At 32.4% G+C, this 72,089-nt stretch overlaps 3 protein-coding genes across 3 annotated transcripts; 1 reads left to right on the top strand and 2 right to left on the bottom strand.

Annotated features, from left to right (window-relative positions):
• Positions 1 to 2,022: 2,022 nt before the first annotated feature.
• Positions 2,023 to 46,707, top strand: LOC132743174 (uncharacterized). Its single transcript, XM_060731699.1, has 19 exons — positions 2,023 to 2,199; positions 10,656 to 10,719; positions 11,924 to 13,188; positions 15,802 to 15,895; positions 16,604 to 16,767; positions 17,438 to 17,590; positions 19,619 to 19,724; positions 20,996 to 21,034; positions 22,380 to 22,582; positions 27,227 to 27,389; positions 28,739 to 28,837; positions 30,994 to 31,265; positions 32,366 to 32,529; positions 34,969 to 35,155; positions 36,450 to 36,555; positions 39,415 to 39,465; positions 40,363 to 40,665; positions 41,536 to 41,681; positions 42,243 to 46,707. The coding sequence occupies exons 2-19, from the start codon at positions 10,659 to 10,661 to the stop codon at positions 42,414 to 42,416; spliced, it is 3,750 nt and encodes a 1,249-aa protein (XP_060587682.1). The 5' UTR covers positions 2,023 to 2,199; positions 10,656 to 10,658; the 3' UTR covers positions 42,417 to 46,707.
• Positions 46,706 to 48,222, bottom strand: LOC132743175 (uncharacterized). Its single transcript, XM_060731700.1, has 3 exons — positions 48,125 to 48,222; positions 47,543 to 47,738; positions 46,706 to 47,262 (listed from the first exon to the last, which is right to left on the bottom strand). The coding sequence occupies exons 2-3, from the start codon at positions 47,700 to 47,702 to the stop codon at positions 46,787 to 46,789; spliced, it is 636 nt and encodes a 211-aa protein (XP_060587683.1). The 5' UTR covers positions 47,703 to 47,738; positions 48,125 to 48,222; the 3' UTR covers positions 46,706 to 46,786.
• A 4,001-nt stretch (positions 48,223 to 52,223) lies between these two features.
• On the bottom strand, positions 52,224 to 53,766 carry LOC132743176 (uncharacterized). The gene is made up of 3 exons (XM_060731702.1): positions 53,670 to 53,766; positions 53,092 to 53,287; positions 52,224 to 52,804 (listed from the first exon to the last, which is right to left on the bottom strand). Exons 2-3 carry the CDS (start codon positions 53,249 to 53,251, stop codon positions 52,329 to 52,331), a joined length of 636 nt encoding a protein of 211 aa, XP_060587685.1. The 5' UTR covers positions 53,252 to 53,287; positions 53,670 to 53,766; the 3' UTR covers positions 52,224 to 52,328.
• Positions 53,767 to 72,089: the final 18,323 nt, after the last annotated feature.

The raw sequence follows: 72,089 nt of genomic DNA on the forward strand, positions 1-72,089 counted from the left end.
ATGAGACCGACCCCAAGTCTCTAGCCCTTCCCGTTCCAGGAAACAAAGCGAATTCGTGCTAAAAATCCTTGGTAGACAGAATTGCGGCACAACGATTCGGGGTGCGTAAACAATAGACTAATACATGTTTTGTCAGCTGAGCCACGGGTCAAAATCACTTGAATTACTAAATTAATATTACTAAACACATTAAGTTGGACCAAACTCACAACCGTCAGTAGCATCTGATACACGCAAAAATTCGAATTTCAAACCTTTCCACGGTCTTTAGATTACTTTCTACGCCATTGTCAATCACTGTTCGATATTTTGTAACGAGTCTTCTGATTGGCCAATACAACGAAACCGGGCAACGTTTCACACAAGGAGAAAGCGATTGAAAGACCGTGTAAATGTTTGAAACTCGAGTTTCCGGCCTTCTCTTAACTTATAGTATATTTTTAAAGGGGGTTATTATTTACATTTTTTTTTGGTTTTTGACACTTTTTAAGATGGACACAGCGTTTTTATATCAATCTGGTCATATTTTTTCTCTTCAGGTCCGATACGTCGTGCCTGTGCTCTCTCTCTCTCTCCCTCCCCCTCCCTACCTACCGACGACCCACCTACCTACCTACCTACCTACCTACCTACCCTACCTATGACGATAACGACGGCGGATTATTGATGATGATTATTATTATATTAAATTGAACAATAAAAAAAGTTCTTGATGAAACTATTAGCTGCATGCCAAAAAAAATCAAACTTGAGAAAAAAACCCACTAAGATATAAGAGAAAGAAAAGATTCAAGAAAAACGAGTAATTATTCACATGGTGTATGCAAAAAATGACCGACATTGCAGTATTTATCATGATATTTTCTACTTCATGACAACGCAGTAAAGAACTTTTTTATTATATTTCACTCTTTTGGGGAATTTACATGTTTACAAAGCACAGGTTGCAATGTCTTAAATACTGTCTTCAATATTTTACTTTAAATCACATTTCAAACTATTCATCGAAAATAAGCCATGAATCTGGAGGCATCCTGTTTTAAACTCTTGACAATATAAAAGCCAGTAAATTAATCAATTTGTCCCATTGAAAAATTGTGCAACACGTAGACCTCAATATAAGAACGTTTTTTCATTGCAAGTTTGTGATTCTTACCTCTAAAAACTCAAAAGTTTTAGATACACGTATTAACACATAGACCATGGCAAAATATTAAAATACAGTCAGATCACTGCAATCAGAACATTTTCCGAAAATGGCGGAAACGGCCGAGAAGTTACGATTGTTTAGCTGCCAGAAGCCCATCAATCTAAAACATAATTACGAATGATTATATTCAGTTAATTAATACAATTTTCCAATTAATCACGCTGCGAGACTAACAACAAAACAGGAAAAAAAAATCAACTTGGAAAAGCCACCTCCAATTTTATATGCCCCAAATAGTATTAGATTAAAACTGGCATTAAATTAAGCATTTACTATTGGGAATATTATTTCGTCCTTATAAATACACAATGTACAACCATGCTTGTTTGTTTCAGATCCTTCTTAAAAATATCATCTTTAAATTATTTTTTAGCTGAGTTAAATTAGATTCCTTCAGATAACAAGTTTTATGTAACGATCCCGCAACGACAATTTTAAATGTCGAAATCATATAACGCCGTGAATTTGGTAATAGGTCCCTTCAGTTTTAATGAATAACTTTGTGTTTTCGTAAAAAGGGAATGAAATCAGAGAATTGACTTGAAAAGTGAATGGATTAACACGAACATTGTAAATTAAAAAAAACGATAGGGTTAAAATAACACCGAAAGGTTCGTCCCTTTTACTTAATCATGTTTTCTTTCATAGGGATTTATAAAGCAATGGCTTGTTTTAAATTTGAAACAAAATAAAGAATATCATGCCCCTGTTTTTTGTTTTAAAATTTATCTTATTTATTCAATTTCATTTTGGCATTCAGCATATTTAATCATTCAGTTAGCTTGTTTGTGTGTGTGTTTGACTTTATTTATACTCACGAGTCCTCCAGAAGAGTATTAGTCAAATTAGATTTTGGAGGATATTACAGAAAGATGCCGCAATCAAGATGCCACGATGTCGAGATTACAAGTCTCGCGCTCTAACTCCAGTTAGCTTTCGGTTGCCAGATGGTTATACACAATTTGTGCCTGGAATAACGTACGAAAAGGGTAACTCATGGAGACTTTTTATAATCTCTTTAAAAAGCTGCACGTTTTATTAGTCACAGTATGACTAAACTAACTTAAATTTTTACTCAATCTATAATGAACACTTTAAATAAAAAACAGCATTTTTTGTTTGTGAAAGTTTTTTTTCTTCAACTTACTCCATATGATTCACTGGAAATAAGAGGTGGCAAAGCGATTTTAAGGGTCACAAAGTAATTGCTAAGTCGTTATTTTATGTACCTGTCTGATCGTTGAATTTTAAAGGAACTCCGCTGAGATCCAAAAAAAAAAACTAAAAAAAAAAAAACCCCATATGATTTCAAGTTCTACATATATCAACTGGAGATCTTTAAATAGAAAAGATATGCAAAAGATAATTAAGAAATATAATAAATAGATAAATTGAAAAACATATTTTTTGCTACTCTTAGCCAGATTTTTATTTTTGAGTCATTTTTCAAAATTTAATAATCATTCTCGAAAAAAACAGAGTGAGCGAATGACCAGAAATTTTGCGTAACAAACTATATATGACAGTCCCGACATGTCACATATTACCTCAGTGGAGTCCCTTTAAACGTATATCACTATGACGTTATACCAGCGGAGGACTCAGCAACGACGATTTAAGCAAACTGGAAAGCGCCCAACAAATAGAGATTTAATTTTCTAACAAAATGATTTCCAAACCAGAAATTTTACCTACATTAAAGAAAAATTTGGAAGCCTTTAAAGGGACATCAAAAACGGAAAATTGAAAAAGTTGAATTCTCGGTATGTGACAACTGGTTACTAACCTAAAAAAGCTATATACATTTATCTACTTTATAAAATAATTTTTTTGTAGTAAAATGGAAAAATACAAAAACGAAAAAAACTGTCCGGGGGTAAATCCATAAATTTTTGATAAGCCAGCGTTATTTGGGCGAAAGGCAAAATGGTACAATGGACGATAGAATTTCGGCGTTCTTAAATGATTTCCTTCCCGTTCCCCTGGAAAACCAACCAGAAAGCAATTTTGAACGTGTTGTTGAATATTCACCTGAACTAATTATTGGGCAGGAACGTGGACGGTGCTAGTACTGGGAACAACGATAACGGGAAAATACCATAAAGTTATTTTTGAACGTATTTTAATTTCAAAAACGTAAATTTCATTTAAATTAAATATGGTAAATTTTTTTCTTTTATTGTTTTAAAAATTTTAAATTAAAATTTTTTAAAATGAAACCAATGAAAAAAGTATTTTAAAAAAACCAAAACCTTTTTCCTACTAATTTTTATTGCCCATCCCCAAAACACCGGAAAATTACACGGGAAAATAACCCACAAACCCCGGGATGTACGGATAAAGGAGGGTTTTAAAAACGGGGCTTAACGATCGATCGACCCAATTGGAAACAAACCAACATTGGGGACTGAAAAAAACGCGAAATGACATACCCCTTATGAAATCCCAGCTGTAGTAAGATAAAACCCCCGGAAACCCATAACATCAAAAAAAGGTCAGGTCACTTTGGGGACTTAAGGGTTTTTAAGTAAGACCCTATTAATTTATAGAAAGTTTTTAAAATTCCCCCCCAGAATCTGTTCTTTTTATAGAGAAAATTGGTTTGCATGATGTTTGATAGGCTAGTAATGACCAGTGTTAACAATATATTCTATTTCATATAGATCTATAACATTAAATTCCATTGCAGAGAAAACATAATTAACTTAATTGTTAAACTCAATTACTTTTAAAGATGTGAAATTTAAATAACTTCAGAGGAAAAGAGATTTCAGAATTTATATATATCAAACATTGTGAATGTTCGTGTCATTCATTGAAAAAATCGGCAGTTAATCCGCAATGCACGAGTAATAATGTGCGTGCTTTACACGGTTAGACCATTTTGACATAACATAACATAACATAACATAACATAACATAACAAAAAGCGGCAGATAATTCGCAATGCATCAGTAATAATGTGCGTGCTTTACACGGTAAGACATTTTGACAAAACATAACATAACATAACATAACATAATAACATAACATATGTTTATAACATAACATAACATAACATATTCTTTATTTGGCATAAAATGACAATACACATTTATAGCCAATTCAATTAACAATCATGTAATGTAAGTACATTATATATACGTAATATAAAGACCTTAACGAATTTGAATTTTTTACAGAGAAACGTTCTTGGTGCTACAAACTTTGAATAAATTAAAGCTTCTGTTATCTATTCTTGTAATGGAAGAACATGATTCATAATATAAAAATCTTAACAAAGTTGAAATGTTTTACAGAAAGAAGTTCTTTGAGCTACAAAAAGTGAATTAATTCAAGCTACTAACTGTTGTCAGTTGTTTTCTTGAAATGAAAAATACAAAAAATTTGATAAGTGAATTAATTTAAGCTACTAACTGTTGTCCGTTTTTTCTTTAAATGAAAAATACAAAAATTCTGACAGGTTATTCAACATTTGCGTGTTTGTTGTAGACATTAGTTTTTCAAATTTTTGAATTGATGGCCAGCGACAATAGTATGGTTTTAAGATTTGCGACGTAAATTATAGTATTTTGGAAACAAAAAATGAATACATTTTCTACCACGTTTAAATTGCAATTCGTACATAGTCTGTTTTCTCGTGCTACGTTTTCGTATCGACCCGTTTCTTTTGCTAGATTATGTGATGACAATTTGAATTTTGTAAGTTATAACTGAAATTTGTTACCACTATGCCAGGCGGATAGAAACCGGTAACCATTCATTTTAACTACCTTACGGCTCACAAAGCGGCCATTTCGGAGAGAGTCCCACGAGAAACATTTATCCTTCAATTAACGCTCCCCGTGGGGCTCGAACCATCGACCTCCCGATCCGAAGGCGGACGCCTTAACCACTAGGCCAACGGTACCGGTTATTATTAATATTAACTTAATAAAGATATTCTTCAGTTTCGAATGAGCGTTTATAGATGCTGTAAGACGACAGTCTACTAGAATTTCTAATGCTGCTCTTACTTGTAAATGTCCAGAAATAGATAAAATTCGATTATGAAAGTGGATTAAAGGTTATGATGCCGGCATATCATACATAACGTTCAGAAAGATAACTAAAAAAGCAGGAACACATCCAAAAGGTGGCTAAATTTTATTCAAGTAAAAATACTGGTATACCCCAGAAGGAAAAATAATGCCACAACAATAATGTCGTACCGACCGATACTCCATGGATCGGAAATATGACATCTCTGAATGAATGAACTAGGCGACTTTTTACAGCATTCATGCGGCGAAACCTACGCTGATGTGACAATATATAGATTGAGTGGAAACCTTAAAAGAAGCCCAATCACAACTTTTATATATAAATCTTGAATTCTTCTTCAACCGATGCCAGGAGCGTAAACGGTATCCTGCACATACAACTGCTGTCAATGAACAGGATCACTAAGACTACTACTGACACAAAGGCATACACTGACACGATATCCTCCTAATATTGTTAGCATTTCTCTAATTTTTTTTATTTCCGTCATAATTATTCTATCTCAACATTTCTTTTTGTTTCATTATTTTGTCTTTTTTTCTCCTTGTGTCATAATTATTCCTATGTCAGTAATTTTTCTTGTGTCAAAATTTCTCCATTTTTGTTAGTGTATTTTATGTCAGTTTTTCTTTGCTTTAACGTATTCCTTTCTTTTGTCGGTATTTCACTTTTTGTGTCAGCATGTTCCTATTTTGTCATATTTTCTCTTTGTTTTAGAGTTTATCTTGTTTATTCTCTTGGCGTTTTTCTTCTTTAAAAAATATATCAGATTTTTTTTTCTGTTGATATTTCTGTATTTGGAAGTTTCTGACAATATTTTTCTACTTCGTTTATGTTCTCCATTGTTTTTAGTCCCCTGCCGGTTTAACCTCCGTCCTCCGTACCTAGTGCTTCCAGTGTATTATGATAGCGGTTGTTAAAATATTCGTATGTTTTAATCTGATTATATATAATATATGCAATAAATGTGTTTAAACTAATTAAACTAACTAAACAAACAGACTTAAATATGGGAAATATAGCCCGTGATAACAATATTTTTATGAAACTTTAAATATAGGTAGATGGCATTCTGGAGATTATGCACGTCTTTTTTACTATGTTGAAAAAAATGGTTGCAATGGCATCAAATAGACTTGAATTATGACAAATATAACAATATTTGTGATGAAACTAAAAAAGTGCTGAAAATATTTTCATGACAAACAGACAATTTTTGTTCACGTAAACAGTTCAATTTTTTTGGTCATACATTTACATATATACATTTTTATGATGCTTTTGACATCTAGCGAGTTAATCAGTCTAAATCGAACCATTTTGATTGGTCAAATCGATAATTTCATAATTGATAAAATGTATTTTCATTGGTTAATATTTTGTTGTTTAAGGGCCGTATTTTTATTGGTTCATTTTACAATTATTCTTGTTTTAATAAAAGAGACTTTTTTTTAGAGATTGATTCAGACAGACAGACACTAAACATGTAACGGTTTAAGTTTTAAGTGTTGGTGCCGCAGTTTTCTGCGGTACATTAAACTGTACATATTTTGTTGTTTTCAACCAGTTGGAATTGTTGTTGTAAAGAAGAAAAAATCTATATAGTAAAAACAAGAATCAAAGCACAGAAGGCGCTGAATTTGTTTGGGTCTCACCAATGCTTTCCAGCGTTTTAATTGTAGTAAATTGGCTATAAGACTGATTGCAACACTGATATTCAATCCAATGTTTATTTGACTTAAACAATTTGAAAAAAAAAGAGTTGCCTTTACTGGGATTTGAACTCCAGGCCTCTCGCTTCCTAAGCGAGCGTGAAAACCCTTCAGCCACGGGAACGGCCTGAAGAAAACCATATTATTCGATCTAAATTAGGGCTTGTAACGACTTTAACTGTTGTTTAACACAGATGTAAATAATCCTGGAGCTTACTATAAGCATGTATATTTATAAAGAATCAAAGGGCTGCAAGTTCTGTGGTATTTTCTGATATTTGCAATCTAAATCGTACTGTATATCTGTATTTATTTTCCTGTATAAGTTTATCTTTATGTATTATAATTCATTTTGCTAGGCACCAGAGTTTGATACATACATAACTAGAGTTGCATCAATAAATCATTTATGTTCATTTTTTACGACAGCCACACTTTATCCTTGCATATCATGGCTACTTCCTTTACAAAGACACTTAAAAAAGAATTTAAAAAAAAAGTTTCCTCGACTGGGATGTGAACTCCAGACCTCTCACTCACTAAACGAGCGCGTTACCCCTGTACCACGCAGAAGTTATACAAATAATAACTGAATAACATCAAGTCATTCTAAATTTAGAACTTCCATTGCATTTCGGGTTTGTAATCCTTATTAATTTCGAGGTATTTTGTTCAGGATAAACCTATTGTTTAAAATTGAAGTAAATAATTTAGCGAAAATCTTCTCGCCCAAACAGTCCGACATGTAGAATCTATATATTCCACTACTGTATAGTATTCGGTAATCGTTATCGCTAAAAATAGTATTTTCATTGATAAAATTATATTCATCCGCGTAATTTCTGATTGTACATTTATTGACAATTCTATAAGCCAACGCTATTTATAAACTTTTAATGCGTTGTAATTTGTTGGATACTTGTAACAAAATAAAAATATTTCTTTCTTTTAAATCGCTAGTTTAAAGCTGTTTTGAGAACTACTTGTTGTTAGGTTTGTCATAAACTTCTGTGTCAGAGATTGAATGTCCGCTTTGTATTTACTTATTTTCGATCAGAAAATACAATAAAACAATATTAGAAATATTCGACCATTCGGGAATTATTTTGCTTGAATATAGATGTGCCTGTCTTTGACCATCTTTACGCATTGATCTCCCCTGAATTTTTCGGCGTTAGTGTTATATATAAAGGGAAGTAACCGCTTCAAAAAAGTGGACTACTTTCGGCATTTGCAATTAACAACATTAGACTCTGAAATTTCGCTACCATTATTTGTTTGGTCTGACGACCCAAACAAATAAAAATGGACTTTCTGAGTTGTGTCTTATATATTTAATAACAAAAGGATTTTTTTAAGAAATACTGAGGATGAATAATTATTGTAAGTTAATGGAAAATTAAATTTAAATTTGAACTGAGGAAGCTGAATAAAGCGAAACATGATTTGATACTTAATTTGTGTTGGTATTTGATCCAATTATCCTATGGAAAATTATACGACAGAGAAAATTAATATAACACAGAAATGCTTATTTGTTTGTTAACAGACGAAACCTCCACACACCCAGCTCCACATTATACATATTCATCTTGAGAAATTGGATCTTTTGATTATCTGGTGTACAAATATAATTTCCTTATTAGGCATTAAAACTTAACACATTAAGTCTATGATACAGATAAACTAAGACCTCAAAATATTAAATGTTCATTCATTTCATCCACAATGGCATAATTGAATGGCCATGTCCAGAAGAATGTTTCTGGTGTTCTAAGCGGCAGGGGCCTTATGTATTGCTTGCAATACTTTGATAATTGCTTGTTTTTTTTTCACTACTTTGTTAGTTTTCTCAATGTTTTTCTTTTCTTTTCAATATTTCTCTGTTAAAAAAGTTTTATTCTCAGTGCTTCTCTGTCATTTGTTGGTTTTTTGTTATCGTAGTTACCATACCATATGCTTTTTAAACCCTTGATTACGGTTAGCAGATAGTAATAATCACTAATTCTTTAATGATTTTTTATATAATTGATCAAGCGAGAATTTCAAAGAGTTTTCACCACCGCTTACTAATGAAATATTCAATGTTGGCCCACTATTGATGTTCAGTTTTTGTTAATGAACGTATACCTCAGGGAATTGTTGTCAACGCGGTTAAAATCATAATGTATCATCCAATCCGAATAATTTATAAGTTGTAATCGACTGAACTCTGTTAAAAGTCAGCCAATAAAAAATTATCCATGCGAACAAAGAAGTAATATATTGTAATGGGCCTTCATCCATTTAAAAGCCCATTATGCACAAGAATTTTTTTAATTTTAATTTCTCAAAAGCTTTTGTTTTGTGACACCCTGTTATAGTTTCAAAAAAGTTACTCACTGACTAAATACTTTAACCATCTTTTGCTTCTGTTGCTTTTTGGCTATAAGTACAGTTATAGTGATTTAATATGGAAGTCAAAATAGTAAACTTTTACATTTTGACACTTTATGCAATTGATTTTGCATTTCAGGGCTGATTTCTATAGTTGATAAGCAAACACGCTCATGCTCTCAACTGATAAAAAAGCTTTGACCTTACTAAAAGAAGGAAAAACATATTCGTTTCAAGCACCTTGCATATATCTACCATCATATCAATAAGACGTTGTACAAGACTGCATATCCTTTATTCTTTAACAACATCGGGTCTTCAACAAATAAATATATGAGATCAGCAATTTTACAGTTTATTTGATGAAGAAGACATATCTTAAATATTTACTGCTACAGAAAATAATTAAGTTTCGTCATGCCATGGTACTGACAGCTTTGAAATTAGTTCGTTAATGTTAATTTGAACTTGATTTTGTTAATATTAGTTTTGAACTTGGTTTTTCAATGTTAGTTTGAACTTGGTTTTTCAATGTCAGTTTGAACTTGGTTTTGTCAATGTTTTGATTGATCTTGGTTTTGTCAATTTTTGTTTAAACTTGGTTTTGTCAATGTTTTGTTTGAACTTGGTTTTGTCAATGTTTTGTTTGAACTTGGTTTTGTCAATGTTTTGTTTGAACTTGGTTTTGTCAAAGTTTGTTTAAAGTTGGTTTTGTCAATTTTTGTTTGAATTTGGTTTGTAAATGTTTTTTACCTTGGTTTTCCAGTGTTAGTTTTGAGCTTTGTTAGCAAATTAAATTTTTGTGCTTGGTTTGTCAATGTTTTATTTTTAGATTTAAACTTGGGTTGTCAATGTTTGTTTTGAACTTGGTTTGTCAATGTCGGTTTTGAACCTGGTTTATCAATGCTAGCTTTGATTTTGGTTTGTCAATGTTAGTTAGAACTTGTATTGCCAACGTTAATTTGAACTTTGTTTGTCAATGTTAGATTTGAGCGTGATTTGTCAATGTTAGTTTGAACTTGGTTAGTCAATATTAGTTTGAACTTGAATTGTCAATTTTAGCTTTGATTTTGGTTTGTCAATGTTAGTTTGAACTTGGTTTGTCAATGTTTGTTTGGATTTGGTTTGTCAATGTTAGTTTTAAACTTGGTTAGTAAATGTTTGTTTGAACTTGCTTTCTCAATGTTAGTTTTGATTTTGGTTTGTCAATGTAAGCTTTGATTTTGGTTTGTCAATGTTAGTCTTGAACTTGGTTTACAAATGTATGATTGCACGACAAGATCGTACAATATAAAATTGTTCTCTTCTTACAGAAAATGAATGGAATGTTGCTGGCTACAGGTGTTCTCTTGTTTGCAGCAGGTCTTCATAGAACAGGTAAATCACTTTATTGTGTTGTCTAGCTTGTCTGATATCTACCGACAGACAGAAAGAAAAAATGATTACGTGCGTTTTTTTAAATACATTTGCAATAAGTTCAACATTGTGTTAGCGTGTGAATAAAGTAAATTCACTGGCAGTTCAAAACAGGATATGTATATAAAAACAAGAACAGCACACTCACAAAAAATATACATTACTTACTCGTATTTGTTAACCAGATTTTTCCCCATTTTTTTTATCATTTTGCGTGCCAGCATTTATGTTACCATTTGCGTGTCAGCATTTATGTTGCCATTTGTCATGTGTCAGCATTTATGATACCATTTGTCATGTGTCAACATTTCTTGTTAATTTACAAATATAAATGACCTTGTGGACCTTGGCCCTGCCTGGAAAATTCTGTAATCTCCTGTTTGAAACCATTGAAACCATAAAGGCTACAACTAAGCTTTATGGTAAGAAGCATGATGGAGTGAACAATTACAAAGGTTGTTTAAAAATTATGGCCCTGGAGTCAAAATTTGCTCCTCTTTGAGTCACTGGATTTCCTTTTATGTACATAGAGTAAGAACATTTAAAAATTGTCCTATGAACCCGCAATGGCCAGAGCTCAGTAAATTTGTCTCAAGTTTCGTTCCATCAAATCATAGCCTTTTAGTCAAAATTTCCCCTTTCCCGGGATATTTGTTTCCTGTTTCCTTATGTTGAAAGTAGTAGAACTTAAGTCTTTCTTTGAACCCACAAATGTTCGAGCATAATATTTAGCAATAAACATGGTCTAGTAGATCTCTAGTGTTGACCCTGCCCCGGGGTCGACGTGTTAAGGGTTTCCTGATATGTATATTGTTATATTAAGTAAGCTTAAACAATCTACTCCTATAAAATGATAAAGGCCAGAGCTTTTAGCATTACATGTACATTTATTCCAAGCTTTGTTAAATAACGGCAGTGGGGCCGTGACTCGGGGATCATGAGTTTTCATATGTAAATTATAAAAATACATCTCTTCGACGATTATCAACCATCATTAAGCTAATTTTGTATTAACATTAATTGATTACAAATGTATTTATGCGTGAAATTAACTGAACCAAATATCTTAGGACCAGAAATTTACGATGCCATTGCAAGTAAAAGCAATAGTTTAGGCGGTTCTTGTTAATCAAAACATTTATTTAAAATGCTTGACGATTTTCAGAATGTATGGTTTACCATTTGGCCCTTCTAAGCAGACATGGCAATCATTTAGAATTACAAGAAAAGGTCGGCGAAATTCATTATCAAAGTGATGCAAGTGAACCCCAAATGATAAACGAAGTCGGTTGTGTTTGGCAATCAGCGAATTCAGTGGGTAATATCAAGAAAATGTATTTACCAAAAGACGGGTGTCTTCCTCTTTTGCCGGACGGGGTTGGCGTTCATGCGACTGGTTTAAAGCTCGAGTCAAATGACAACTTTACTTTGCACGTGTATCAGTCAGATGATAAAGGCGCCCTCGCAGACGGATATCTTGCTATACCGGACGAGCACCTCGGTTCGGAATATTACGTCAATACTTATTGTTCAACGGGAGGTTATTGCCAGTTTGCTGTGACGGGTACTGTCGATTCAACATCGGTAAATGTCGTGTTTCCCCGCAATATTCCGCCTGGTTCTATCACTTGCAATGGAACGATAATTTCAACCGGGGAACCGATCTCGTTTATTCTTAATGAAAACGACGTTCTACATATTGAAAGTACCGAAAGTAAAGTTGACTTGTCGGGGACATACATAACGTCAAATAATAATGTAGCAGTTTTCGTTGGTGCACGTGACGTACCAGGAAAAGACGGAATGCCTGCTTTCATGATTGAACAAATACCTCCCGTTAACAAATGGGGTACCGAACACGTTGTCGCTCCAAATTATTTAAACGATGCTGGAGATATCGTGAAAATAATAACTAAGGATGTTGACACTACCATTCACATCCTCAGATTTTCGCCTTTCACAATTTCGAACGCGGGTGAAACAATTGAAAGGCGAGTGGACTGGGAACTGTACAGTACTGTCAAAGCAACCAAACCAATTCTCGTCATCCAGGTTATGTCCCTTGACATCTATAATTATACTTCGATTGTGCACGGAAATCCTGCTATGGTGCTAGTCCCCCATGTCGAGCAATGGACAGACCGTAGCCTGTGGACGGACTGCTTACAAAAGACGCCACATAAAAGTGTCCTGACCATGACAGCTAAAAAGGATGAGCTATCATCTATTCCTTGGAGTCCGTCGCAGGATTCTCAGTATACTCATTCGACATATATAAACGCATCCGATTACAGCGTTCTTGTGGTTCGGACGGGCGCTTCCGAAAGTACTGAAAGACAATCAATGGGCTCAAAATTTCGTGCTTTATATGGCTACTGTGACGGAGCATCAGCTGTTTTGTACGATGTTAATTGGGAGTGGGAAAATGAGGTAACTGTTCTCTTGTTAGAAGATAAGTTTTAGTTTTTTAGAGGCTAGTGGCAGGGAAATCGCACAGTACCATTGAATCTTATATGAAGTACAAAGTGAGATAAATACACATCAATTAAGTACGGAGCCCCTAAGGTGACATTTTCGACACTTTTTCCCGGCATTTAATTCGTTTTTACGAAATATTTATTCGTAATAACGAAATATTAATCCGTTAAAAAAATCACTACTTATATTGCATTTACATGCCTTATATTTAGTCAGGAACTTAGTTTCGAGGCCTTCTTTATAAATATTACCAAAAACTCTTTGAAACCCTAGAAAAAAATTAATTCGTTTTTACGAAATATTATTTCGTAATTACGAATTATTATTTCGTAATTACGACATTACATTTCGTTTTTACCAATTAATATTTCGTAATTACGAAATAATATTTCGTAATTACGAAATAATATTTCGTAAAAACGAATTAATATTTCTTAATTAAGAATTAATTTTTCGTAAAAACGAAATTAATATTTCATAAAAATGAAATTAATATTTCGTAAAATCGAATTAATATTTCGTAATTACGAATTAATATTTCGTAATTACGAAATAATATTTCGTAAAAACGAATTAATTTTTTCTAGGGTTTCAAAGAGTTTTGGTAATATTTAAATTATTATGTCTCTTCTTATCATTTCAAGGACTGTAGTCATTCACCTCTATGAAGAAAAATAGTTCGGTTGTTGCCGAAAGGTGTTGCTTTAAAAAGATAAAATCTCATGTGAAGTCTTACTGTGGAAAAAAAGTTATGTTTTCGTTCTTTGTGTCGCCTCTTCAGAGTAGTGGCGACATATAGGGATCACTTCTCCGCTGTCTGTCTGTCTGCCCGTCCGTCCGTCCATCAAAAAACTTGTCCGGACTTTTCCTTAAAAAACTAATTATGCAATTTCAACTTTACAAGAATGATTAGTACCAGGTTTAGTTGTGCATCTCGTTGGCATTTTCCGGGTCAATGATTTTGGTCAGAGCTATGGCCCTTTAATGATTTTAATTTTCAAAGTTTTGTTTAGACGACTTCTCTTATACTATTGTGGACTACTTCCCTTGAATAAAAAGGTGTTTTTTTTTGTAGCCAGCTACACAGTAGTTGTTCTGGAGTATTTTTCAGAAACTACTAATGTAATTACATCCAAAATTTACAGGAATGATCAGTACTACTTCTAGTTGTGCATATCATTCGCATTTTCTGGTTCAATGATTTTTGTCAGAGTTGTGGCCCTTTATTGATTTTTATTTTCTAAAGTTTTGTTTTGACTGCTTCTCTTATACTACGTTTGCAATTTAAATGAAACTTTACAAGATTAATATGTACCTCTAGTACTTGTGCGTATTAACGGAGTTATGAGCCTTGAATAAAAAAAAGCGTTTTGCCTTTTTTTGTTTTTTTGGTCTCCCCCCTACACAAAGCTTAACAATTGGGAAACAAACGACATTTGAACTGATCGCTCTTTTATTGAAAGAGATTTTTAACAGATTTTTCGCTTGTAGTATATTTCAAGAACTCGGACCGAAAAAATACCGATAACAAAAAAGAAATTTTCTTGCACTACATGTTTTCAAAACACCTTTCGACGTTTATGTAAAATTACGGCCGATCATTCGTTAGATATAGGATCACAGTGAATTATTGGTGTCAGTTTTATATAGAGATAACAGCCGATTTTTGGCTGTCTTTGTTACAACTACGATCACGACCGGTCATTGGTTAGATATAGAATTGGTTACTTATAAGATCACAACTGGTCATTGGTTACGTACAGGATCACGGCTGGTCATTGGTTTCATAAAGGATCATTAATTGTGAGTTTTATATAAAGACTAACAGCCGGTCATTGGTTTCATATAGGATCTCGGCCGGTCATTTGTTTCATATAGGATCAATGCAGGTCATTTGTTACATATAGGATCTCGGCCGGTCATTTGTTTCATATAGGATCACGGCTGGTTACAGATAGGATCAATGCAGGTCAATTATTACACATAGGATCACGGCTGATAAATGGTTACATACAGGATCAATGCTGACTTTGTTACACATACGATCACGACCGATCATCGATTACTTATAGGATCACAGCTGGTTATTGGTAACATATTGAATCACAGCCAGTCAGTGGTTACATATAGGTCCTAAGGATCACGTCTGGTCATTGGTAACAGCCTTCATTGGTTACAGATAGAGTCAAGACCAATCACTGATTACGCGTAGTAAAAACAAAGAGTTATTTATTAAATATAGGCTTAATATGTCTACTCAATGGTTACACATGGGATCACATATTTATACTGTGTTCTGGATAGTCATTGATAACCCAAATATTGGTTATTTATAGGCTTAAACCCAGTCCTTGATTCATTTGTGACATTTAGAAAGTCAGTAACACTCTATACATAATATTGTTATAAAATGTTTTGGTAACATAGAGAACCGGCCATTAAAAGTCACGACTAGTAGTTGTTGAGTCAAGTCATTTTGACTTACCGAGATATAGAGCATTAAAAGTCATTTACCAATGATTATTTATAGTTGTACAATAATATCTATTTATCTTTAACGTGTAGAAATGTGTATTGTCTGTTCCCGCCCCTGGTGACGGCATTGACAACGACTGTGACGGTAAAATCGACGAGGATACATGTACAAAAGATGACCTTGGTAAGTGACTTTGTCTTTAAGCTGTAACAGATCGTTTCTTCATAAATCATAGCCAAATTGCGTGATAGTAACACTCTATACATAATATTGTTATAAAATGTTTTGGTAAAGACTGGGACTTAAAATGACCGTAATTACCAGGCTAAGAGCACGTGCATATCATTTAAGGACTTTCCTCCGCTTTGGCTTCGTTGTCAAGTAGTTTGGGATGACTTTAAACTTTGTTTTTGCTGAAGTCTGCGGGATTGAATCCCGCAAGAGACCCTTGATTCTTTCGAAAGTTGTCCAGTTAGTTAACGGAGGATTATTATGATTCTACAAAAGTGCTCGCTCCGACCTTAAATGGTACTTTTATGGCTATTGAATTCTTCTTCAATCAGTAAGGCATGAAGCCGCCCTATGAACTTCTCAGTGTTATAAAGACTTTAAAGACAAAATACATAAACGTGTTGTCAGGTATGACTAAACTCAAGTAGGATGCATTTATTGATCAAAACGATCGTTTTTCCTCACATCCTATATCTATAGAATTCTTAAGAAGCACTTTTTGACAAGATTTTTATATCTGTTCCTGTTCCTATCGACGCTTATCTAATTATATGATCACACGGAAAATGACGAAATTTTCCGAATCGTTATGAGCTTAAGGAAAGATATTCAGTATTAGTACAGGGGCGTAGAAAATTAATACTAGTTCTTATGTTTCAGCCGTTTCGTTCATTTCTACGCCAGATCCCGGAACTTTTAAGACAACTTATAAAACAATATATGTTAAAAAGGCGTCCCCAGTCCATTTTAGTGTTAAAAGTTGTGGCATTGCAAAAATTATCCTGCAGACGAAAGCAGAGCCGATCATAACTACAAGCATACAGGTTAGTGTGATAATGTGCTATTTTTTACCCATCATGCCTCAGAAATGCTTTTATTTTTATTTCTCAAAAGCTTTTTAATTTTGTTATACTTTTATAGTGTCCAAAAGGTTACTCATTGAAGTTATAGTGAATTAGTATTTAGCATGGAAGTCAAAACACTACTTTGTTTACATTTTCCTACTTTTATGGCATATAATTTCACATTTAACGCAACCTTGTTCGGGTTACAAGCTAAAACAATTAAAACATTATGAAATTCATGTTTGCCTTTTCCATAGAAGTGAACATTTATTTGTTTCTCCTTTAAAATAATTACAAATTTAGGTAGATCTATATTGTATTGGCAAACTTCTAAAAATATACATGTAATAAATATCTGGCATTTAACAATTTTCACATATATTTTCATAGCACTTACTGTCTGAAAAAAAAGTTATCTCAATGTGTTTTTTTGCGCCTTTTGCTGCTTCTGCTCCTATTTGTAGAATTTACATAATCCTTATTTCCCTTTTACGCTTTAAACGATTTGGGGCATTCATTATTGCCAGACGCTCGCATAATATAACTTTTATTCAACTCGTTCAATAAATTCAATATTGAACCAATAATGTCAACTATTTATTCATTGAATTAATACATTTACTCATCTTTTATTTCTTATTTTATGCAGATTACATCATCAAGCGTTGTCATACAGACATGCTCACCCGCTTGCATAGTGCAAACTGTCCTCCCCATTTCCGTTTCCGATTGTAATACTAAACAAAATTACGAAATTCATTGGTACAGACCAACGTCATTGGTAGGAACTGAGCATGTTTTTGTAAGTATACTACTAACATTATATTACAACTGTGGTGTTATTTTTATCAAGTGCCATAATATCGGCTGGTATATCTAGCTCTCTTTTCCCCGGGATCGGAGAGAGTGTGAAATTACATCTGGGGTGTGTGTGTGTGTGGGGGGGGGGGGGTCCTCTCTCCAATACAGTATCGGTCATATGGCGACTTTCCAGCTTAACTGGCGTAGGAAACCTCGGGTGCCTTTTGTGCATTATTTCAGGCACGAAAGGGCACTCGAGTAGGACCTCCGACGTTCCGTAAGCTTGTTGAATACTTACAAGAAAGAATCTAAAGTCCCTGTCGGGATTCGAACCCACAGCGGTGAGGGTACATGACATTTTCATCAAAGTTTAAATAATTGGTATCCATTTTTAATTTTGAGCCCTAAACGTTTCTGAAATACTTAGTTAAGTACTGTAAAGATTCAGGTATGCTTACACATTGACATGCAGCTATTTTCGAGTGTTTGTCGATCGATACCTGAAGGCTCAACAAAGTAAAGTAAAACATAGTAACAATGCTATGAACATAATTATGCACATAAGAAAAAAAAAAAAAAAAAATAGAAATAATAGAAATAATACAATAGCAATTTTAAAATGGGAGAATGAGATCGTTATGTATTATTATGAACAAAAATACATGTAATTTTCTTGAAGAAACATTCTTGCTTTTACTATTAATTAACTTTGAAAATTTAAGGGACCATTATGCCTCAGTAATGCTATAATTTTTATTTCTCGAAAGCTTGTCATTTTTGTTTGTGTCATATTATAGTTTCAAAAAAGTTACTCATTGGCCAATTATCATCTCTTGCTCCTGTTTTTTTTTTTTTTTTTGCAATTTTTACACTTACAGTGATTTAGTATTATGTTTTAGTACACTTACAGTGATTTAGTATTATGTATTAAAGAAGGCGATACGCATCTTACTTGTTCTTAAAATAAACCATTATTTAGTTTCTATAAACTTCTAAAAAAGGAATAAAACTATTTGTTTCTGAGGCAAAATGTACCTTTAACAATGTTTGGTGTATGAAAATAAGAATAGTCCCTTTCGTAAAAAAGGAATAATTAAATAAAGAATGTAATTCTATCACATAACAGATTATTAGAACATAAAGAACCAGGAAATACATGTAGTTAATCAGTATTCATCAGGGGCGAGTAATCCATATAGACTTATGAAAACGTAGTTCTCTCCCCTGATAAAAAATCGCGAAGCGTTATGGCGATTTTTAGTTTCATTGATATCTTTAAATACAATATACATACATGTATTACTTAACGATTTTTTATATTCGGTGTACCTGAAACATTTTCCAATCTATTCGTGTCATATTACACTTAAATTAGCAGATAAAATGTGAGACTATTTTACGAGGTAACAACCAAATCGTGAATGAAGCACTGAAGCAACGGCGGTTATCTCATTAAAAGTAGATAATTCCTACTTTACCAGCTTCCTTCTTCAGAGCATACCCATTGATTGGCTCTTTTTTTGCTGGGGTTTACATATTGTGACGGCAGAGAAAGGGAAAGCGATAGAAGTATCATATTCAAATGCTTGTCCATTGGTTACCTTTTTCCGGGGTTTCATATTGTGACAACAGGAAACGTGTTTTTACATGTATGTTTGACTATGATACAAAAGAAAAGAACATCAAAACACTTGGCAATCGAATTAATACTCGGGGGCTACGTCCCCTGGAACAAATCAGATAGCCTCTGTTTCGATGCTCTTTCTATTACTTTAGTTTATTAGTTTGACAAATGCCTTAGGTATTCAGAATATGAAAAAAAAGTTTTGAATGTGTTAAATATACATATTTATTTCACGAAACACATAAGTTACATTCAAAACTATAATCAGGTTGTCTTAATGTATTTTCAATTTGATAATAGAAAAAAACTTGAAAAAAAAGAAAGGAACTGCTTTATATCTACTTTAGTTATAATTTTATCGGTGTTTTTTTCTTCATATTTTCATTATTATATGTTCTAACTCAGAAAAATAGCACTGGCGAAATGTACACTTTTATAATCGATACCAAGACAATCGATTACGACGTAATGCTTCTGACGTCATTTACCAGTCCTGCTGAATTTGTTGTTGGTAAGTTGTACTGCTTAATAAAGTTTTGATCACTTGAGAGAACAAAGTTTGTTCCTATTAAATCTTTAAAAGAAATTGATAATATCATATGACTCCCAGCGTCAATTCCTTGTGTTTTAACAAAACAGCATAAATCTCGGCCAACTGTTTTTATTTTTGTTGTTTTAACTGATTTATAACGTCACCAGAACAAACAAGAAATGAATAGGTAACTATCGATGAAATATGGATTTCTCGAATATCTGTAGCATGCCAATTTTTGTTATACATATACATGTATTTCATATATTTAACACCAATCGTCCTTAAACGGAAATGGTTCAGACTATAATATACCAGTATATTTTTATCTTAAAATTGTCTAATAAATCGTTTTTGAGAGAAGAAATAGAGGGACTGAAGAGTAAAAAAAGTTAAGAACTTATCTTAATGAGACACGAAATAAGCCGACATATCCCGAATAAAATTGTGGGTAATGTCGTTAATTGGTTTTGCAGGTTTTCGTTTACAAAATGAAAGCAGGTGATAATTGTAAACAATAAATATTTTTAAAAAGGAGACTTGGTCTAGGTAAATATCAGCTTTTACTTGCAAAAATCATTTCGGCTTTTTTAATTCATGAAGATATATCAGCAGTGCCTGTTTAATAATATAATAATGACAGTAATTATTCGTACAAATTGCAAACAGTTATGCAGGAATCTCAGAAGGGTAAGTCCAACAAACTGTACTACGAGCCGGTTGATGTGCTATTTTATGTACGGGCAATATCTCCTCTCTGCAACGTAGAAGCGATTTTCTGACCTAGAACAAAAAGTTATCAAGATCCTTTATATTATTTTACATATTTTAGAATGACCAATGAGATTCACAGATTTCAGTTTGTAATTTTAGAATGACCTTATATTTAGTTCTTCCCCATAAATGTTACAAGAAGTCAAACTGATTTTAGGCGGCATTCGGCCAAATAAAGAGCAAAACTATCATTGTGAAAATAAAACAATCAAGACTGAATGTAATTATTGAAGCTCAGCTGCTGTTGTTGTTTAGAAAACTATGCTGCAAAGTACTTTGACGCTATTGCTATATTCGTACAAACTTAATGTTTACCTTAAACTGTTGTATGTATTGATACAATTAATTGCTAACTTTTTTGTCGTTTGGCTTAATACTATCGAACTACTTTGTTAAAATATCTAGCTTACAGTTTGTTCTTCTGTAATATTGTATGTCCTAATTTCAGACAATGAACACATTTTTTTTATTTGTAGATCTACCTGATAAAGACTGTAGCAAAGTGATAAGCGGAGGTATGTAAACTAAAATGTCTTGCAATGTTAACAAGTGCATTGTACAGAAATGTATATAATAGTGTGAAGTAAATTGGAAATGTTAAGTGATTCTAGTAAGCCTACGTAACTATAGTACTTATAACTTTTTTAAAATTTGTGTTATGTTTTCTTAGTATACATATATAAAAATTTTGTATTTCTTTCGATCTAATTATATGCATGGAACAAAGTTACTTAGACTCCTTTATTGATATTCACTAGTTTTACTAAAATTTCACCATTGTATGTTCAGTTCAACATAAAGTTGAAATAACCTTTGTTTACTACTCCCGTTTACTGGCACCTTTTAAAATAGGGCATTTGTGACTTAAATTAATTATCCTCCAACGTGAATTCAGCATATATTACTTCCGTTTTCTATGTGACTTAGGCATTTGTAACTTTGGTATACTATGCTCCTTAATGACTTGAGCAATTGTAACTTTTTTATACTATGCTCCTTTGTGACTTGGGGCATTTGTAACTTTTGTATACTATGCTCCTTTGTGACTTGAGCAATTGTAACTTTTTATACTATGCTCCCTTGTGACTTGGGGCATTTGTAACTTTTGTATACTATGCTCCTTTGTGACTTGGGGCATTTGTAACTTTTGTATACTATGCTCCTTTGTGACTTGAGCAATTGTAACTTTTTTATACTATGCTCCTTTGTGACTTGGGACATTTGTAACTTTTGTATACTATGCTCCTTTGTGACTCGGGGCATTTGTAACTTTTGTATAATATGCTCCTTTGTGACTCGGGGCATATGTAACTTTTGTATACTTTGCTTGTTTGTTACTTTGGCATTTGTTACTTCCGTTTACTATGCTCCTTCGTTACTTGAGCATGTATGACTTTCGTTTATCGTGCTCCTATGTAAATTGATCATTTGTTACTCTATGCTCCTGTTTTTGAGATCCTAATTTGAAATCATTTGACATCCGTTTATTATACTTGGATTGGTATCAGATTTTGTTCTGTCTTACTGGTGATATATTTACACACGAAGAAGAAACGTAAAGGTCTTTTTATGATTGAAGTTATTATTTTAAAGAAGTCAGTTCTTACGTGTGAACTTGCGTTGATTTTACTTGGTAAATATCAATCATTTTTGTATTATAAAGTGACAGAGGAAAGCAGAGCAGATTAAAAGAGCAGCAGCAGCAGAAAATTCATAAACAACAACAAACGAAAAATAAACAACATAAAACGAAAAGCGTAAAAACAAAACAAAACACGCACGCACGCACGCACAATAATGAAAACAACACCAACAACAAACATATATCGTTATTAAACATTTAAATGTATTCTGTTTCAGACAAAGCAGACAATCACGGGACAACGTTTTTGGCACCATTCCTTGGTCACAATAATTATAATATATATCTAACAAATCCATTCTCAGAAATCGCCAAGGTTCGATTTCTGAAAGCCAGTGACAAGACGATTCTTCTTGATAATGTTATTGTTCCGTCTGTACAAACATTAATGAAGACAAGTGCCGATCTTAGCAATGAGAAGGTAAAAAGATATCGATGTATATTAAAGTAATACATTTGTAACACCGCACTTTGGGGTCAAACGCACTTTGGGGTCCAACCCCAAAGTGCGTTACGTACTTTGGGGTCCGGCCCCAGAGTGCGTTACGCACTTTGGGGTCCAATTTCGACCCCAAAGTGCGTTCAACAGGTACATATGTATTTTTTAACATCAGGCAAACGACCGCACTTTAGGGTCATAGAAAATTATTGTTCATTATGTTTTAAATAATATATTGTTGTCAAAGCGAATGGTAAACAAAAATCAAGGTATCAAAAAGACGCAAAACATGTGCCCTGGATTATAGTAGAATCAATAGGGATTTAAATGGTCTTGATAAGTAAGCGAAGAACTTTCACCAAATAAATCACCTAAAAAAGAATTTGTATCAATTATTAAGCTTAAAATAATTTTTTCTCAAATTTTCCATTTATTTTAAAAGAATGTACACCTTTAATTAACTCCATTGTTTTTAGCGAAATGGACTATTTTCCCGTTTTTTATTTACACATTTTATAGAAATATGATAGTCTTAGCATAGGCAAAGGTATAAATTCTGGGCAATTTTAGCAAGACATTTCAGTAAAAAAATGTGCCTGATGATATGTTGAAAGAGGGCGGGGGCGCTTTTGTCCGTTTCCCCTGGCGAACGGTTGTTACGGAGCTTACAAAAACCCTTAAGTTTGTTGATAAGCTTAATAATGTATTTGTAAAAATCACTATTAATAGTCCGATCGAAAAACTTGATGTTTCACCAGAACATTGCAATAGAGTATATTTATAGTTCTTTGGAAAAAATAACTGCATTTTATTTCATTCCCAACATATTTAAAATGGGGCTCAATATGGCACCAAAAGTTATCAAGTAAATGACTGACAGAACGGGACATTTTTCGCAGCATCTTTTAATTTAAGGAATACACAATTTCTGTACTAGAGTATTTTGAACGGTGGCATAAAAGTGACATTTGCATTTTTTTTCAATACTTTTTTGTTTTTCGTACATATTTTTTTTGTTTGTCGTACATATTTTTTTAAGTTTTGAATACATACTTTTTTTTTTAGTTTTGCATACATATTCTTTTTTAATTTTGCATACATGTTTTATTTTAGTTTTTTTTTTGTACATATTTTATTTTTGTTTTTTTTAGTACATATTTTTACATGACGCAATTTGCAAAGTAGAGGTTTGGATAATTACGCCATTTGTAAAACGCCATTTTTAAACACTTCGCCATCTGTAAATTACAGTACCCCATTTGCAAATGCTATTTGCAAATACCAACATTTTCATTTTGGAGGTATAAAAAAAAATAACAACACATATAGTATACATATAGTCCGCGGTAACCCAAAGAAAGGTTCTGCATATTGTCTCGATGTGGTTAGCATTTTACACAAAGTGCCTGAAAATCCTTTATGGGGTTTTGGAAATAAGGAGCGGGCATGAAACCCAAATCTTAATCCTTTGACCTGTAGGTGTGTCCCCCGACCTTGAGCCGGCACACCTGGCATATAAGTTCTGCACATAATCTGGATGTGCAAAAGAATTGACCCAATTTTCATAAAAATCCTTCAAAGCTTAGCTTTAAGCATTTTTTCTAAATCAGTGGAATATAATGACCTTTTTAGATTTTTTGTTGAGCATTATTGTAATACACCAGTCATTTGTAACCACCTCTCTTGCCCCCGGGGAGTGCGGGTTAAAAAAGAATCGTGCTTTGATGTTGGCCCCGTCCGGGGCATGAGGCAGGAATGTTGTTATCTGAGTATCCCCCGCAGGGCGAAGATTTTACCAGTGGTCGGCTTGGTTTTAAAGTCAATGCCCCCCCCCCCCCGCTATTCTCAGGGCGTGGGGTTGAGTGGTGCATATTCATAATAATAACTAATCACCAATCTTCAGCCCTTTCCAAATAGACACTAATATAATAGTATATAATAATAAAAAAATATATAAAATACATATAATTTAAAAAATGGGCCGAAAAAGGTCGGCCGAAACCAGACTTGCCCGGCCGAAAACGACTGGGCCGATTCCACAAATGGGTCGAAATGTGACCAAACCACTGTGCTAGTTTTATACTCAACTATGGGCTGTTATGAGGTGTGAAGGCTCTTTTGATTGGCTAAAATATGTACGAAAAACAAAAATAAAATATGTACGAAAAACTAAAATAAAATATGAATGCAAAACTAAAAAAAAAATATGTATTGACCGCCATCTTGAACTCCACCTCAAATATTTCAATGTCGCAGTTGTTGTGCAGCCGAAAAATGATAAAATTCATTTAAAAAAAAAAGAATAAATATGCATGATGATTTTCTTTTAAACACACATATTTATATATATAATCATTTTCTAAAAGGTCATATTTTTAAAACAAAATTTGTGAAATTTCAAATATGTTAAGTTACAAATTGTATATGTTTCAATAACAGATGTCAAATTTAAAATTATGTAACTGGAAGATTAAAATGCGGCTTTTCCTCTTTGTCCAATCAACTGTGCTAAAAGTTTTATAATATATAGGTGATAAGGTCAATTAAGCTGTCTGTACTTATCATGTTGTTAAACCTTATGACTGATAAAATATCCAGGTGATGATTGTTGTTATAAATTCTATGTTGCTATGTTACATTATTTTGTATTGAAACCTGATTGGTCATTTTGTTATTTAAGACACAAAAAGGTTAAAATTCTATTGGTCAGTTAAAACGAAATCAATTTTAGAATTATTGTAAAGATACATGTAGAAAATTTAGAGTCAGTTAGATTTTGGATTTCCAAGTGATAACATTGTATTGTGGCTTTCCACTAGAAATAATTGTTACTGTTTTTAATATTAATTTGTTAACATCAGGATAACCTGTGTATATGTTATATATTATCTGTGGTATTCCACTAAGAAAGAAACATTAAAATATAAAACGGAACATTGTGTTGTGATACAATCCACATTCAGTAGAACCTATAATTTAGCGCATAGCACAGTCCTCAGTATTTAAGCAGATCTTAGATGACACCTTTAGATCTCTGGAACCCAAAGTGCGTTGATATGTAGCATATTAACGCACTTTGGGGTCAATTTCTCGATTTTGACCCCAAAGTGCGTTTGACCCCAAAGTGCGGTGCGAAGTTTAACGCACTTTGGGGTCGGACCCCAAAGTGCGTTTGACCCCAAAGTGCGGTGTTACAACATTCATCATCACGAGCTCGTGAAATTTCGGCATGTTTTGATACTTCCCGTAAACATTTTTATTTAGGGAATGATTTTTAAAAAAAAATGGAAATGTCTGCTATTATTTACAGGATTTTAAGTGGCTTTGACTTTATACAGACATGTGAAGTGGAATAATAACTTTTTGTTTGCAAAAAAACAAAAACATTCCAAAGTAAATGATATATACCGGAAGTGACGAAATTTCTCCGAGTTATCGATCTAAAGAAACGGACAAAATACACTGATTTAAGTAAGAATAACAGCTCAACAGGAACGTTTATTGTTTTTCTTAGTATCGTCTAACCTACTCGTTGACCTACTTTCCAAAAAGTCATGCATATTGCCGTTAATTAAACACAATACGAATAAACCTTGGGAAAAGTATGAAATTTATAGTATTGTCCTATAATAAACTGAATTTCTATGACGTGCATATCCGCAGACGATTCTGAATGTAATTAAGGTAATAGAAATCAGACTGGTCGGATCATATTGATCGAGTAATACCTTTTATTTTTATTTAAATATTTCAAAAGGATTTACATGAACTTGTATTTATTGGAGTCATGTTTATCCGTTGAAACGGATTAGGTCCGTTTTTAGCCTAAAACCAGTTAGAAATTTCAATAACCGGTAACTGAGGTAAGCTGGGAACCTTAGAAATTTAAGATTGATTTTAAGCATTACATTAGTTTCTTTATGTCAAGACATGACATTTTTTTTTTTTTCCGATTGCATACTATGTTATCTTATACAGTACGGTCTCACGGACAACAGTTACTCCTTAACAGAATATGTTTTGTAATGGTTGTTGAATACAACAAGATAAACATAAAATTTGCTTAGCCTATACTACATGTTGTATTTTATATCAATATAAATTAGTGTTAAAAATAAAATAGAAATCTTTTAGTACGGTAGGTTAAACGTTTAACACGAGTATTATTATTAAGACGCCGTTTCGTGACACCATAGACAAGAATATAAAATATCCAGTTCTCATGTGTACTTTGTATGTGTGCTTAAATCAAACAAATGCTATGTATATTTATTACTTCATGAAAGAAACATTATACATGTTCATCGCCACTATAAAAACAAATTGCAACTGATGATGATGATGATTATGATGATGATGATGATGATGATGATGATAATGATGATGATGATGATGATGATGATGATGATGATGATAATGATGATGATGATGATGATGAAAATAATAATGATGATGATGATGATGATGATGATAATAATAATAATGATGATGATGATGATAATAATAATAATAATAATAATAATAATAATAATAATAATCATAATAATAATAATAATAAAAAATACAATAATAATAATTATAATTATAATCCAATGACAAAACGAAACCTGATTTTTTTTTTCGCAGGTTGTAATTATTGAATCAGACAATGAAATTTCGGTTTACGCAATAATGACCACCACCTGGTCGAAGAAAATTGGATTTTCAATTTTACCCGTTGATATTCTTGGACCAAACTACCACGTCTACCTAGATAGTTCGTATGAGGCTGATTCTACCCCAGATTCTGGTTAGTAATTTACATGATTGCACGAATAAATACGTGGCTTCGGCACAAATAAGATTTGCTTTTATAAAGAATTAAATTACAACATCACTGCTCTTATTACTGGTAATATTTGACTTTGTTATATAGTGGGATATTCAAACATCACACTCCTGAATACCGGTCACTTCATGTGGTATCTATCCGAATATATTAAATTAACATATGGGTACAAATGATGAAGTTAACCCGCCATAAAGCGCCAGACATTACATTGCTCGTACGAGTTTCAAGCGTTTCATGTTAATATGTAGGCATCAAAGTTTGCGTATTATTTCTTCTCTTTATTATGGAACACTGTGTGGCCAATGTTATTTTCCTGCGTGATCATGATTTTTACACATAACTAGACATTATTTCAGGTGTGTCTCCAGACAATTCTGTATCTGACAAACTACATGTAGTATCATTCGGAACATCTCGCCAATCACACGTAAACATATCGGAAATAAAACGGATCGAAAGTAGTTCTACCACGTGGATTGTGATGCCCTAGTAAAAACAAATATGTGCTAATGAGTAACGAATGTATTTTTTGAATATCCATAGGAAAGTAAAGTGTATTTGGGTTATATTATGATATGTGACATTAAAAATGTCTTACAATCAGAATAAAAAAATCAAGCTCGAAAAGTTGCGATTATAACTGGCTGAAGAAACATGTATGTCATTTATACCGTTTTATTGTTTTGTCAGTTACATTGACATTTTTACATATCTAGACCTTCCGTTTCCTTTTGATTTAGGACACTGCTTCAAACAAGTTAAAAGTCGTGTGAGATTTCGTTTGAGGAAATATTCTGCTCTTCATATCTAACGTCCGGAGTTGTGTTCAAGTGCTAGTCCATGTCTTTAATAATGCATGAAGCGACGGGGTATATCTGTTTCTGCGTCATTTAAAGCTTGCCTTTTATAATTTGTCTGTAACAATGTTAATTAATATCATTGTCAAATTTTACGCGCAAGTCAAAAGGTACACCGCCGTCCCTAACCCCCAGGAAACACTGGGAACGTTTGATTCTTGCATTTTCAGAAATCCCGCTGAAACCCTGACTTCCGTTTATTAGACAACAATCTACATGTTCCACTGTATTTTGATACAATAACAATGTTATTGCATTTTGACCAGTGTTGGGACTTGAGAAACCTGACATCCCCTGTACTTCATCCCAAAAGGAATTGCAAAGTGGGAGTTGGGGTGCATTATATTCATATGAACTAATTAAGAAGTAGGAATTGTACATTTTTGCGCAAAAATCATTTTAATTTTGTAACATATTTGAATGTCAGTATTTTTCTTTTCTTTCTCTCAGCAACACTTTGCAGAGGATTTTCCTTTCATGACAACACCGAATCAAACATTGGACCTGTAAGCAACATGATTAATATAACAAAGGGAATATATAACTCAGGTAATTATAACATTATCTTACAAATACTTAGTTAATTGTTACAGTATGACGTTAAATCAAACAAATATTCAGTTTATTGTTACAATATGACGTTATAACAAACAAGTATTCAGTTAATTGTTACAATATGACGTTAAATCAAACAAATATTCAGTTAACTCTTACAGAATGACGTGATGATATCAAACATATATTCAAACAAATATTCAGTTAATTGTTACAGTATGACGCCTTGATATCAAACAAATATATAGTTAATTCTTACCGTATGACGTTGTAATATCAGACAAATATTCAGTAAATTGTTACCGAGTGACGAGATGATATCAAACAAATATTCAAACATATATTCAGTTAATTGTTGCAGTATGACGCGTTGATATTAAATAAATATTCAGTTAATTTTTTTACAGTATGACGTTATGATATCAGACACATATTCAGATAATTGTTACAGAATGACGTGATGATATCAAACAAATTTTCAGTTAATTGTTACAGTATGACGTGATGATATTAGACACATATTTAGTTCATTGTTACAGTATGGCGTGATGATATCAAACATATATTCAGTGAATTGTTACAGTATGATGTTATGATATCAAACAAATATTTAGTTCATTGTTACAGTATGACGTGATGATATTAGACACATATTTAGTTCATTGTTACAGAATGACGTGATGATATCAAACATATATTCAGTGAATTGTTACAGTATGATGTTATGATATCAAACAAATATTTAGTTCATTGTTACAGTATGGCGTGATGATATCAAACATATATTCAGTGAATTGTTACAGTATGATGTTATGATATCAAACAAATATTTAGTTCATTGTTACAGTATGGCGTGATGATATCAAACAAATATTTAGTTAATTGTTACAGTATGATGTTATGATATCAAACATATATTCAGTGAATTGTTACAGTATGATGTTATGATATCAAACAAATATTTAGTTCATTGTTACAGTATGGCGTGATGATATCAAACAAATATTTAGTTGATTGTTACAGTATGATGTTATGATATCAAACATATATTCAGTGAATTGTTACAGTATGGTGTGATGATATCAAACAAATATTTAGTTCATTGTTACAGTATGGCGTGATGATATCAAACAAATATTTAGTTAATTGTTACAGTATGATGTTATGATATCAAACAAATATTCAGTGAATTGTTACAGTATGGCGTGATGATATCAAACAAATATTTAGTTAATTGTTACAGAATGACGTGATGATATCAAACAAATATTCAGTTCATTGTTACAGTATGGCGTGATGATATCAAACAAATATTCAGTGAATTGTTACAGTATGATGTTATGATATCAAACAAATATTTAGTTAATTCTTACAGCGTGATGTTATGATATCAAACAAATATTCAGTGAATTGTTACAGTATGGCGTGATGATATCAAACATATATTCAGTGAATTGTTACAGTATGATGTTATGATATCAAACAAATATTTAGTTCATTGTTACAGTATGGCGTGATGATATCAAACAAATATTTAGTTAATTGTTACAGTATGATGTTATGATATCAAACATATATTCAGTGAATTGTTACAGTATGGCGTGATGATATCAAACAAATATTTAGTTAATTGTTACAGTATGACGTTATGATATCAGACACATATTCAGATAATTGTTACAGAATGACGTGATGATATCAAACAAATTTTCAGTTAATTGTTACAGTATGATGTGTGATATCAAACAAATATTTAGTTAATTGTTACAGCGTGATGTTATGATATCAAACAAATATTTAGTTCATTGTTACAGTATGGCGTGATGATGTCATACAAAATTTCAGTTAATTGTTACAGTATGGCGAGATGATATCAGACAAATATTCAGTTAATTGTTATAGTATAAATTAAAGATAACATGCAATACCAGGATAACTGCTCCTGTTTTCGCAAGAAAATACTCTTATGAAGAAAAAAAAAAGAAATTTGTGTACAAGAATCGGAAAATCAGTTTCTTGCAAGAAACGGTACATATTGAATAGTATAGTCTTACAAAACATGGAAGAGTGACTGCGTTTATCCGCTGGAAGTATGAGGTGGTGCTTTCCAACGAATACTCCTGTATTATTTACATTATACTTTTTTGCAGACCTTGGGCACCAAAAACGCATTACAGCTAACCGCCCTATGGCCGTATTTTGTGGAGCAGACGACAACCTGGTACAGATACCGCCACTCGAATCACTGGGAACACAATACTTTATTCCGGAGATACCTTACAACGCAGGTTCAGAAACTGCGGAAATACGTTTGGTTGCAACCGAAGACAGTACCGTTGTTATAATACGGGGAAACTATGATAATCTGGACACCGTTGAAATGACAGGAAACATCTTTTCTCGTAAAGTCGAACTTAAAACGGTATGTTTCATGTGAATTCACGTGACTTTTGCATATAATTGTCTGGTTCAAGTAATATGGCATTTCGGTCGAGGCTATTGCATTTTGTTTGAAGCCTTTACAGTTAGAATTTTTATGGCCGTAGTATTGGAAATTATTAAACCGGAAATAATTCTATATAATTAAAAAAGGCGGCAAACTTGCATTACTCCCTCCCATACGACATCGATCACACCCGTCATTCTTATTCCCCTCCCATACGATATGCATTGATATACGCTACGATGCGCATGTTCGTTTCTTCTGTAATCCTAGATTTAAAGATTACCTTCATCAACAACAATATTAGCTAGGTAAAACAACGTTTTTCAAAATTTATACTTAAATTGGAAATTTATCGCCAGTGTTTCTTCAACAGATTGAAATAGCTTGTATACAATATTGACAAAAATGTTTACTTTTTAGTGTAAGAATGTAAACCATGTAAACAGATCTCGATTTTGAATGTGGCAGTTTTTTAACGGCATATCGTTCAGATGTTTGTTAGTAATGCCTTTGTAAATCATATTACTGCGCATCCGAACTCCATACCCAATCGGAACTCCTCGAATATTTTTCATGATAATATATCTCTTTATCCGGAGACTGACGGAAAGGGCCGAAAAGTTGCGATTGTGCTATACTCCACAATGCACTCAAAATTCAGCTTACTAACAATTAAAAATTAAGAAACTTTTATGTTTGTATTCCTTGTTAGAGATTTTGCCGGGACTATAAGTTGGTCTGATAAACATTCTTATTGAAAGAACAGAAAACTTTACCGATAACATAATTACATGAACAAATCCATACTGTAAAGTAAATCTGCAATATGTTTTCTAAGGTTTTGTTGTGCCTTTGTGATTATGGGATATGCTTTGGAAATTTTTCATCATTTGTGGCTATAAACATTTGCACAATGTTTAATGTTAAAAAAAATTATCGTCATTGTCATTAATTTGCCTTTTCATGATTCAACTGTTTGTTGATAATTTCGAAAAAAATACAGGGTCAGTGATGCAAGAAATCACGTGTTGTTTATGTAGAATAACCATATTGTGTGTCTATATTAAATTAATTAGGTCTATAACATTACGTCAACAAAGCCAATTCAAGTACACCTTCTGTTACGATCACTGGCTTCACCTAGCACATGGGCATCTGTGACGACAATACCACCAGTGCAACAGTACAAGACCAAACATTTCTTTCCGGGTTCCCTGACCAGCATGGGAATTGGCTTTGGGTAAGATTCTGTACGGTGGAGACGGATATAGTTTGAGCACTGTGTAACAAATCATAATTAAGAATTCCACAATAAATAAAAAAGAAATGTTTTCAATTAAGTGTTAAAATAATGTGTTCTTGTTTAAAATAAAAATCTGTTTGATTTTCGGAAGACTTGAATGACAAAATTAATTGTTCGGTTAATATTACTTTTAATGTCACTTTTACCGTATACCATCAAGTACATTATTATATGTAAAAATTGTTTGAAAACCATTTTCATCGTTGTAATAGATGTCCCATTCGTATTTAAATATTAAAATAGTTTTGATAGAGTGCTTACAGAGGCGTATCATGTTGGGGACAGGATCTGACCCCCAAGCGTCTGTGCTTTTATATAAAAAAGAAAATTACAGTTAGCAGAGCGACAGTACTGTGACGCATAGAACACAGATTAAAGTTATCTCATACGAGTAGTTAAATATAATATTTTATTGCTGTTTGTATACAAATGATACTTGAAGCTGCACACCTCTAAATAAGCCAAAACATTTCAAGAACATCAACCTGAAGAAAAATTGAACTAAGATTTTATTAAAAGTAAAAAATATTTTCAATTCATGTAATAATTGACATGTTGCGTGAAAATTAATTGCTGATTTTGTTGTATTTTTCACCACATTTGAGCCGCGTCACGACAAAACCAACATAATGGATTTGCGACCAGCATGGATCCAGACCAGCCTGCGCTTCCGCGCAGTCTGAACAGGATCCATGCTGTTCGCTATCAGTTTCTCTACTTGTTATAGAGTTTGTAAGCGAACAGCATGGATCCTGATCATACTGCGCGGATGCGCAGGCTGGTCTGGATCCATGTCGGCCGCAAACCCATTATGTTGGTTTTGTCATTACGCGGCTCATTTCTTCTTTGTGTTATGCAGGAAGGGTTTTTATTTTGCACATTTTGACTTTATTTTGGATTTTTTTGTGGATTGAAAGTACCGTTTGCAATTTGTCAATTACATGTATTTTCTTTGTTCACTTGAAAATATTTTACTTTTTAATACATTTTTAAAATGTTCATGAAATTAAGCCACGCTGCTTGAACATATAGCAACACTCATAACAAAGAGCAAAAGAGTTCGACAAGTTTTTCTGACATCTCCTCTCCAGTGTATTGGTCAAATGTTTCACTATCGCTCACTTTCTTACTGGTGTAACGTGAATGTATTCAGTGAGCTGCGAAGGGGGCGTATTGTGACATCGTAAGCAACTGTCCTTCCTTCAAGTGGTGTATATAAACAAACCCATATTAAAATACTGTAAATAGATTATACATGTATATTCACGAAATATAAAAATATCAAAATAGCGACTATGACACAAAACACAAACTTACAAAAACAAAGAACTTCAAGCGGCATGTATCCGGATTCATGCTAATTTTCGTGCAAATTTTGTAAATGTAGTTGTGAAGAAATTGTCACGTGTCAAACAGCACTTTCAATCCGAGTAAATTACCAAGAAAGAGGTCAAAATATTCAAAAATAATCCTTACTGATTTATCTCACAATAGAAAAATGGTGAAAAAAACCTTCAGTACCAGTCATTACTCGCATATAACATGTACATTATTTCTTGAATTTGGAAAACTTTTTACTGATACATTTTTTTCACGTTTGATTGTCTTGAAATACTTTAGCTCGGCATGCTGCTTTAAGCCACACGAAACAAACGTGTGATAGAAAATTATACAGTTTTTGATTGGTTACATGGACTGTATGCACATGGTTTCTAATTTTTTTAATAAAATGCCTGGCTCCTTTGATAAAATTTGCCGCTATTTTCGGGGTTATTATTGAATTTATATATTTGACAATATGCAAACAAGCAAAGTTAAAAGAGAAAATTATTTTACATATGTGAAGGAAACCGTGCATTATTACAGCAACAAATAGTTTTCTTGAAAAGCTTATATAAACATGGAAAATATAGAAATGTAAGATATTTTATTTCAATCTTTTTTACAACACATTTGGCGTTTCTTATTTATCACTCAAAAAATATGTAAATGAGAAAGAAAATAATAAATTAATTAAATAAATGAATAAATTAAGAAAATAAAAGCTAATTATTGCATAAACAGCTTTTTAAATGTTCTCCCTATTTAAATTACACTGAAATGTATTATATATAATAAATTTGGGCCGTGTCATGACAAAACCAACATAATGGGTTTGCGACCAGCATGGATCCAGACCAGCCTGCGCATCCGCGCAGTATGATCAGGATCCATGCTGTTCGCTTACAGACCCTATTACAAGTAAAGAAACTGACAGCGAACAGAATGGATTCGATCAGACTGCGCGGATGCACAGGCTGGTCTGGATCCATGCTGGTCGCAAACCCATTATGTTGGTTTTGTCGTGACACGGCTCAATTATATTTTCGTCTGCAGTTTAAGGATAGGTGTCGACGAAGACGGTCAACCAGTAGAACCACTACCTATACAGAATATTAATACTATAAGCTCAAGTGCGGGAATATATGTCTATCAGAACACGTTCCTTTTGTACTTCTTAACTCGTGCCGACGTTGGCAGTTACATAATCGCCGGCGATATGTTGTACGAAGATATTAACAAAGTTAGTTAGATGCGTTTTCTATATTATGTTTAAGGTTTTGTTAGAATATTCCCCATATACCCAAACTAATTACATGTATATTTGGTTTAAAAGAATTGTGTGAGCATTTGACGTCATAGCCATATGAATGTGTTGACTCACATCCTTATAAATAGTTGACGTCGTATATGAGTATTCACATAAATAGATTGACAAATTCTTTGCCCATCTCTTTGACTGTCAAGTTGAGTTGAATTAGTAATATAATATCAAGAGATTGGTTATTACAATGGTGATTAACCAATAATTGATTTTTTAAGATAAAATATAAAAACTACAAACATTATAAAAAGACTACCCATTTAAAAAAAATGAACGTAACCGATATATATCATTTTTAATAGAATGTATGTAGGTTACATGGGATAATTGTTTATTTTCATAGTAAAATATAATACTTGAGGACAGAAAATATCTCTAAACCATACAGTAAATTATATAAAAAAAGATTCTCGTATATAATTAATTTTAACAAAAGTTTTTACTGTTTTAGTAAATGTTTAACTAAACAGCTTAAGTAACAAGGTTATTATCATGTACAATTTTAATAAGAAACTAATTTACATTTGCAACTAATGTAATCGTCTGCTTAGGGGCGTCCATGACCGATTTGTTAAGGTCATTGAGTTCAAACTACATGTACTTGTCCCTCATCTCTGTTGGTTTGAATCCTTTTTACCTCTTTCATGTGAGTCGGTGGTTCTACACACTACTCAGGTGTGCCCGTTCGTGCCTAAAATAATAATGCACGGAGTGATAGGTTTTCCTTCACCAGTAAAGCTGGAAAAACGCTTTATGACCTTCAGTGTTGGTGTGACGTTACCCATGCATCCCACACCTCCAGGAAAACCCCGCTCTCTGAACGGTAGTTGTAAAATTATTGCGCTTTAACATAAAGAATTTTAATTCATTAAGGAACATTTTAGCATGATTATGAATATCTAACATGGACGTCGACGACAACGTCGGCGTAACATTTTGGTTAAAGTTTTACGCGCAACCTCTTGTACAACATCAACTCTCATTAGCCACTGAACTTTAACTTGGCGCATATCTTTAAGATCCTAATAGCTGGTCAACATTCAAGCCCCATAACTCTGACACATTATTTTTTTTAAGTTAAAGTTTTACATGCAACAACAATCTTTAAAACTTCTGAAGTTATTTACTTTAAATTTAACATACGTCTTTTGAATCATAATCGGAGGTCAGTATTTAAGACTACTGTAATAATTCTTACATTGTTTTATGACAGATTTGCAACGTCACAGTTGGTTCCCCTGGTGACGGCATAGATAACGATTGTGACGGTCTGGTAGACGAGGAGCAGTGCACAACTAATATAACAGCTGGTGAAATAGGTGATTTTTTTTAACTTGAAAAAACAATGATACCCATTTGTATGGTAGCAATTTATAGCAAAATTACTAAAATACAATAAGATTATATTACAACAGCAACAAAAACAACAATAACAACGACGACGACGACGCCAACAACATCAACAGTAGCAGCAGGAACAACACCAATTACATAAGCAGCAACTACTAAAACAACATAAGCAGCAACATTACCAGAAACTGCAACAACAACAACATAATCATCAAAATACTTAAAACGCAATAAGACTATATAATAACAAAAACAACAACACCAAAAACAAAATCGCCATCAAAATAATTAAAACGTAATAGGATTATTACAACAACAACATCAACAACACCAACATCGCTATCAAAATATTCAAAACGTAATAAGACTTTATTACAACAACATCACCGTCAAAAACAAGAACATCATCATCAAAATATTCAAAACGTAATAAGACTATATAAGAACAACAATAACATCAAAACAACAACAACATTGCAATCAAAATATTCAAAACGTAATAAGACTTTATTACAACAACAACAACAACATAAAAAACAACAACATCATCGCAATCAAAATATTCAAAACGTAATAAGACTAAATTACAACAACAACAACATCAAAAACATCAAAATATTCAAAACGTCATAAGACTATATAAGAACAACAATAACATCAAAACAACAACAACATTGCAATCAAAATATTCAAAACGTAATAAGACTTTATTACAACAATAACAACAACATCAAAAACAACAACATCATCATCAAAATATTCAAAACGTTATAAGACTATTACAACAACAACAACAACAACATAAAAAACAACAACATCATCGCAATCAAAATATTCAAAACGTAATAAGACTTTATTACAACAACATCACCGTCAAAAACAACAGCATCATCATCAAAATATTCAAAACGTAATAAGACTATATAAGAACAACAATAACATCAAAACAACAACAACATTGCAATCAAAATATTCAAAACGTAATAAGACTTTATTACAACAACAACAACAACATAAAAAACAACAACATCATCGCAATCAAAATATTCAAAACGTAATAAGACTAAATTACAACAACAACAACATCAAAAACATCAAAATATTCAAAACGTCATAAGACTATATAAGAACAACAATAACATCAAAACAACAACAACATTGCAATCAAAATATTCAAAACGTAATAAGACTTTATTACAATAATAACAACAACATCAAAAACAACAACATCATCATCAAAATATTCAAAACGTTATAAGACTATTACAACAACAACAACAACAACATACATAAAAAACAACAACATCATCGCATTCAAAATATTCAAAACGTAATAAGACTATATTACAACAACAACAACAACATAAAAACAACAACAACATCGCAATCAAAATATTTAAAACGTTTAATTTAAGACTTTATTACAACAACAACAACATAAACAGCAACAACAACACCATCAAAATATTCAAAACGTAATAAGTTTATTACAACAGCAACATCAAAAACAACAACAACATCATCATCAAAATATTCATAGCGTTATAAGACTTTATTACAACAACAACAACATCAAAAACAACAACAACATCATCAAAATATTCAAAACGTTATAAGACTTTATTACAACAACAACAACATCAAAAACCAACAACAACACCATTAAGATATTCAAAACGCAATAAGATTATTACAACAACAACATCAACAACAACAACAACAACATCGCCATCAAAATATTCAAAACGTGATAAGACTTTATTACAACAACAACAACATCAAAAACAACAACATCATCATCATCAAAATATTCAAAACGTAATAAGACTATATTACAACAACATCAAAAACAACATCATCATCAAAATATTCAAAACGTTATCACAATTTATAACAACAACAACAACATCAAAAACAACAACAACATCATCATCAAAATATTCAAAACGTTATAAGACTTTATTACAACAACAACAACGTCAAAAACAACAACATCATCATCAAAATATTCAAAACGTTATCACAATTTATTACAACAACAACAACATCAAAAACAACTACAACATCGCAATCAAAATATTCAAAATGTTATCAGACTGTATTACAACAACAACATCATCAACAACAACACCATCAAAATATTCAAAACGTAGTAAGATTATTACAACAACAACATCAAAAACAACAACAACATCATCATCAAAATATTCAAAGACTTTATAACAGCAGCAGAAGAAGAAGAAACAGCAACAACAACAACAACAACAATACCACCATTGCAACTAGTACATAAACAACAAAAGCAGCAATAACATCATCATCACCATCATCATCCTACACAAAACAACTACGTAAGCAACAACAGCAACAATAACAACATCATCATCATCATCAACATATAAGCAAACAGCTGTAACAGCAGCAGCACTTTCAACAACAGCAAGAACGACAAGAAAAATAGACAAAAACAAAATTCAAAACAAAAAAACATCAACATTATCGGTCACAATCTTTTCTGGTTGTTTCTATTTCTGTTGCTACTATTGTTGCGGCTTACGGTATATTATTTGGTTACAATTTTTCTTATACCGGTATTCCTGATGTTTCTAATATTTAAAATATTAATGTTGTTGCTTTTGTTGCCATAGTTTCAGTTGTTGTTAACTCTTACAATTGTTGTTGTTTGCGTCTTGCTTGTTCGACGGTATTAAAGTAAATCATACCTGTATAATTTCAGAAATTAAAAAGGTATACATTTGTGTTAATTATAGCAGTCAACTTCCAAAGGTATGTACAAAATAATTAATAATGTTGCATATTTTTTTCAGACGCCGATATAGATGGAAGTTTTAATGAGGATTGTGCTAGCGGAACAACTCGTATGTATCTTTCATGTTTAAATTTTAAATTCTGCTTAAGCCGGTGCTAGAGGGCGTAGACGGTAGCTTGGAATTACCACACCCATCCACGAACAGGCGCAATAAAACCGAGCCTGCAATATTTCTCAATTTTCCAGTTTTGGGCGTTCTTTTTTTTTCTCTGTTTTTCAGTTTTTGTTTTGTTTTTGTTTTGTTTGTAATTGTTTCCTATTGTTTAATTTAAAGAAATCATTGACACAACTCAACATTATAATTATGCTAAATAGTTTTGTTGATACTTGATATTTATTGACAAATCATTCATCAATTGCATGATAAGAACACAAACGCAATTTAAGTGCCAATACGCCATTGGCCCATTGCAATGTTGTACATGTAATTATATATTACTTTTAGAGATCTACTTGGCAATGCCACATGCCAAATATTTAAGCTAAGGGCAGTTAGTTTCATAAAAGAAGACTTCAATTGTTTTTTCCTATTTAAGGCAATGTAAACGAAGTGGCCCATAGGACAGGGCCAGTTTTGAATCTAATGGGCTAATTTAGAGAACCACAATATGATGCTTCATGCTTAATATCTAAGCTCTTAGCATTGTACTTCAAGACAAGATGTTGTTTTTTTTAAGATTTCACGTTTAAAGTCTTGTGACCTACTTATGCATCAGACTTGAACCATTTGTGTATTTTTGACATATTGCCGTCCAAGGGAGTTTTTTGTGTGCAGTACTCTTTGTGAATAGGTGTGTCGAATATATTCTGCCTGAAAATTTCACATAATCATGATAAAAAAAATATCTTTTTTTTTATACCGAATACATAAATTTTTCAATCTTAAAATAAATTTCCACATGACCAATTATGTTTTTTTTAAGTGACCAATCACGACTTTTTTCAGCATTTACTGCAACAAACATAGACCTAGCCTTTACACCAGAGTCCGTGACATGTCCAGTCAACTCTGGTACTGGAAATGCGGGCGAAAGTGCTGCGACAGGCGACATTTCTTCCGGAAATAACAATAGTGGAGGAAGTGTTATCACCATAAATAACGGACTCGTAAAAATGAACCCTCCAACTGTAACACCCGTCCTTGCTAAACCGCCAGGTTCACCACCGACTTATCTTCCGCTTTCTGCATCTGCAGTCGCTGTTGTGGTTCAAGGAACGGCCGCAACTACAGAGCCAACAGTAACTAATAGTACGTTTCCGAACACCTTACTTCTTATACCTTTCCATTTGCGACCAAGAGGTTGCCTTTAAGGTTTGGAGCAACAGAATTGCAGCCCCCCGTTCATCCCCCCCCCCCTGTGTGATGGTAAGAGGCGACTATATAGGCGCCAATAAGTGGAGTCGGTGCATCTCTTAGCTCCAGTAGGTGAGATGGTTTTGAACTCTGGCGTTGCTTTAAGTTTGTAACACCTGGGGTTAGCCAAAATCATCTTCCCTGTTCCGACGTCATATGACCTAAATTGTTAATTGTTCGTGTGCCATAGCCCCCCCCCCCCACACACACACAAAAGTGAGCAGTAGTACACTTTAATGTAGACGAATTTGTTCAAAAGTAAGAACATGCAATTCTGCCCAGATCCAAAGTAATTAATATAATAAAGAGTCTAAAAATCAATATGTATTTTGCTATGGTATGTATTTTTTTAAAATATTTTTTAAAATATTTTTTTACATAAATTTTTGTTATTAGAGAAAAAAATTGTGGACCAGACACGTAATGTATCATCCCGTAGACAATGCTGACCTTTAATCTCAAAGTGCGTCATGGATCTTGGAGTGTTGCTCATGGCACGTCGTGTTATTTCAAAATATCTTGATACATGACAGAATCATACACCGGACACGAAGTGTGACGGACGGCCACTTCTTTACCATCATTTTTTTCTCGAAAAGACGAGAAACAACAAAACCTCCGCATTACACGGCAGTGCGTGGACAGAAAGTCGGTACATTCGGCTAATTTCCTTAACTATCTCTATGATCTAAAGTAACAACAGATTTAAACATGCATAATTTACTATATTTTTTGTTTGTTTATTTAAAATGCGAATCTGTGTAGCAACAAAAGAAAATTGCGTGGCTGATTGTATATGTCCATGTGGATGGGTTAATCCACCAAAGAACTATACACCCCAGGAGCTGCAGATTGTTGTCAAGGAAATACAGGAGAAACTGAGAGTATCAAAGACATCTCTGAGCTCCGTGGTACGTTTATAATGCAGTTACTTTATCAGTAAACATGTCGTTCAGCACGATAAAGTATCAGAAGTAAATAAATTGTAGCGCGACAAAAATCTGTCTTAGACCTGGCTGACTTTGGTAAATGGATTTACTCCAGTTAATGCGTTTAGCAATTTTATATAGACTTGTTTTTATGCATTTTCTTAAGCTACATTAAACTTAGATTGGATCACATACTAGTTTTTTTTGGTTCGCTTGTGTATGTAGCTATAAGCTTATAGATACAATTTCGAACCCGTTCCTGGATCCAAGCAGTACTTAGCAATGAGTGTGCTCAAGGAAACAAGGATTTGCCTGTGAAGGGATTTGAACTCATGCGGCTAGCGATCATTAGATTACTTTTGAGGCGGTAATCTCTCGGCCATGACGCCACTAAGTATTATCTTTGAACATGAATAGATCTTTATAGCCATTCTTATTAAAAATTAACACACAAGGGAGTTTTAATACTTCAATAGACACCGTAACATGTAATAATTCAAACGTTATGTACTTAACTCTTACTGTATTTCTTTTCGTTTCAAGATTCGCTCAAAAAGTAGCGCACAGGACGGCAGAACAGAAGCCACCGCAGTAGGGATTGCTGGGATCATTTTCATTGTTGTTTTACTGGGAGCGGTTCTTCTGCTGGATCTGGCCACAATAACACGTGACCTCAGGCTAATGGCGAACAATCTGAGACAAGTGTTTCAACCCTGACTTCTATTAGTCCATGGATACATAGAACGGATTACAAACTATCTCTGTTGTTTTTAAGTTATTATATTCCCACTAGGTAATCTAGGCATACAGTCTTTGACGATGTTGATTTGTAAATGCTTTTTAAGTACTTAATTGAGTTTTATGACGGTTTTGTATTTAAACATTTTGAGTCAGCTGTTGGATAAACGGCTGTGAAATCTAGTCAGTGGAACATTATATATATTCATTGTATTTCTATTGGTACATCAGACGTGTTTGCATTAACAACCATAACAATGTTGAATGTGGAATCACTCAGTCTTTAATCCATCAAATCTATGATGGAGATTTTAGATAATATAGGTAAGGAGCAAACAGAACGTACAGTCCGGTATGATTGCACGAAATATTTTAAACGGTTTCCAAGTCAAGTCAAGTCAAATCAATAACCTCAAACGTTTTAAGGGGTTTAACGACTCTTTATCAAGGAGTTTGGTGTTTACTTTCTAAAACACATTTCAATTTTTTATATGCCCGAAATAATTTCGGGCATATTATGTTATACCCCCTGGCGTCCGTTCGTCCGTCCGTTAGCAATTTGGTTTCCGGAGCATAACTTAAGTTCCATTCGGCCCACAGTATTCAAACTTCATAGGATGATTGTCCATACTGGGTAGAAGACCCCTATTGATTTTGGGGTCACAAGGTCAAAGTCAATATCACACAGTTTCCGGAGCATAACTTAAGTTCCGTTTGGCCCACAGTTTTAAACTTCATAGGATGATTGTCCATATTGGGTAGAATACCTCTATTGATTTTGGGGTCACAAGTTCAAGGTCACTATTACTTTAAAACTGAAAACAGTTTCCGGAGCATAACTTAAGTTCCATGTGGCCCACAATATTCAAACTTCATAGGATGATTGTCCATATCGGGTAGAAAACCCCTATTGATTTTGGTGTCCCAAGGTCACTATAACCTTAAACTGAAAACAGTTTCCGGAACAAAACTTAAGTCCCATTTGGCCCATAGTGTTCAAACTTCATAAGATGATTGTCCATATTGGGTAGGATACCCCTATTGATTTTGGGGTCACAAGGTCAAAGTCACTATATTACCTCAAAACTGAAAACAGTTTCCAGAGCATAACCCAAGTTCCATTTGGCCCACACTATTCAAACTTTATAGGAGGATTGCTATTTGAAGGAGGTAATACTTTATTTAATTTAATGTAATGTCTTACAAATGATTCATCCTTACTAAAAAAAAATACTTTCGGGCATATAATACTCCGCCTAGCGGTGCTCTTGTTTTATGTGTGACATCATTTTTTTATCATCGACAAATTAATTATTTTGATGTGACCATTAAATGAAAAGCTTTATGTAAAAAAAATTATTTAACCTTTAGAAAAGCTGAGGACCGCTTTAATAATATGACATATTTTATTCATCAATAACTTTTTTAACTTGCATTAGTTTGTTTTTGAACAGGGTGCATTTCCAATTAAAGCAATATATAAACTGGTACCTTTTTGCACTCCTCTCTGTGTGTGTCTGCATCTCAGTTGATATACTCTTATAGGTACTGTCTTTCATTATTCTTATTTAAACTCGGAAAATTGTAAATTGTATGGATACCTATTTAAGTTAATGTTGTTGAATTATTATCTATGTATATGCACCTAGTTTGATCCGCTTCATAGATTACATGTAGATTATGCTACTTATCTCCCATTTGAAATGTTCATCAATTATTACCATGTTACCCATGTTTTTTTCACAGTAACTAATGTACAAAAGATTAACTGATAGTATATTTCAGGCTGTTTATGCATAAGTTATGACATAATGCATAAATTGTGACATCATGAATTAGTTATGGCACAATTAAAATGTGACATCATGCTTAAGTTGCCACACGGTAAAATTGCTTCCATAGTGATATCATGTTAGAATTGTAACGGCATGTTAAAAAAAAATATTTGAACCGTTTTTGTGACGTGTTAAATTATGTCATCGTTTTAAAATTACGATTTGTTTAAATCGCGAATCATATTTAAATTATGACATTTTGTTTCAATTGTGTTTTCAGAATTTAATTGTGACATCATACTACACTTTGTTCGCGTAGCAAAATGATTGTTTGTTTTTATAAATATGATACTAGTATAATATTTGACATGTAACATACTGTTTTTTTGTGACATCACATTTCGGTCTGTGTTTCGGTTTCGACATCGAGTTTCGTTTTGTTTCTATACTGTAATGTATTTTTGCCAAGATTTGAGTCAGCTAGTATTTAATCGTGTAAATGTGATGAAAGTACGTTAATGTGAGTTTTTTCTTCACGTTTACTCGTATAATCGAGTTTGTTATATATTTTACATGCTTTTTATAGATGTGTTTCAAAATTTTAAACGCCATCCGCTTGAAAAGCACGCGCTAAACAACAAAATTGAAAGCTTTGCAGACTCAGACAACAGTGGAAAATGTAAGCTACGGTCGGCAACCTCTTGCATTGACTTAAAGACACATTATGCCCCAGAAATTAATACATATTTCTTTCTTTAAAATAAAGCAAACGTGGGTTTAATAATGCTTTAATAATGGTTCTAGAGCATGTAAGATACTAACCACGCGAAACAGTACCAATGAGTATGAAATAATTTGTAATAAAAGTAGCAAAATGCAAACAAACAAATACTCTAACTACCGTAAGACTAAATTACTATAAATGTACTTATTGATATAAAACAACTGAGGAAAGGGGAATGGACAATAAGTTACTTTTTAGAAACTTGTACAGAACACCACAAATAAATAAAACTTTCGAGATATTTTATAGAAAAAAGAATTCTGGTGCTTAATAGACCTTTAAGCAGAACTCAACAACCAAACATGAACACATTTTATATTTAGAAAATTTGTCTTCAAGTGATTCATTATAGAATTGAAGAAAAATATTGTGAGAAACTGAAGAGTTAATTTGATACAACATGACCGTTAAACTTTAAATAAATGTTGCCTAGCAGCAGCTTCAATAACCTAAAGATTTTTTAGTGTAGTATTGTTGGACATTGTTAGACAGCACCACTGGCAACATGCAAGTTGAATGTTAGAAAGTTCAAGGTCTGTTTCTTTTATATACTAGCCGCATTTTTTTTTTTTTGCTTTTTAGAAAAGCTAAACTCCGTTGTTCTGAAACTATTATTGAAGAAAATTTATATAAAATTTATTCAAAAATGAATAATATTGGATTACATGTATATAAACATTTTGTTTAATATTAATAGGAGAATTCAAGACATATCATATATTGCCATAGAATGCCCAGAGGGACATGTATCACTCGTTTATAATCAGAAAATCCAAGGATCATTACTTATCAGTAACATGATTTTAAAGTTAAACAGTATACTTTGGCATTAAGAAAACGCTATCCTTGGGTAATAATAATTATGAAGTTACATAGGAGTCTTATCGGAGTATTCAAATCATAAACATGGGTTAATATGGATATACATCTATTCTCTACAAGTTTATGTAATATAATGTATACCAATATTTTACAAAGACATTGAAAACTCGATTTGGATTACAGTTTTCTTTTTTGTCATGATTAGCTACATTATTTGATTGGTAGAAACATTATGTGTTTGTTATTGTTATAAATTTGAAGATGTTATTATTATCTATTTACTTAAGAGGTAGCATTTTATATAATAATTCACACAAAGGTAACATTTTGTAGTTCTTATTCACACAAGCGGTAGCCCAACGCTTATTGCTTATCTTCTTAACCATTCACATGCTGAATTTATGTAATGGATTCGTCCTGCTTTGACTTTGGAGCAGTATATTCCAAGTTTAAGGGATGAAGAGCTACCAGCAGTAAATAGAGGCTCGTCTGGCTCGATACTAAGTGGCAAAGGCTTATCACCTTGTATTCAAGCAGGTAAAGGTATGAAAACGTTCATGTTTCGCTTCTCTTTGTGTGTACAAACATCATCTACTTTGTTCATTTTGAATATAAATTGAAACCTTTCAGTCTTGCCTGCTTCTGTTGTTTTTGGTATATTTTTTAAAATAAACTATTCTTGAAAAATGCCTTGTTCACAATTTTCTCTGTTCATATTGCCAAAAAATAATGATAAATAAAAACACATCCTTCAAATAGAACCAAACTTGATGCTGGCGGTACAAATGATTGCAAACCACCTTGATATAGCCACATATAAAAAATAAATAAAAACGTTACCACAGAAATAATATTTTTCAATAGAATAAAAACACCAAATTGAAAAATATTTTTTCGAGCCACCAGAGTAAATTATTATCTTAAAATATACATGTACATGTATATCAAAACCAGTTAAAAGAGTAATACTAAATTGGCAGTTTCAACGGTACAAGTAAAAACTTTCCGAACTCTTTCACAGTATCCATTGCTACGCATGCGTGTACCGCCCCTTGTTTACCACGAATCACAGACTCGTCTCTGATTGGATTAAGTGGCTGATGCCAGATATTTGCGTGTATCTGCACTCCGAACGTTCCATCAAAATAAAAAGCAACAAAATCTTCAAGTTTGATATCGTCTCCTGGTAAGGCGAGTAAGGCAACAAAGGGATCTTTATTCTTCGGGTAGAAAACTTGACCTCCATCCGGGTGATAATTTGCTTCTCTGACAAGCACGTGCGTCCTGTCGGCAGGCGAAACATGTTTTGGCAATCTGCCAGTAATAAAGTCACCATCTTCGGTGCCGTCAGTAAACAGTGACTGGTCCCCGACCCATTTGTATGTTAACTCATCATGTATAAGACCCCCAAGGGTACCTGTGCCAGGGCATAGTTTACGCCAACCTGTGATGGATTAAAAATGTTCGATACATTTCATTTACCATAAAATACACATTAAAATCTTGTAACTATGAAAGTTTGAAAAAAGCTGTAATAGCAAAAGACCAGAACAAGCGAAGGACAAAAAATATCATTTTATTCCATTGTATAAATTTATTTTCAGTCCGTGGTCCATAATGACTTTAGCTTTAGAAAGGAAAAAACTTTTAAGTTCTATTGTCGGATATTATATATTAAAGTTAAGCTGCTTAAGCATCAGTATCATGTTTACAGATATACCTACCTTGTACAGGCCATGGAGTTATTTCCACTTCTTCATTTTCAAAATCTGTCACAATTCTACCATAACCCTTTAATGTTTCTTTTGTTGCCATAACAATTGGAACCGGAAATGGATCTCCATATTTTGGATCATGCGCTTCGTCATAACTTGCGTTAATCATTCTATGTCGTAGAAAATGTCACAGTGATATGCTTATCTAGAAATCAAAATCAAATTTAATAATTTTTCTATACAGATAAAACAAAAGGAGTTATAATTTTTTATACGATTTAAAAGAATTCATAATATATAAATCATCTTACACATAAATCTCAAAAATAACGTGTACAAGGTCAGTCATTTGTATTGTCCATTTATAAACGCTAGCTATACTGTAAATGTGTACAATGACGTTTATTATTTTCAGATAATGTATACATATACATATACAGACGAATGCCTTAATAGCCTACTATCGATCGTTCATCTTAGAAATCCATTCAACAATGTTTAAAATAAACCCAATTAAACGTAGTTTTACCACTGTCTTTTTAAGTAAAGTTTAAAGTTTAACTAAACTGCTTAAGTGAATAGTCAACTTACCATGCATTTAATGAAAGCATTCATAATCAAAAACAATGTGGTTGTATAATTTTGACAAGTGACATACAAATGGCGTTTTGTAAAAAAAGGGAGAAAACTTCAACTGTCCACATACATAGGTATTGTTTTAAAGTTACAAGCTCATTCAATGTGTAGGGGACACCGGGGCAAAGTGAAACAATTCTTTTCCATATCAATATACGACCCACTCGATTTTGAATTTTTTTTTCTGTTTCACTATTTGATGTGTATTCTTCAATTCTACACTGACTTAAATATTTAATATGATATAAACAGTTGAGATTGTAGACTAGGAAATATTAGAGGAGTATTTTACGAAGCAAAGTTTAACAGTAAGTATGACAAGTTTGCTTCTGTTAAAAGAAGCATGCGAGAGGACTTTTTGCTGCTGTAGAAGATTTGTTTAATTCGAAAATATTTGGGGATATTTTTTGCATAAAAGACACAATTAATGAATGTTTATAAATTACAATTATTTAACAAAATAGAATTAAATATATATATTGAATATAGTATTATAATGAAAGTTTGTTTTAACACTTCATTTTTTTAATGTTTTGAATGATTATATACCGGAGAAATGGACTTTTTTTTCGGCGCAATAGGGGTATTTTTCTAAAAGGGAACAATTTATGTTATGTCATCAAACTGAATTTAAAAATAAATGATATTCACATGCATATATAGTACTCCCCGCGGGTACCGCGTCTTTGCCCATTCCGGTGCAATCAGAAAAATGTGTTTCTTTATTCACTGAACGCGACCAATCGAATGTTTCCACCATTAAAGTGAAAAGTGGAAGTGCTGATTTTTTGAATTTGGATAAAAAATGTTTCGAAAATATTTTCATTTAAAATAAATTTCTGTCATTGATAGGAAAAATCCAAAGCTGCCCAAGTGTGTTGGGAAAATACTTTTTATTTTATCCCATATTTACCGGTTAAACTGAAAATTTCATGTTCTGACAAATAAAGGTCGTCTTCTGAAACTGCAGTGATGTTATAATTCTGTTGAAAAAATTCTACTGATTCCAAAATGGGCCATCAATTTACATACCACGGTACCATAGTGCTCTCCGTTTAAGCTCCCATTCAAAACATGACTTAATGACCATATATGTTTCTAATTTAAATCATTGAATTATTCTATGAATGACATGTGTATTTTAAACTCAAGATGCGATAGTTAAACATAATTTAATAAAATAGTAAATACAAGTTCTTTTCATGTGTAAAATTTGCTGGAAATAATAAGAACAGTGGTACCATAGGGGACCATCCTATACATGTATATTAAAAGCAGTATCACAATAAAAGTTTAGATTTAATAAAATTCAATAAGCACATTTTCGGTTAATGTTTTGGTAAGTATATGGAAACTTTTCCTCTACATTTTCCGAAGGAAGTGGCTAGCCGTACGGGGCCCTTACGGCTAGCCCAAAAAGTTCTAGCCGTACGTGAGTCACAAACGACTAGCCTTTTCCAAAACGGGCATAAAGTTTGTTAATCAAAAAATTTTTTAAAGTCCCAGATTTACATAAAAAATGTTTCTCTCATTTGATTAGAATTAACAGTATATAAAAGCTGCATGCCTCCAACCACAATATTTGAGGAAAAATCTTGAGTAAAATGTGTGTAATTTGCGCCAAAAAAATCTCCGTTGCGTTATATAGTCATACAAGTTCAAAAATTTAAGGAGCAGCAAAATTTCAGTACACGGTTCACCCGGTCATATAATAGTGCATGGTGATATTGAACCTGTAAAATTCACTGTTACTATGTTTCTATGATTCTGCTACTAATCTCCCATTTGAAATGTTCATCAATTATTACCATGTTACCCATGTTTTTTTCACAGTAACTAATGTACAAAAGATTAACTGATAGTATATTTCAGGCTGTTTATGCATAAGTTATGACATAATGCATAAATTGTGACATCATGAATTAGTTATGGCACAATTAAAATGTGACATCATGCTTAAGTTGCCACACGGTAAAATTGCTTCCATAGTGATATCATGTTAGAATTGTAATGGCATGTTGAAAATAATATTTGAACCGTTTTTGTGACGTGTTAAATTATGTCATCGTTTTTAAAATTACGATTTGTTTAAATCGCGAATCATATTTAAATTATGACACTTTGTTTCAATTGTGACTTCAGGTTTTAATTGTGACATCATACTCACTTTGTTCGCGCAGCAAAATAATTGTTTGTTTTTATAAATATGATATCATTTTTGACATGTGACATACTATTTTTTTGTGACATCACATTTCGGTCTGTGTTTCGGTTTCGACATCGAGTTTCGTTTTGTTTCTATACTGTAATGTATTTTTGCCAAGATTTGAGTCAGCTAGTATTTAATCGTGTTAAATGTGATGAAAGTACGTTAATGTGGGTTTTTTCTTCACGTTTACTCCTATAATCGAGTTTGTTATATATTTAACATGTATTTTATAGATGTGTTTCAAAATTTTAACGCACGCGCTAAACAACAAAAATGAAAACTTTGCAGTACAGTAGTAATTGTAAAAGTTTTTGAGATATTTTATAAAAAACCTTTCTGATGCTAAGTGGACCTTTAAGCAGAACTCAACAACTAAACATGAACACAGTTATTTATTTAGAAAGTTTGTCATTTAGTGATTCATTCTATATTTAAAGAAAAATATTGTGATAATCTGTTGAGATAATTTGATACAAAATGACTGTTAAACATCAGTTTTTACTGTCTAGAAGTAGCTTCATTACACAAAAGATTTTTTTTTGTAATACAGTTTTGTATTTTTCTTTTGTTGTGTGTAAAATTGGAAGAACATTTTGATTCCAGTGTGAATGGTAGAAATGTATCAAAAATTTGAGTGTCGTATTGTTGGACATTGTTAGGCAGCATGGCAACATGTAAGTTGAATGTTAGAAAGATCAAGATCTGTTTCTTTAAATATACAGTGTAGTTGCCACAAGTTTCTGCTTTTTAGATTTACCTCCATTATTCTGAACTATCGTTGAAGCTTAATATCACTTTGTTTATTATTTATAGGAAAACTCAAGACATATCATAGAATGCCCAGAGGGACATGTATCACTCGTTTATAATCAGAAAATCCAAGGATCATTACTTACCAATAACATGATTTTAAAGTTAAACAGTATACTTTAGCATTAAGAAAACGCTATCCTTGGGTAATAATAATTATGAAGTTACATAGGAGTCTTATCGGAGTATTCAAATCATAAACATGGGATAATATGGAAATACATCTATTCGCTACAAGTTTATGTAATATAATGTATACCAATATTTTACAAAGACATTGAAAACTCGATTTGGATTACAGTTTTCTTTTTTGTCATGATTAGCTACATTATTTGATTGGTAGAAACATTATGTGTTTGTTATTGTTATAAATTTGAAGATGTTATTATTATCTATTTACTTAAGAAATAGCGTTTTATTATAATTATGTATTCACACAAAGGTAACATTTTGTAGTTATTATTCACACAAGCGGTAGCCCAACGCTTATTGCTTATCTTCTTAACCATTCACATGCTGAATTTATGTAATGGATTCGTCCTGCTTTGACTTTGGAGCAGTATATTCCAAGTTTAAGGGATGAAGAGCTACCAGCAGTAAATAGAGGCTCGTCTGGCTCGATACTTAGCTGATACTAAGTGGCAAAGGCTTATCACCTTGTATTCAAGAAGGTAAAGGTGTGAAAACGTTCATGTTTCGCTACTCTTTGTGTGTACAAACATCATCTACTTTGTTCATTTTGATTATAAATTGAAACTTTTCAGTCTTGCCTGCTTTTGTCGATTTTGGTATATTTTTTAAATAAACTGTTCTTGAAAAATGCCTTGTTCACAATTTTCTCTGTTCATATTGCCAAACAATAATAATTAAGAAAAACACATCCTTCAAATAGAACCAAACTTGATGCTGGCGGTATAAATGATTGTAAACCACCTTGGTATGGCCACATATAAAAAAGAAATAGAAACGTTACCACAGAAATAATCTTTACAATAGAATAAAAACACCAAATTTGAAAAATAATAACGCCAAAAATAGAAGCATCAAAATAGTGTTCTATAATCTTTCCAGTCATCACAGTAAATAATTTCCATAACATATACATGTACATGTATATAAAAACCAGTTAAAAGAGTAATACTAAATTGGCGGTTTTAACGGTACAAGTAGAAACTTTCCGAACTCTTTCACAGTATCCATTGCTACGCATGCGTGTACCGCCCCTTGTTTACCACGAATCACGGACGCGTCTCTGATTGGATAAATTGGCTGATGCCAGATATCTGCGTGTATCTGCACACCGAACGTTCCATCAAAATAAAAAGCAACAAAATCTTCAAGTTTGATATCGTCTCCTGGTAAGGCGAGTAAGGCAACAAAGGGATCTTTATTCTTCGGGTAGAAAACTTGACCTCCATCCGGGTGATAATTTGCTTCTCTGACAAGCACGTGCGTCCTGTCGGCAGGCGAAACATGTTTTGGCAATCTGCCAGTAATAAAGTCACCATCTTCGGTGCCGTCAGTAAACAGTGACTGGTCCCCGACCCATTTGTATGTTAACTCATCATGTATAAGACCCCCAAGGGTACCTGTGCCAGGGCATAGTTTACGCCAACCTGTGATGGATTCAAAAATGTTAAATTTCACTCGCCATACATGCAGTAAAATATACATTAAAATCTTGTTTCTATGAAAGTTTGAAAAAGCTGTAATAGCAAAAGTATTAGGGCAAAATAACCATTTTATTTAATTGATTTCGTCTGTATAAATTTAATTTCAGGCCATTATCCATAATTAATGTTTTTGGCTTCAGCATAGGAAAACTTTTATGTTTTAGACCTATTGGACATTGGATATTATATATTAAAATAAGCATCACTATCATGTCAACAGATCTACCTACCTTGTACAGGCCATGGAGTTATTTCCACCTCTTCATTTTCAAAATCTGTCACAATTTTACCATAACCTTTTAATGTTTCTGTTGTTGCCATAACAATTGGAACCGGAAATGGATCTCCATATTTAGGATCATGCGCTTCGTCATAACTTGCGTTAATCATTCTATGTCGTAGAAAATGTCACAGTGATATGCTTATCTAGAAATCAAAATCAAATTTAATAATTTTTCTATACAGATAAAACAAAAGGAGTTATAATTTTTTATACGATTTAAAGAATTCATAATATATAAATCATCTTACACATAAATCTCAAAAATAACGTGTACAAGGTCAGTCATTTGTATTGTCCATTTATAAACACTAGCTATACTGTAAATGTGTACAATGACGTTTATTATTTTCAGATAATGTATACATATACAGACGAATGCCTTAATCTGTTAATAGCCTACTATCGATCGTTCATCTTAGAAATCCATTCAACAATGTTTAAAATAAACCCAATAAAACGTAGTTTTACACAGTGTCTTTTTAAGTAAAGTTTAAACTAAACTGCTTAAGTGAATAGTCAACTTACCATGCATTTAATGAAAGCATTCATAATCAAAAACAATGTGGTTGTATAATTTTGACAAGTGACATACAAATGGCGTTTTGTAAAAAAGGGAGAAAACTTCAACTGTCCACATACATAGGTATTGTTTTAAAGTTACAAGCTCATTCAATGTGTAGGGGACACCGGGGCAAAGTGAAACAATTCTTTTCCATATCAATATACGACCCACTCGATTTTGAATTTTTTTTTTTCTGTTTCACTATTTGATGTGTATTCTTCAATTCTACACTGACTTAATATTTAATATGATATAAACAGTTGAGATTGTAGACTAGAAAATATTAGAGGAGTATTTTACGAAGCAAAGTTTAACAGTAAGTATGACAAGTTTGCTTCTTTAAAAAGAAGCATGCGAGAGGACTTTTTGCTGCTGTAGAAGATTTGTTTAATTCGAAAATATTTGGGGATATTTTTTGCATAAAAGACACAATAAATGTTTATAAATTACAATTATTTAACAAAATAGAATTGAATATATATATTGAATATTGTATTATAATGAAAGTTTGTTTTACACTTCATTTTTTTAATGTTTTGAATGATTATATACCGGAGAAATGGACTTTTTTTCGGCGCAATAGGGGTACTTTTTCTAAAAGGGAACAATTTATGTTATGTCATCAAACTGAATTTAAAATAAATGATATTCACATGCATATATACATGTATATTAAAAGCAGTATCACAATAAAAGTTTAGATTTAATAAAATTCAATAAGCACATTTTCGGTTAATGTTTTGGTAAGTATATGGAAACTTTTCCTCTACATTTTCCGAAGGAAGTGGCTAGCCGTACGGGGCCCGTACGGCTAGCCAAAAGTTCTAGCCGTACGTGAGTCACAAACGACTAGCCTTTTCCAAAACGGGCATAAAGTTTGTTAATCAAAAAATTTTAAGTCCCAGATTTACATAAAAATGTTTCTCTCATTTGATTAGAATTAACAGTATATAAAGCTGCATGCCTCCAACCACAATATTTGAGGAAAATCTTGAGTAAAATGTGTGCCATTTGCGCCAAAAATCTCCGTTGCGTTATATAGTCATACAGGTTCAAAAGTTTAAGGAGCAGCAAAATTTCGGTACACGGTTCACCCGGTCATATAATAGTGCATGGTGATATTGAACCTGTAAAATTCACTGTTACTATTTATCGGAACATGAAATAGTAAAACGCTATTCAGAAAACAATACAGTAATCGATTTATACCATTTAAAAGATTAAAACGGAATGAAACATCCACGTAGCGCTAAGTAACGTAAATGATATTTTCCGTTTTTTCTTTGTACCGATTTGTTTACTTCGATGTTAATTTTTCGCTAAAGTTAAGTCGTATTTTGAAACGGAGCATGCGCAAAACAATTTTTGTAGACTGCTCCTAATGATTTTACGCTTTAAATGAGATTCGTTCACTACAATCAGATACGCAAACATGGATGCCACCAGCAATCAGTCTGAACACTGTGGAGAGGTTTGATGACCTCTCCAATAAAGACAAAATCTTCTAACTGCACCTAAATTTCTATTTATAAAATTTACACAATTCAATCATAAACGTTAGAGCACAAATATTCACCTGAACAATAAGGAGTCATATACAACTTTTCATTAATTGTTTCGTATACTAACACTTTTAAATCGTGTGACAATTATACAAGAAAAAAAAAACATCACTGTAATCAACCATACACATAGTGGCCTTTTATTCATCCATGTTTACATACTGTAGGACCAAAAACTTAATGGTATGATTTTAATGAGTCACAATTTTGGTAGCTAGAACTTTATTTTAAGATGCCGCCGAGCATTCGCAAAGATCCCACCATTTGCATGAACTAATGATATTGTAATCATACTTCACTTGGGGTTAATTATCAGTGAATCTAAGCGGGATTTAAACCAAAGGACTCCCAGAATACTATATTTTGGGCGTGAATTCGTATTGACTGAGCTATTTGGCAGCTTACACATTTTTCCCCTATATAAGTGATCAGTTTTGAATAACATTAATTAAATGTTATATTAATTTTAGCCTAAGAGTATGCAAGTTTTTATTCTAATTTGTATTGATTAAGAATTAATTTACCTGTTTATTAAAAATATCTAAAAATATTAATTTGTTAATATGCGAATAGAAGAGGAAGGATGGAGTGGTCTACACATAGACAGCCAAAATAGGGTACGGACAGTGAACGAAACATCAGGGACGGAACGGCTCAAAGGGATAATAGTTTTACTACCATTACATAATGTCTGACAACCTTGATATCTAATAGATTGGTACAGTACGCATACAAGTAGAGGTTTTGATGCTAAAGCATCAAGTCGCCGGATAGAAAAATGATTGTATTATCATAAATATAATAAAATATCAGTTTAATTAATGGTTCAAGTATAAAGAAAAAAGGAACAATATGTTGAGTACCTGTTTATTCACAATAAACATCACATTTGAAGCAAACTTGCTTAGCAATACTGTCAAGGAACTGTTATACTTATAAAATAAGCAAGCATTGTTTGGCAATACAGTTTGTATTGACCTGAGAGTCATTAATTTTCGGGAGGTGTTTCGTTAGTTTACGTAACTTATGATTACTGCTAAAAATGTTATTGATAGTATAGATCTCGATATTAAATCAATTAATATTGCTCGATTGCCTAGTGGTAAGTATGACGAAGTTGTGACCTAGTAGGCCAAGTTCGAATCTTTAAAAATCCTTTTTGTAGTTTTCATAAAAATATTTTTTTATTATTTCTTTTAACTATATGAAACATAAGTTGATAAATCGAGATGACTCTGAAAATATATATGTTTTAATCATTGCATGAAACAACGCAATTCTGTCGTAAAAGTGGTATCTGCATAAAAGAAATTATTCTTATGCGCTATCGAAAAAATATATAATTTAGTTGAAATCAATATTCCTGTCGTTACATACGATATAGTTAACGTTTAATTGCCTTTACGATATTTTATTAGTTTTCTTTATTTATCTATATAATACGATTCCGAATCCCTACCGTCATACCGTTTTGGTAACCTGCGCGACGGAAATCGACGGAATATAACGAAGACGACGATTACCACTATTTATTTCAATAAATGTGCCTCGGTAGCATAAATCTATTTTGTGATGTTCAACCTAAACTAAACTATTGAACGTTGACAGAAAGGGCAAAGTTTATAAAGGCTTTAAAAATTTATTCCTTATGAGTATACAGACCTTTCTAATAATATAAAATATGAAACTGATTAATGAAAAATAACTTTGTAATTATTTATACAGAATTACTATGATTTGCATCATCAGCCGCCATACCTACAAGCTACCTGTATGTCTTGCCAGCAATCTGATACTATTAATAGATTTTAGAACAATAACATACAACGTGTAGTCACGTGATTCTTACAGAACAGGGAGAATCTGTTTATAATTAGATAAAATAATGAAATATAATAGGTATCGTAAGATATAAACAACCAAATAATTTAAAAGTGTCATTTCAAATATCATTCATGATTTATCTATCATAAAATAGCAACGCTTGACACTTAAAAAAAGTAAAAGTATCCCTAAATTCAATGACTGGTCCATAGGGATACATTAATTATTAATTCATTTTATGAAAATTGTAATGTTGCTTTTAAAGATGTCAATATTTGTATATTTAATTTCATTGAGCAACGCTATTTTCTGTTTGAATTTTTAGGATTATGAAAATTAATTGTGGTCCTTAATTGTTCAATGATTGATTTGCTTTTATATTCAAATTTTAAGGCCTTCTCCTACAATAGATATAATATTAAACTGTTACAAATATAGTCGCCGGTTTCTACCGGCGACTAATAAACACACATGTTTACCTAGTTTCAAAAACAAAAATGGTGCAATTGTAGAGTTATTAAATCCTTACCATCTGCTTTATAGCCTGATTAAATTTCTAATCTGTGGCGCCATTCACACATTCATAATAAACACCACACGCTTTAATGTAAATTGATAAGGTTGAAGTCATAGCGTTTTATGTTTTTAATCTTCGCATTTTTTGTTTTGAATTACCATTATAGGAACAGATAACAAACACAGACTCACACGTTTCTGGGGAGAGCAAACGTACTCTTTCAAACGCACAATAAAGTTTGAATAATCGATACACGAAAAACGCTTTAAACAATGAACGCTTAAGAAACGCTTTTATCAAACGCACGTTGCATGATGCACGCACGCACGATATACGTCCAAGCGCTTGTAAATGCATACTTATGTTAAGGAAAGTGGCAACTCCATGCATCACAGCGTGTAATTTAACAATATCTCTTTTATCATGCATCAAATCTGTCCCTTTATATTTTGAATTATAAACAGATTTAAAATCTGCAAAATGCTCTTATGTACTGAAAAATAATAGTTTTCTCAAAATGATCATTAAAACGCAGAGTTCTTTGAGGCGGTGTTATAATTTGAGTTTTTTTTAAATTTATTATTATCATTTTTATTATTATTAAACATAAGACCGCGCAAGGGATTATCGAGGCAATTCTGTTGTTTTTTTACGTTTTATCATCACGCAGGATTAAGGTTTGTGATTCCATAATTCAATTATTTTCCTGAGGCTTTTTTTAAACTACAAAACAGCTTTCAAAGATCCATACACCTTGAGCAAAGACATAAACAAAGAATTGTTATCTATATCAAACACATGAAACAAATATATGATAAAAGTCCTCGCCTCGGACAATTGTAATTGTCTTCTCTGTAATAGAAAGAGCATCGAAACACGAGGATATCTGATTTGCACGAGGGAACGTAACCCCCGAGTATAAATACGATTGCCGAGTGTTTTGATGTTCTTTCTCTTTTGTATCATAGTCAAAAATAAAAACATGTTCCCTGATGTCACAATATGAAACCCAAGAAAAAAAGGAACCAATATGAACGAGCATCTGAATATGATATTCTTTCTCCGTCGTCACAATATGTAGACCCCAGACAAAATGAACCAATTAATGGGCATGCTCTGCAGTGCGGGTAACTTATACCTGCACTCCAGTTAAGGCACTGTGCATGCATGTGTATACGATTTTACTCTGACACATTTTCAACAGAAAGGTCCTCAAACTATGATTCAATGATGAAAAATCGTATTGTATTCAGTACTCTTTTGCTTTATTTTTTATGAAATCCAAATACTTATACGCATACGTATATAGATTAATGAAATTAATAGCGCGTTGGCTTTATAACAAAGACAACCCAATTGATAACTTTTTGCAATTATGAAATAAATAGCTTGGTTTTATAACAAAGACAACCCAATTGATACACATATACATCAGAATATTTTACTTGACTTTCAAAGCAGCTGCAAAGTTCGTAAATTCAAGATATATTAATCTAAATCTAATTTACAGGTGTGTAGGAGATATTTTACTTAAAGGTATTGCTATTTGATACATTTTAGAAACTTATTGGAACGTATAATTAAATTTTTCTGGCCATTCGTGATCTTTGTTATAATAATAATAATAATAATAATAATAATAATAATAATAATAATAATAATAATAATAACATAATAATAATAATAATAATAATAATAATAATAATAATAATAAAAATAAAAATAATAATAATAATAATGATGATGATGATGATGATGATGATGATGATGATGATGATGATGATAATTCTAGAACAGAACAGAGAAAAATATTTTAGATGCAAGTTCCAATCAATCATTACGTATATTCCAAGTAACATACAAGAAACATGGACTGAATTATATATACTTACATTGTTGAACGAATATTTGGATTACAATATCACGGCTAGACATGTAGCTCAAAGTGCAAGTCGCGCTCTTAGTCTCAAAATTTAAAAATTCAGGAAGGTTGCATTTTATAGTTTATACGAAACTGTATTATACATGTGTTGCACTTGTTATAAGATATGGAGCTTCTATTTGTGGTACCAAATCTTATAGTTGTATTAATAGTATTCATAACAGAGCTATGAGGTATTTCCTAGGCACGGGTAAATACACACCAAATGCTGCTGTATATGGTGAAACAAGTTGGAATACAATTATTGTTGAACAATGGAAAGCAGTGGATAACCACTGGTACAGAACTCTTTGTCTTAAGAGAAAGTAGAATGGACAAGAAAATTTTCAACTTGGCTTTTAACAAAAAGGGAAAAATTGTAAAAACGGGTGCTACATTGTTGAAAACATTTTGTTGTCATTAGGACTTGATGTTTATCAATATGTTCATTTCCCATTTAGTCGCAAACATATGGTTGATGATTTAACTAAAGCTTTAGTTGATGTTCATATCGCTCAGTGGACAGCGGATTTTTCAAGGGAAAACAGTAGCAATAATTCCGGGAGAAATAAACTTCGTACATACAGGCATTTCAAAAAAGAGTACTCGTATGCTACAGGGAAATATTGTTGTTTATTAATTCTTGTTTCTAACAGGTTAGCTTTGGCTAAATTCCGTTCCGGAGTTGCACCTATACGTCTTGAAACTGGTCGATATGAACATTTAACAGCACATGAAAGGATATGTCCGCTTTGTCTAGAAGGTATTGAAAATGAAATGCATGCAATAATGGAATGTTCTATATATGGCAACATTAGGAAACCATTGTTAGATTATGCCCACTATACTTGTGACTTATTTACTACAATGTCAAAACATGAAAATTTTATGTACTTATTTGCCCACCAGGACACTCATATGATAAGATTGCTCGCAAAAAACTGCTGTGATAGTCTTAAATATAGAAACAACATGTTGTATAGTAAGAATACTAATTAAATAGTAACACACCACTATTGTTTGACTATACAATAGCACAATTTTTAACAAGTTTTTAATGGTTTTAATTGTTAATACAAGTACAACTTAAAGTTGCTTATAAGCGAAATGGAAATTATTATGGTTTTGTAATTAGGACTAATTAACTTATTTTGATTAATTGTACAAGTATATTATTTTAACTGTATCACATGGTTTTAAGTAATTAGTATTTTACAATTAGTTTAGCAATATATATAATTTTTTACAGGTACTTTGAAAAAACTTTTTTTACCTTTTTTATCCACACATGTACCTGATTTAAGTGACAGAGGTAGATTTCTTTTATGTTTGAATGATTTTCTTGTCTCTTGTAATTCTTACATAGAATGGCTGTGTATAATGATATTGTTTGTTTGTGATATACTGTATGTATATAGATGAGACCCAAATAAACACATATACATATATAATTACGGTTACATATGATTGACTTTAATTTATTACACGAGAGCGTAAACATTTAAAAGTTTGTAGATTACATTAAAATTTGAAAATCTCTTTATTGAAAACCCTTGACAATAACAAGAGCTGTCATGCCCCCGAGCTTTGCAGATCGGTATTATGAAAAGAAAAGAGAATGAAGTAACTGATTGTTGGGGCATGGGTCTTGGATGTGACACATCATCTTGATGTTATAGACATTTGTGCCAAGTTATTTTAAAATCCTTCAATGCATGACAATGTTACAGTTTGGAAACTAATGTGTTCTTATGAGCGTAAGTACCTTCAAACCATTAGAGTGACCTTGACCTTGTAGGTAGGAACATGGGTCTTACACAGCACGTCGTCTTGATGTGGTAGACATTTGTGTCAAGTTATTTTAAAACTCAATGCATGACAAAAATACAGTCCGGACACGTATGTGTATCTTCAAACTCTTCTTGGGAAAATGAGTACCTTCTAATTGTAAGAATGACCTTGGAGATAGGGACATGGGTTATGAACGCGAGATGTCGTCTTCATGTAGTAGACATATATGCTACGTAATTAAAAAATCCTTCCGTGCATAAAAAAAGTCCAGACACATATGTGTGTACCTTTTAACTTTACTTGTGAGAACGTGAACACTTCAAACTGTGTGACATTGACCTTCGACTGACGAACATGGGTCTTAAATGAAACACATCATCATAATATGTTTGACTTTTGTGCCAAACAATTTTAAAATCCTTTCATGCATGAAAAAGCTACAGTTTGGACACAAATATGTATCTTCAACCTTTAAGTGTTACCTTAATTTTTTTATCCTATAAACTTATACCACAATAGATATAAGTATATAGGAATTGTCTTCTTTTCTTTTATTTATCACAGAAAAGTTGTTCTGGGGCTTTTTTATTACTATTATTATTTTTTTTTTTTTGGGGGGGGAGGCGGAAGGTTTTATGGGCACCAAGACTGGACGAGCACCTGTGTGTTTAAGGAAGATAGAACTAATGTTCATAATGATTCCCGCCCTGGGTGGCCAATTTCCGCTACTGTCAAAGCCATCAGCACTGTCAAAGCCATAGTTGATGAAGATGCATGATATAATATGGAGGAGATAGGTAACATATCGGGCCTTAGTGCGTCATATGTGTTTTCCATATTGAAAGAAATGTAAAAGTAAAGGAAAGTGTGCGCCTGTTCTGACCAGAAAAGGGAGCGGGATGAAAAGCCTGGGCTCCATGTTAATGCACCTGCACACCGGTCAGCCTGGGTTCAAGCTTATTTAGAGGAGCAGAGAATTGAGGTTTTGATACATCCCGTACACTGTCATGATATATCTCCTTGTCACTTTTGGTTAAATCCATATGAGCCGTGCCATGACAAAACCAACATAATGCGATTGCGACCAGCATGGATCCAGATCAGCCTGCGCATCTGCGCAGTCTGATCAAGATCCATGCTGTTCGCTATCAGTATCACTACTTGTAATAGGGTTTGTAAGCCGTATACCCAAATAACAGTTCAAAAATGTTTTTTTCGGAATGGATTCTGAGGCTGGAAAAGTTTGTAGAGGTCCTTGGTGAATGTTTTTAAGGACTCTTCTAATCATTTTCACAGGTTTAAAAAAGCTCCCGTTTACGCACCTCGTAATCACAGGTGAATATACCATGACTGTGTTTAACATTTTATTTTATAGGAGGTTTTTTTTTTTTTTTTTTTTTTGAGGCCCCATCTGGGTAACCCCGTTTATTTACCCCGTAATAGGTATGAGGGGGTCGGGGTCATCCTCCATCATACCTTACATTGTTAATATACAATATACATGTTGCAAAATAATTATATTCATGTAAATATTGTCAAATACATCTAAAGTATATATTTTGTATATAAATATAAACAACATACATACAATAAACCCATCTATTTTCCAAAAATATTTTACCAATAAAAATACTACTTATTAATAAACAATTAAACAATCTGTTACGAGGTAAAGTTTTGTTTCACATATTAAGTGTAGTTTAAGCAATTAAGGATCTTATAATTGACCATCTATTATTTTCATCATCTGTCAAATGTGTATTTCTATAGATATTCCATGCTAATTTCAAACTATTTTTAAAACCAATCCATGTAGGTAAAAAGTTTTTTCTCTTAGACAAATAAATATATCTTTTCAATTCTAGAAACAATATGTCATATTTAAAATCTTTAGTTTCTGTACCTAATATGAATGATTTACAACAAAGAACATCATCAAAATTATGTAAGTTTTCTCTAAGGTATTGAAATAGGCTTTGAATTTTCTGGCATTCCCAAAATAAATGTAAAAGTGTTTCTTCACAGCATTTACAAAAAGTACACATTTTATTGTCAACAATTTTCATTTTAAACAAAAGTGAGTTTGTAGCTAAAGTTCTATGAATAATTCTTGTTTGGAACCACTGAATATATGAATCTTTAGAACATTTGAAAACATAACTATACGTATATTAACTCCCAATTTGTTATTATCTTTAAAACATGTGTTCCACCTTTCTTGACTTGTAGGTATGTCTGAATTTTTAGCTATAATTTCATAAACATATTTCTTATTGTTATTCATAGTTAAAATAGGTTTAACATAACAATTTATTATAGGATATTGAACATTAAGCAAATTGTTACTAATATAAATATTTAACTTTTGCATGTACATTTTTATTGCCTGTTTTAAACTATGATACCTGTTCTAAATATATCAAATCTACAAAGTTACCCTGTTCATTTATAATATCTTTTACAAATCTGATTCCTTTATTATATAATGTCTGAATGTAAATATATCTATTTCCTGCTAAAAAGTTGTGATTGTAAAAACGTGGCATATGTAATACTTGCTCTATATTATCTCTACAAACACCATATAAGCTCTTAAAACAGCAATCCAGAAAGAATTTGTTATTTTACTAATAATCAAACTACAAAACATCTTTCCAGTGTTACAATTTTTATCAATATTAAGCAATGTGTCTACTAGCTTAAAACATTTTCTTTTGCTATAACTAACATATCTTTTAAACCATTTTATCTTTAAACTATGAATATAACTATAAATATCAACCATGTTAAACCACCTTCTTTGTATGTCTTAATAAGTACTGGTTGTTTTATTTTGCCTTGCCTTTCCAAAAAAAATAAGTCAATAAGTGTTTTTTTTTAATTCAGAATTTGGTGTTAGTAGGCTTGTGAAACAGTGAGTAAATAAAGGAAGCAATATTTACATAAGAACAGCAATTTTTCCTATGCAGTTAATATTCTCTTTTTCAAATGAATGATACTATTTTTTACTTTTTGAAGTTTTTCATTAAAAGTTAAGTCAATCATTTTTTCTAAATCAACACAAATATTAAACCTAACAATTTGAACTGTGTATCACCCCATGTTAATTTCCATATTGTCGTAATTGACCTAGTACTATATTTAAGAGAGCCTATCCAAATAACCTTAGTTTTGTCAAAATTTATCTTTAATCCAGAAATTTCTGTAAACTTACTTAATAACTTTAAAGCAGTATTTAGAGATTTTTCTGAACCATCTAATAGAAGTGATGTATCATCTGCAAATTGATTAATTTTATATTCTTCTTATAGGAGGTTAAAGATGGACAAAAAAGTGTTGACAGCGTTCTTCTTTCTTGGACTTTTGATTGAAATATCAGCTGGTAGATGTTATCCTCCATTTTGTAAAGTTGTTGGTGGTACATGTTATTCATACTGTTAGATTGTAATGATAAAATATATATACTTACATTGTAATGATAAAAGTTTCATAAGGGCAGTTACTTATAATATATGGACAGTGTATCCAATTATATAAATATATTTTCGATGTTTATTATAAGAAACTCATTTTCTAATTTTCAAAAGCGCGTGTGTGTAATATCTTCAAATAGAAAATGAGTTAATTCCTTTCGTTTCAAATTTTCAGAACCTGATGGTATGGTAAGAAATAGATTGCAAGCCACAAATCACATCAAAAGAATCATCAAACGTGAAGGTAAAATGAATTATTAAAATTACTGCGCAACCATTATTGTAAATTTGTCATTTTCGTTTAAAATCATCGGTCGTCTTAGAATCTAAATATGAGTAAAAGCGGTTAGGTTGCTGAAAAAAACAAACATCTATAATCAAATTGATTAACAGCAAATAATCACACGACAGAAATCAACAAGCGTGAACTGAAAATGAATAAAATATAAATTTACATTTTGAATCATTAAATAATAATTAAATTGTATCTGTAGAACATCCTATTAAGCTGTTTACAATATCATAAATGCGAGTTTTAAACACATTAGCGCTTAAGTGGTTTTCTTAAACTTAGATGCTTCAGTCAATGATTTTGATCATGATTCATCTATGTCTATAAAGTTTAATTTGATATTCTAAATAATATCATGCAATTCATTTCTTTTAGCTGGGCGTTTAAACCAGGGTTTGAAATTTGAGAACGACAAAGAAGACAATTAAAAGATTTTAACATGTCCTTACTCAGACCTATCAATAAAAGTTTTATCCATATTTTGTTTGACGCAAAGACATGGACAAAAAATCACATGGATCTATTTCCTACTTGATTGATCGAACACTGTATAGACAGAGACTATTTAGCTATTATTTGACACACAAAAATAAAGATTTTCTGCGCTGTATTACTTGTTTTACTGGCATATTTTACCTCTTCACATCTACGAAACCTACTTGTGCTGACATCACCAGGTACATTCTTCTCTTCACTACGCACTTTCAACAGCTAATTCCCCGAGGGTATGAATCAAATGTATATTTAACAAACCGAGGAAGACATCTTGTATGTTTATAAATATAATTGAGCCGTGTCATGACAAAACAAACATAATGGGTTTGCTACCAGCATGGATCCAGACCAGCCTGCGCATCCACGCAGTCTGATCAGGATCCATGCTGTTCGCTTACAAACCCTATTACAAGTAGAGAAACTGGTAGAGAACAGCATGGATCCTGATCAGACTGCGCGGATGCGCAGGCTGGTCTGGATCCATGCTGGTCGCAAACGCACTTTTTTGGTTTTGTCATGACACAGCTCATATTTCAATTTAATGAGAACCCATTAAAAGCATCTTTTTTAACGAATATATAAATGAATCTTACAACTGATTGAATTTTACAGAATAAATATTGCTACAAATATATATACTCGATTTGCATTTATATTTGAATAAATTGTTCACATAAAATATCCTAAATTCTAAAGCTTAGATAATTATTTTTAAAATATTACAATTTCAATATTATCAGCGACTTTTTGGCATCGGTGGTAATTTGATTAAATTGACGAATATGAGCGTAGAATGCCTTAAATGCGTCAAAAATAAGACGGTCATGGTTGCCCTTCACCGCTCACATGAGAAACAAAGCCAGGATAGGTCAAATTTCGTCAATTCAGAAATACGTAATGTCACATTTGGTGTGCCATTTCTTATCCAAGATGTCTATTTAATTTAACTTTTGTAGACGTCCGTTTAGAAATGCTACATGTCAACAGGGTCTATTAAATAGAATTTGAAAGACCCGGATGCCAATCATCTAAGATCTTCACACAAGGAGATTTAAACCTATTTTACTATGTAAGTCTATATAAACTAAGTAACGCCAAGGATATGTCATGGTTCAAATAATTCATGTAGATAATCACAAGGCACTGCGGCATGTCAAATATTTATGGTGTGGGCATTTTAGTTTTGGAGGTGAAGATATGTATACTATACAAGTCTATATATAAACTAAGTGGCCCTCAAGATCAGGGGCATGTTTGATATAACTTTTGCCAGGGCCCACAAGGTGTGGCTACATACTGTATGGTGCCTGGCATGAGTCCAGAAAAATGTTAAAAAAACAACCTATAATAAACAAAAACGGTTCAGTCATTTTTCCGTCCAAACGTCATGAAACACCTCTCTATGGGGAAGTTTGTAACGCGTAGAACCTTACTTCTATCCATGTTAAAGCGATACTGATAATTAAGGGTATCAAGCTTCCGGTCTTATGCTGAGCGTCTCATGTAAAACGCTCAACTTTGATTGGTTACTCGGTCGTCCACCTATAAATGATTACTGATTTCATCATAAGGAGCACCGACATCAATTTCCAGTGGAATATTGACGAACACGTGCGCCACCCTCGATTTCTAGCAGACATGGTGTCACAATCGTCGAAAAGTCGGTTTTTGGCAATCTCAATGCGAGTTTCGCTTCTACACACGTCATATTGCACCAGGAAGTACTCCAAACAGTGCTGATTTGAACATCTGTTCATGTGTTAGTGATCCGGGCACTCTAATTAAGGTACCTGGTTTCGGTCTATAAGGTCGTTGCGCCATTATAATGTACATAAAAGTAAAAATTCAAATATAAACAAGAGCCCTTTCGTCCCTGATGCCAATTTTTTAAGTCATGAAACACACTTTTATGGGAAGCTTGGAACGTGTACAACACTACTTCTAATTTCAAAGACTCTAGAGCCTGAGGCTTAGTATCCCATGTAAAACTCCCATTTCTCTACACTGTTCCTCGCAACATTTTTCATCTAGAGACGTGCGTTGGTCATCTTAAACCGTGTTAGAGGGCGTAGACGGTAGCTTGGAATTACCACAACCGTCCACGAACAGGCGCAATAAAATCGTGTCTGCAATATTTCTCAATTTGCCAGTTTTGGACGTTCTTTGTTTTCTCTTTTTTTGTTTGTTATTGTTTAAAATTGTTTTATATAAAGACCAAATATTATACTGTTAAAAATCTACTTTTAAATCGTGTGACAATTATTCCAGAAAAAAAAATCACTGTAATCAACCATACACACAGTGGCCGTTTCCTTAAAAGCTACACCTTGTATGGCATGCAGGGGCTTGATTAATGTTTACATACTGTAGGACCAAATATTTAATGGTATGATTTTAATGAGTCACAATTTTGGTAGCTAGAATTTTATTTTCACCGAGCATTCGCAAAGAGCCCAACATTTGCATGTACTTATGTATTGTATTCTAATTTTTATTGATTAAGAATCAATTTACCTGTTTATTATAAATAATTAAACATATCAATACTTATATGTTCATATGCAAATAGAAGAGGAAGGATCGAGTGGTCTACACATATGCAGCCAAAAATAGGGTGCGGACAGTGAAGGAAACATCAGGGAAGGAAAAATGATCAAAGGGAAAAAATAGTCTTACTACCATTTCATAATGTCTGACTGATAGATTGGTACAGTACACATATAAACACACATGTTTACCTAGTTTCAAACAAAAAATCTGCAATTGAACAGTTATTAAATCCTTACCATCTGCTAAAGCCTGATTAAATGTCTAATCTGCGCCAGTCATACATTCATAATAATAATAATAATAAATTAATACATTCATAAATCACGCGCTATAATGTAAATTGATAAAGTTGAAGTCACAACGTTTTATGTTTTTAATCTTCGCCTTTTTTGTTTTGAACTGCCACTAGGAATAGACGCAAAACCACGATACTTAAACCTTCTAACGAACACAGACGCACACGTTTCTGAGGATAGCAAATGTACGCTTTCAAACGCACAATAAAATTTGAATAAACGCTTTAAACGATGAACGCTTGAGAAAATTTTTATCAAGTATAGGTTAGACTTAGCAGAAATTTGAAAAATACTACAATGTGATTGGACAAAAAATTATGTTCATTAAACGCAAATTGTATGATGCACGCACGCACGATATACGCTCAATCGCTTGTAAATGTATTCTGATGTTAAGGAAAGTGACACCTCCATGCACCACAGCGTGTAATTTAATAATATTTCTTTTATCATGCATCAAATCTGTCACTTTATATTTTTAATTATAAAGACACAAAATATTATTTAAAATCTGCAAAATATGATTCTCAAAATGCTCCTGTGTACTGAAAAATAATAGTTTTCTCAAAATGATCATTTAAACGCAGAATTCATTGAGGCGGTGTTATAATTTGAGTTTTTGTGATTATCGAGGCATTCTATTGTTTTTTTACGTTTTATCATCACGCAGAATTAAGGTTCGTACATGATTCAACAATCTTTTTTAACTACAAAACATTTTTTAAAAAATCCATTCACCTTAAGCAAAGACAGAAACCTAGAATTGTTATCTACATCAAACAAATGAAACAAATGTATGATAATAGTCCTCGCCTCGACATTTGGTACAATTGTCTTCTTGTACTGTATGCTATACTTGTTATGACATCCAGTACTTACGTAAATAGATAGACTTTTTGCAATTATGAAATTTATAACGCGTGGGATAAATTTAACAAAGACACGGTGTATGCACAACCCAATTGATACATTTATAAATTTTATATACTTGACGTTCAAAGCAGCTGAAAAGTTCGTGAATTTGAGATATATTATATCTAATTTGCAGGTGAGTAGGAATTATTTTACTAAAAGGTATTGCTATTTGATACATTTCAGAAATTTATTAGGACGAATAATTACATTTTTCTAGTCCTTCGTGATCTTTGTAATAATAATAATAATAATAATAATAATAATAATAATAATAATAATAATAATGATACAAGAACAGAGCAGAGAAAAACATTCTAGATGTAAGCACCAATCATCCATTTAGTATATGCTTATACAATAATAACAAATACATAAGTAGCATACATGAAACATGGACTGAATTATATATACTCACATTGTTGAACGAATATTTGGATTGCAATATCACGGCTAGACATGTAGCTCAAAGTGCAAATCGCGCTCATAGTCTCCTTATAGCAAAATTTAAAAATTCAGGAAGGTTGCATTTTAATGTTTATACGAAACTGTATTATACATGTGTTGCACTTGTTATAACATATGGAGCTTCTATTTGTGGTACCAAATCTTATAGTTGTATTAATAATTATGGTGAAACAAGTTGGAATCCAATTATTGTTGAACAATGGAAAGCAGTGGATAACCACTGGTACAGAACTCTTTGTCTTAAGAGAAAGTAGAATGGACAAGAAAATTTTCAACTTGGCTTTTAACAAAAAGGGAAAAATTGTAAAAACGGGTGCTACATTGTTGAAAACACTTTGTTGTCATTAGGACTTGATGTTTATCTATATGTTAATTTCCCCATTTTAGTCGCAAACATATGGTTGATGATTTAACTAAAGCTTTAGTTGATGTTCATATCGCTCAGTGGACAGCGGATTTTTCAAGGGAAAACAGTAGCAATAATTTCGGGAGAAATAAACTTCGTACATACAGGCATTTCAAAAAAGAGTACTCGTATGCTACAGGGAAATATTGTTGTTTATTAATTCTTGTTTCTAACAGGTTAGCTTTGGCTAAATTCCGTTCCGGAGTTGCACCTATACGTCTTGAAACTGGTCGATATGAACATTTAACAGCACATGAAAGGATATGTCCGCTTTGTCTAGAAGGTATTGAAAATGAAATGCATGCAATAATGGAATGTTCTATATATGGCAACATTAGGAAACCATTGTTAGATTATGCCCACTATACTTGTGACTTATTTACTACAATGTCAAAACATGAAAATTTTATGTACTTATTTGCCCTCCAGGACACTCATATGATAAGATTGCTCGCAAAAACCTGCTGTGATAGTCTTAAATATAGAAACAACATGTTGTACAGTAAGAATACTAATTAAATAGTAACACACCACTATTGTTTGACTATACAATAGCACAATTTTTAACAAGTTTTTAATGGTTTTAATTGTTAATACAAGTACAACTTAAAGTTGCTTATAAGCGAAATGGAAATTATTATGGTTTTGTAATTAGGACTAATTAACTTATTTTGATTAATTGTACAAGTATATTATTTTAACTGTATCACATGGTTTAAGTAATTAGTATTTTACAATTAGTTTAGCAATATATATAATTTTTTACAGGTACTTTGAAAAAACTTTTTTTACCTTTTTTATCCACACATGTACCTGATTTAAGTGACAGAGGTAGATTTCTTTTATGTTTGAATGATTTTCTTGTCTCTTGTAATTCTTACATAGAATGGCTGTGTATAATGATATTGTTTGTTTGTGATATACTGTATGTATATAGATGAGACCCAAATAAACACATATACATATATAATTACGGTTACATATGATTGACTTTAATTTATTACACGAGAGCGTAAACATTTAAAAGTTTGTAGATTACATTAAAATTTGAAAATCTCTTTATTGAAAACCCTTGACAATAACAAGAGATGTCATGCAAACGTGGCGAATGCCCCGAGCTTTGCAGATCGGTATTATGAAAAGAAAAGAGAATGAAGTAACTGATTGTTGGGGCATGGGTCTTGGATGTGACACATCATCTTGATGTGGTACACATTTGTGCCAAGTTATTTTAAAATCCTTCAATGCATGACAATAATACAGTTTGGAAACTAATGTGTTCTTATGAGCGTAAGTACCTTCAAACCATTAGAGTGACCTTGACCTTGTAGGTAGGAACATGGGTCTTACACACAGCACGTCGTCTTTATGTGGTAGACATTTGTGTCAAGTTGTTTTAAAACTCAATGCATGACAAAAATATAGTCCGGACACGTATGTGTATCTTTAAACTATTCTTGAGAAAATGAGTACCTTCTAATTGTAAGAATGACCTTGGAGATAGGGACATGGGTTATGAACGCGACATGTCGTCTTCATGTAGTAGACATATATGCTACGTAATTAAAAAATCCTTCCGTGCATAAAAAAGCCCAGACACATATGTGTGAACCTTTTAACTTTACTTGTGAGAACGTGAACACTTCAAACTGTAAGTGTGACATTGACCTTCGATTAACGAACATGGGTCTTAAATGAAACACATCATCATGATGTGTTTGACTTTTGTGCCAACAATTTTAAAATCCTTTCAATCATGAAATAGCTACAGTTTGGACTCAAATATGTACCTTCAACCTTTAAGTGTTACCTTAATTTTTTTATCCTATAAACTTATACCACGCTAAGCATAAGTATTTATAGGAATTGTTCTTTT

This window comes from Ruditapes philippinarum, unplaced genomic scaffold (genome assembly GCF_026571515.1).
Source record: "Ruditapes philippinarum isolate M1 unplaced genomic scaffold, ASM2657151v2 ctg1235_1_1_1_1, whole genome shotgun sequence".
Classification (NCBI taxonomy): Eukaryota; Metazoa; Mollusca; class Bivalvia; order Venerida; family Veneridae; genus Ruditapes; species Ruditapes philippinarum.

Bases quoted from the DNA above. Each gene is read 5' to 3' on its own strand.
- LOC132743174 (XM_060731699.1), top strand. From the start codon at position 10,659: ATGAATGGAATGTTGCTGGCTACAGGTGTTCTCTTGTTTGCAGCAGGT. The intron at 10,720-11,923 runs GTAAATCACTTT...GACGATTTTCAG, and splicing joins AGCAGGTCTTCATAGAACAG to AATGTATGGTTTACCATTTG. The intron at 35,156-36,449 runs GTTAGTTAGATG...GTTTTATGACAG, and splicing joins TGTACGAAGATATTAACAAA to ATTTGCAACGTCACAGTTGG.
- LOC132743175 (XM_060731700.1), bottom strand. From the start codon at position 47,702: ATGATTAACGCAAGTTATGACGAAGCGCATGATCCAAAATATGGAGAT. The intron at 47,263-47,542 runs GTAGGTATATCT...AATCCATCACAG, and splicing joins AACTCCATGGCCTGTACAAG to GTTGGCGTAAACTATGCCCT.
- LOC132743176 (XM_060731702.1), bottom strand. From the start codon at position 53,251: ATGATTAACGCAAGTTATGACGAAGCGCATGATCCTAAATATGGAGAT. The intron at 52,805-53,091 runs GTAGGTAGATCT...AATCCATCACAG, and splicing joins AACTCCATGGCCTGTACAAG to GTTGGCGTAAACTATGCCCT.